General features: G+C 53.6%; 2 protein-coding genes across 3 annotated transcripts; one reads left to right on the top strand and one right to left on the bottom strand.

Annotated features, from left to right (window-relative positions):
• Positions 1-12,826: 12,826 nt before the first annotated feature.
• Positions 12,827-19,244, bottom strand: LOC114706142 (gametogenetin-binding protein 1-like). The gene is made up of 6 exons (XM_028888404.2): positions 18,683-19,244; positions 17,803-17,927; positions 16,940-17,034; positions 16,662-16,827; positions 14,960-15,099; positions 12,827-13,092 (listed from the first exon to the last, which is right to left on the bottom strand). The coding sequence occupies exons 1-6, from the start codon at positions 19,147-19,149 to the stop codon at positions 13,039-13,041; spliced, it is 1,047 nt and encodes a 348-aa protein (XP_028744237.1). The 5' UTR covers positions 19,150-19,244; the 3' UTR covers positions 12,827-13,038.
• Positions 19,245-19,896: 652 nt separating this feature from the next.
• Bak1 (BCL2 antagonist/killer 1) lies at positions 19,897-28,428 on the top strand. Of its 2 annotated transcripts, none has more exons than XM_028888405.2 (6): positions 19,897-20,152; positions 22,887-22,981; positions 24,954-25,101; positions 25,351-25,494; positions 26,895-27,075; positions 27,157-28,428. In XM_028888405.2, exons 2-6 carry the CDS (start codon positions 22,918-22,920, stop codon positions 27,265-27,267), a joined length of 648 nt encoding a protein of 215 aa, XP_028744238.1. In that variant the 5' UTR covers positions 19,897-20,152; positions 22,887-22,917; the 3' UTR covers positions 27,268-28,428. The 2 variants fall into 2 exon arrangements, with proteins under 2 accessions (XP_028744238.1, XP_028744239.1); XM_028888406.2 differs by having other exon boundaries at positions 19,899-20,152; positions 24,966-25,101.
• The last annotated feature ends 32,520 nt before the right edge of the window (positions 28,429-60,948 follow it).

Below are 60,948 nucleotides of genomic sequence, written 5' to 3'. Positions count from 1 at the left end.
TAAATAAATAAATAAATAAAAGGGACCAGGTGGTGGTGCAAAACTTTAATCCCAGCACTCAGGAGGCAGAGGCAGGTGGATCTCTGTGAGTTCGAGGCCAGCCTGGTCTACAAAGAGAGTTCCAGGACATCCAGAGCTGTTACACAGAGAAACCCTGTCTCGAAAAAAAAGGGGGAGGGGATTTGTTTTTCTTCTTTCTTTGTTTTTTGGTTTTGTTGTTGAGACAGGGTTTTATGTAGCCCAGGCTTGTCTCAGCCTCAAACTCACTATGTAGCTGAGGATGGCCTGCACCTTCTGACCCTCCTCCTCCTGGGTGCTGGATTACAGGCCTCTAATGCCTACCCTAGACTTTATTTTTTAGAACACTCTTAGTTTCCGGAAGTCCTGGTGGCGGCTGGCATGTAGTTCAGTTGACGGGGTGCTTGCCTAGCGTGTGGGAAGCCCTGGTGATGGCTGGCATGTAGTTCAGTTGACGGGGTGCTTGCCTAGAGTGTGGGAAGCCCTGGACACTATCTTCAGCTCAGCCTAAACTGGGTAGGTGGAGCATGCCTCTGACGCCAGTACTGGCCATCCTTAGCTACACAGTGAATTGGAGGCCAGCCTGGGCTACACACGACTGCCTCAAAGGGGGAGGACTGGGCAGTAATGCAGAAGTCCCACAGTCTGACCTGCTCTCCCTATGGTACCATCTTGCGGTTCGCTCACTGTGATTCACAAACCAATGCCGTTGACTCAGCTGAAGCTCGTTTTCGACAGCGCTCACTGTGTAGTCAGTTCTGTGGATTTTGACAAGGCTGGGGCATGTCTGCCCCCACAGCATCGCACAGACCTTCCCCTGCCCAGGGAGAGCAACCCCAGGGCCAAACCCACGGACGGGGCTTCCTGAACCTGTGTCTGGGTGTGGGCACCATCAAGATTCTTTGGTGGGCGAGGAAAACCCAGCCCAGAGAAGTTAACTGTTCAGCCTGTTGGAGTCTCACAGTGAGTGACAGTGGCCTGGGACCTTATTCCATTTGGGTTCCCCCAAATCAGACCCTGAGGTTATGTCTTGGGGAACAGTTTACACAGGAGACCACAAGAAGTTCAGGCCCAGAGGGTCCCCAGGACTTGGCCTGTGCCCAGCGGGTCCCCAGGACTTGGCCTGTTGGCTGGCAGCACTCTGGCTGAGCGTCTGATTGCTCCACCCAGGGGTGGAGAAGCCTGCCGGGAAACTTATCCACCAACCTGTGTGTGTGCCTTGGGTCAGCCTGGGGACTTTAATCCCCACCTGTCTCTCAGCCTGTGCAGAGAGAGGAAGCCCCGAGGCAGGGAAGATTCTAGAAGGTTTTGATGAAGGAACTCTGTAGCGCTGGGCCATGGGCCCGTCCAGGTCCTCTGGCTTCTCCTCTAGGAGTCTCCAATTAGTCATTCGGCCACATGCCTGCTGTTTGCCAACCCTCTGCCCAACCCAACTCACAGAATCACCCAGCTACGGGAAACGGAAATGTTCAGCATCCTGAAGTCTCTGGAATGGGTAGCCAGGGTGGCCAGCCTCCCAGAGACCTTAGAGGTACATTCCTAGAAGACAGATTTGGTTCCCACAGAGCACTGTACCCCTCAGTCTGCAATCAAAGGTTAGTCAATCCCAGAGGACATGGGAACCACCTTCTGAGTTGAGACCCGGTTCTCTCCTCTCAGCTAAAGCTTCCAGCTTGCTGGGACGCTCAACCCCAGCCCTACCTCGACACTGACCTTTGACAAGCAGGGGCTGTTCTCTCTCTCTCTCTCTCTCTCTCTCTCTCTCTCTCTCTCTCTCTCTCTCTTTCTCTCTCTCTGTCTGTCTCTCTCTCTCTCTCTGTCTCTCTCTCTCTCTGTAATAGGGTCTCCTATAGCCCAGGCTGGCCTCAAACTCTCTGTCTAGAGCAGTGGTTCTCAACCTTCCTAAAGTTTCGACCCTCTAATGTAGTTCCTCATGTTGTAGTGACCAACCATAAAATTATTTCATTGCTACTTCATAACTGTAATTTCACTACTGTTATAAAACATAATGTAAATATCTGATATGCAGGAGATCGGATATGCGACCCCTGTGAAAGGGTCGTTTGACCCCGAAAGGGGTAGCAACCCACAGTTTGAGAACTGCTGATCTATATATAGCCCAGGCTAGCCTCAAACTCTCCATTGAGGATGACCTTTAATCTGATCCTCCTGCCTCTGCTTCTGGAGTGCTGGGATAAAGGCCTGTGACATCACACCCATTTTACAGGATCAACACCTGGTGCACGCTTGGTTGGCGCTCTACCAACCAAACCACACCCGGCGAGCTGCTCAGTCAGTTGGTTTTTGTTTTGTTTTTGCTGTTTTTGTTTTGTTTTGTTGTTGTTGTTGTTTTGTTTTGTTTTGTTGTTTGATACAGGGTCTCACTCACTCTGTGTCCCCAGGTGGACCTGGAACTTCCCTTGCAGGCTAGGTTGGATTCTGATCCTTCTGACAGGATCAACCTGACAGTAGTGATCCTTCTGTCTCAGATGTGAGCCACCCTGGCTAATCTCACACTTAATTTCTTGTTTGTTTTGTTTTGTGTGATTTTGTTTGTTTGTTTGTTTGTTTGCTTTTTGAGATGAGGTCTCACTCTGTAGCCCAGGCTGGCCTAGAACTCGAAATATAAACGAAGCTGGCTTTAAACTAACAGTGATCTACCTGCCTCTGCCTTCCAAACGCTGGGATTAAAGACCTGGGCCACCACACCTGGCTTAGCTGGGCCCATCTTATAGATAAGGAAACTGAGTTTTGTGAAGTTGATATTTGTGGGCATCCTGCCCCCGATGGGGTATCCCATTCCAAACATGGCTGCTGCAGACACAAGTGGGCACACGACCCGCTGACCACTGCTCTTGCTGTTACCGTGGTGCAGCAAGGAGGGCATCCCTCGCCTCTTCAGACAGACATGCGGAGAGAGGACTGTCACAGACTGCAGGCCTGGAGCCACGCGGGCAGAGGACCGCTCCATTGTCCTCACAGTGGCTGAGAAGAGCCCCCACATCAGGACATGAACCCCATCAGGATCTGTGTTTCCAGCCTCCCCTCTCACAGCAGCTGGATCTCTGCTTTGGCTCCATCTTCCTTTGGGCCCTTAGCTCTGGCCCTCTGCACCCAGGTGCTTCTCTCTGGGCACCCATCTCTGCATCACATGCAGAACCCACTGCTCCGGTTCCATGGGACTCTAGAGTCCATCACAGTAGCTCTCTGTCCCAGTGGATAGAGCATAGCCGCAGAAGGGGTCAGACAACAGGAAGGACTTCCCGGTAGGTAGAAGCACAGCAGGGGTGGCGATTACATAGCTCTTTCAAAAGGGGACCTGCCAGACTGCCTCTGCAAAACCTCAAACTTGGGACCTCACAGCTGTGACTTTTGGCTTTTCCAGACTCCTAGCACCACATAAACCAGGCAATGTTGATAAATGCCTGTAATCCCAGCACTCAGGAGGCAGAAGCAGGGAGATCAAAAGATCAAGATCATCCTCGGCTACATAGTAAATTTAAGACCAACCTGGGCAACATCAGATCCTGTCTCAAGAACAAAGGGGACACACACACACACACACACATACACACACACACACACACACTAAACAAACAAACAAACAAACAAACAAATGAAAAAAAAAATTGACCCTGGGAAGGGAGAGATACCATGCCGCCTAAGGCTTTGCTACGATAGACCTCAAGAGCTAGCTCACAGCCGCTGAACCCATGATCTGCAGCCAGCCTGGATGGGTCACCACCTCCTGGTTGGCCACTGCTCGAGGGCTGCTTTTCAAGTTCAGCCACTCCCTGGAACCATGAACTGTGGTCATGCCCAGCCATCCTGCCACAGCCAGAACAAAGCCCACCAGAAAGGCACTTACAAGGACCTTCACAAATGGCTTCCTGGATAGGGAAGAAACAGAGATGTAAGAATGGAGAATGCCGCTGGGCAGTGGTGGCGCACACCTTTAATCCTAGCATTCGGGAGGGAGAGGCAGGTGGATCTCTGTGAGTTCAAGGCCAGCCTGGTCTACAGAGCAAGTCTGAGGCCAGCCTGGTCTACAAAGCAAGTTGCAGGACAGCCAGGGCTACAGAGAGAAACCCTGTCTCGAAAAACAAAAACACAAAACAAAAGAAGGATGCCGTGTCTGCAGTGCCCCGAGTGGCAGACCCTCGCTAGGATGCCACAGTTGCTGGCTCCCAAATGGTTTAGCATCAGAGCGAGCCCAGAATGTCCTGCTCCCGCATGAGATGCCTACCAGCTCCCTGCCTGCATTCTCAGAGAACAGGAAGCTATCTCCAGGCTTTGGGTCCAGCCCAGGAGTGGTTCCGCCTGGGAGACAGGGTGGGCAGGGAACACAGGACCACTGAGGGCTTTGGGACAGCGTTCCCCGGCAAGTGCTGCATAACAAATACGCAGAACTTAATGGTGTGGAACTCTCATTTTGCACAAACTTCCATACATCAGGAGCTCTGGAAGAGCCTGCTGGCGCTTCTTGCTGGGGGTCTCACGTCCCATGGTCAGCAGCCCTCGAGGGTCAGAGCTGTCCTTCAGGCGCGGTTGGGATGGTGTGCTCCATGGCTCTGTTTGCAGCTGGCTGGTGGTTCCGGTCTCGGCCGGGAGCCAAGGTGGAGCCTAAAACTGCTGTTCAGTTTCTGCAGCTTTGAAAGTTCATGGCAGCTGGGCTTTGTTGATGTGTTTGAGACAGGCTCTTATGTAGCCCAGGCTGGCCTTGAACTTGCTAGGTATTTGAAGATGACTTTGAACTTCTGATTCTCCAGCCTCCACCCCCTGGGTGCTGGAATTACTGCTGTCCACCAATCAACTTAGGCTCCATGCACGCTGGACAAGCACTCTACCCACTGTGAAGATAGGAACACAGGCCCACGCCCTGGGTGCCAAAGATGCCGGAAAATACTGGGGCCGTCATTTTATTTTGGGTTCGGTTTTGCTTTTTGTGTTTAAATATAGACTCTTACTCTGTAGCCCAGGCTGGCCCGGAACTCCTCCCACCTCAGCCTCCCAGTGCTGATTACAGATGTGAATCACCACGCCCCTCTTAGGGGCTGGGTTTTAAGACCATCACAACTGACATCTTGAAACAGGTCTCTTCCCTGTGCTAACTAAGGCCTGTGGCTCGGCACGGCTCTGATTCAGATTCCAAGACTGGGGACCAGAGAGCTCTGTGAGCTGGGGACAGTTCCCGAGGGTGCTGGGGTTGGGAATGAGGCCCGTGGGGGAGGGACTGTCCTGCTGCATCTGCCCCCGGTGCAGATTGGAGCTGCAGAGGCAGTAGAGACATTGACGGCTTCTTGGTGGCATGCGGTCAGCCACAGGGTCACCCTCCAAATCAGGCCGTAGGGAGAGGGAAGGTCCTCTGATGGCCCAGCTGGTTCTCAGTGGCATGCTCTGAGGGAGTGAGGGGGCGGGGAGCCTGGGATGAGTCTGTAGCTGCTCCGCCCCTCCCACCTCTGTGCAGGACCTCCAGGCAGGCTGTGGCCAGGATGCAAGCACCAAGTGCCCAGCCCTGTGGCCACTCCCAAGGTACACCCAGGCCTACAGGCACTTCCTGAGCAGGGAGGTTCATCCTGCCCTTCAGCTGCAGAAAGAGCTGTGTATCCCATATCCGAAAGGAAGAGCTATTTTGTTCAGGCCTGGTCCTCTGCCCAGCTGGAGCTGCCCTGTCCAGGCCTGGGTTAGCAGAGCAGAGCCCAGGGAGGGACCTGAGAAATCAGGGTAGAAGGGCCTGGCAAGGGTATGGCTCTGTGTCCTGGGCTGTGAATCCTTTCTGGCTTCCTTCCTTCTTACAATTTCACTTCCTCTACCAACTCATGACTTCAGGTAGAGATTTTTCTCTCATTTCACCTACCCATAATCCATCCATACATCTATCACCCATCTATCTACCAACCATCCATCCCTTCATCTACTCACCCACCACCCATCTTTCCAAAGGCCACCTTGTCTGGGTGTATCTTTAATTCCAGCACTTGGAAGTCAGAGGCAGGCAGATGTCTGTGCATTTGAGGCTAGCCTGGTCTACATGGCAGGTTGCAGGCCAACCTGAGCTACAGAAGCAGTCTGTCTCAAAAAGGAGGAGGGGGGATGGATGGAGGGAGAGGGAGAAAGGAGAGAGAGAGACAGAGAGGGAGAAGGAAGGAGGGAGAGACCACCTTGTCTGTACCAGCTAGGTTGGTTCTAAGCTCAGGGACCACAGCAGCCACAACCCGCGACATGGGAACCATGAAGCTGGGGTTCTAATTGAGACAGACAATGTGCAATCAATTAGAAGATGACAGTGATTAGAGAGAGAAAAATACAGCCAGGCAAAACAAAACACAAAAATCAAAATAACAGATGGCAGCGGCGGGGTAGTTCATGCCTGAAGTCTCAGCACTTAGGAGGCAGAGACCAGAGGATCACTGCAACTCCAAGGCTAGCCTGGTCTACAGAGTGCCGTTATAGGCCAGCCAGGGCTACACAGTGAGCCTCCGCCTCTAATTAAAGGTAAACAGCACAGTTGCTTCCTTTCTCTGTATAGAGTGGCTGAGAAAGGGAAAAAAGAAAAAGAAACAAAATAAGAATAAAAATAAAACGTAAAAGTACTGCTGACTCAAGGTGGTGCAGCTCAAGCATGTGTGTGTGTGTGTGTGTGTGTGTATGTGTGTGTGTATGCATGTGTGTAGAGTGTGTGTGTGTGTGTGTGTGTGTGTGTGTGTGTATGCATGTGTGTAGAGTGTGTGTGTGTGATCCAGAGTTCCATTCCCCAGCACTGCAAAGAAGAAAGACAGAGGGAGGGGACGGAGGGAGGGGAAGGCAGGCAGACTGGCAGGCAGCAGAGACCTCAGAGATCCCTGGGGTCACACAGATCCCTAGAGTCAGAGCCTCCAAGGGAGAGAGAGCAGCAGGTGCAAAGGCCCTGTGGGCAGGAGCGGGCAGAGTGAGGCCAGGGAACAGCAAAGAACCCAGTGTACACTGAGCACCAGGCAAGAATAATAACCAGAGATGGGCTTGAAGACACAGGAAGAGCCAGATGGCCAGGGGCCTTGCCAGCCTTGGGAGGACTCTGGTGAGAGGGACCCGGGCCAGGGCTCTCAACAGAGGACTGCTGTTTTCAAAGGACAGTAATCTCCAGTTACACAGAGCCTGTGTGTGTTAGCTGTTCTCAGCACTGGCATGCATGGAGGTCTCTAATAACCTGTGTGAGACAGGAAACCGGATGTCTAGAGCAAGTGAAGTGACTGCCTGGGGTTGTCGCACAGCTGATCTACAGTAGAGCCAAGCTCCAGATGACCCTAGGCAGCTGGCCTCCAAGAGCTCAGGATGCCTAACTCCCTTGACACAGGAGGGAATTTTCTGTTTGAGACAGGGTCTCCTCTCGCGAAGTCTGTCCTCAAATTCACCACTTACCTGAGAATGACCTTGAACTCTGAATGCTCCCTCTCCCTCCCTCCCCCTCCTGACTGTGGGAATCACAGACCTGCACCGCTGCACCAGGCTGCCCTGCTCCTTCTGCTCTGTGCTTCTCACCCCGTCAGTCTCCTCACACACACAGCCCCTCTTTAGCCCCTGCTGCCCGGAAGACGCCAGCTGAGGCACTGAAGTTGGCTTAGGCGGCACCGTGAAATCTGGCGGCTGCTGTAGGTAGCCAAGTGGTTAACTCAATGGACGACCAACCTCTCTGGGCACTCCTGTCTTGGAGTGCCCCCTGAACACCACCCTCTGCTTATGAGGTCCAGGACCTCCCGCCAACCTTGCCGTGGTGCCATGGAAACAGCCGTGTGCCCACGAGGGAGCTTAACAGCCCTGGGCTATTGCTGGGACTCCTGAGGGCCGGGGAGCCTGCCTGGTAGCCAGGAAGCTTCGTGTACAGCAAGGATGGGGAAAACACGCAGGACCTGTATTGTCCCAACCCCAATAGAGCCAGTGGAGACTGAAAGCCCCAGAGCAGAGGGTCCTGGGCTGGGCAGCTCCATGGAGAGCGTGAGGAACCCGGAATAAGTAAGGGCCCCAGGCCAGACTCTGAGAGAGGGAGTGCTAAGGAGATGGGCAGAGTCTAGCCGTCCACTGGGGAAACCGAGGGAGGAGGCCTGTGTACACGTGGTCAGGGAAACAGCTGGCCTTGGTGTTGCCTGCCTGTCACCCCAGCATTTGGGAGGTGGAGGCAGGAGGACCAGTTCAAGGCCATCAAATCCAGGGAAAGGGAAGTGGCCCTGGGGTGCATAGGGCACAGACAGGATGCTTTGCTATTACCTACAGTCCCCCTGGCTAGTCCCCTCGGGGCCCCATCTGTGTAGCGCAGGACTCTGACTGGGAACTTTATCTGCAGACAGGAGCTTCCTCCGTCGACTGATAGGAGCTGTGTTCATCTGTGCCTTGGGCACCGGAAGCCACGAGCAGAAACCTGCACGGTTGGGTGGCTGCAGCTGCGTGGGCGCACACACTTCTCCGTAGATGCTGCAGGGCCTGCACCCCGCCCCCCACTCTCCAGCCATGGGTGCACACATGGCCTGCACCCCGCCCCCCACTCTCCAGCCATGGGTGCACACATGGCCTGTACCCCGCCCCCCACTCTCCAGCCATGAGTGCACACATGGCCTGCACCCCGGCCCCCACTCTCCAGCCATGAGTGCACACATGGCCTGCACCCCGCCCCCCACTCTCCAGCCATGGGTGCACACATGGCCTGTACCCCGCCCCCCACTCTCCAGGTATGGGTGCACACGTGACCCAGTACTGCATGCAACAAGCCTTGTGTCCCACACTCTTCAGGGGCAGGGGACACCACCCAAGGGACTAGATCACCTCTTCATACGGGTACAGCCCAGGGGCATCCCTGTGGTAAAGACCTTCAGAGGCAAACCAACCTATTTCATTTATTTGGAGGGGGGTTGAGACAGGGTCTCAGGTAGCCCAGGCTGGCCTCCAACTCCTGGGATTACAGGTGTGTGCTCCTATGCCCAGCAGAAGGTGGAGGACCTTCTCCAGTGCCTGAGACTGAGCTGGGTGCGGGTGCTTGTTAATGGTTTGTTCTGAGGATCCTTCTAGGATGGATGCACTGGCATTCATTTGTTTTGTTTTGTTTTTCGAGACAGGGTTTCTCTGTGTAGTTTTGGTGCCTTTTCTGGATCTCGATCTGTAGACCAGGCTGGCCTCGAACTCACAGAGAACCACTTGGCTCTGCCTCCCAATTGCTGGGATTAAAGGCGTGCGCCGCCGCCGCCGCCGCCGCCGCCGCCGCCGCCGCCGCCGCCGCCACCACCACCATTCTGGTTTTTCATTTTGAAATTTACTTGTTTGTTTTGGAGACAGTGTCTCAGGCATCCCAGGCTCAGCTTGCTGTGTATCCAAGGGTGACCTTGAACTTCTAATCCTCCTGCTTCTACCTCCCAGTGTTTGGGGATTACAGGCCATCATCATCAGAGGCCACCATCACCAGAGAGGCAGTCATCATCAAGGCCACCACCACCAGAGGGGGAGTAGTCATCAAGGCCACCATCACCAGAGGCCACCATCACCAGAAGAAGTTAGTCATCACCAAGGCTACCATCACCAGAGGCCACCATCACCAGGAGAAGTTAGTCATCACCAAGGCTACCATCACCAGAGGCCACCATCACCAGGAGAAGTTAGTCATCACCAAGGCTACCATCACCAGAGGCCACCATCACCAGGAGAAGTTAGTCATCACCAAGGTTACCATCATTAAGGCCACCATCACCAGACACTCAGTTTATGTTATGCTGGGATGGAACCCAGGGCCTTGTGCATGGCAGACAAGCTCTCTGACACCGAAGTGTGAGTGTCTCCTTTAAGGATGGTCTGGGAGGCAGCAGGATCCTTTCTGGATCTTAGCCAGCCTACATAAGGCGCCTGTAGTTTTCCCATTTCACGCCCGTGAACACAACACAGATTCGGTATGTGTGGAGGGGGATCTGGTCTGCAGTCACATGAGTTGGTTACAGTGGAGTGAGGTCCTGTCATATTGTCCTGGCCCCCTCCCAAATCCTCACCTTCCCCTTCTCTCCAGTTGGAGATGGAGGGCTGGCAGCTGTTCACTCACCAGGAGAGGCTGGCAGAGTCTGGGGCACCAGCTCCCCTCCAGGCCCTGCCTACCCACCAGACCCCCGGCCCCCAAGTGCTCCCACCCGAGGCCTCCACCGAGTCCCAGAACATCCCTAGTAACGGACTTGGAGTTGCTTGCATATTCCACCCCCACAGCACAACACAGGGTGACATGATTAGACACACACAGGGACGGCGACGGACAGAAAGAGAGAGATGACAGAAACCTTGAGTGACAGACTTAGCGCCCTCGTTCCCTAACGGCCCAGTGCTACAAAGCTGGCCAGGCCACAGCCAGCCCCGTTGGTCCAAGTGAGCAAAGTGGAGGACGCTCCCTGCCCGGTGCGCTGAGCCTGGCAGATAAATCTGATGGGGTGAAATCCGATTTCAGCCACGGGTCCTGCACAGTGATGCCTAAAGGTCTCCTGGATCTCATACAAACTTGGAGACGCCCTAGTCTCCAGGTTGGACCCAGGGGTGTCTGCAGGCGTGTACTCGCTGCCAGGGACTCCCTGGTCCACAGCAGCTCCTTGGTCAGAATGTCTGCCCTCATCCCTGTGCTCGCTAAGCCAGACCTCCCTCAGAAGCCAGCCCTGGACCCCTCAGGGCTGGGAAGAGGCCTCATGCCTGGGCCCACACACACACACACATACACACCCTCTTCCTGCCCTCCGGACAGCACCAGCACCCATGCCCATGCCCGCAGTCTGGGGTTCACAGGGCAAACGTGAGGCTAGCCCACAGACACAGCGGAGGAGGAGGAGGAGGAGGGGAGTGGGCCGCAGAGCCCTGGCCCCTGGGGTCTGCAGGCTCCCTCCAAACCCTGCCGCCAGGCACGGCCTCACCCTTCCCACCCGCGCCCCCACTTGAAGGAAGTGATTAGCAGAGCAATCAGGGCACAGGTGAGTCATCTGGTCACAAGGCGGCCTCCTGGCTGAGTCAGCAGAGCTGGCCCTCCACCAGCCTCCAGCTCTGAGTCAAGGTCTCCGTGGGCCCTGGCCAGGAAGCCTTGGAGGAGGCTCCTGGCCCCCAAAGTGCCCTGGCTGTTCCTATCGCCTACCCTCTCCCACGGTGGTGGCTGGGGGGAACCCAAGGGGGGTCCCACCTTCAGTGAGCCAGGCTGGGCTCCGGGGATGGCTGCAGTATTCCGCTGCCCCTCACCAAGGCACCAGCAGACAGTCGCTGTGATCACTGTGACTGATCACTGTGACTCTTCAGAATGGCTAAGCCAGGCATGGTGACATTCACCTGTAATCCCTGCCCTCAGAGGCAGAGAATGAGCTGGAGGCCTGCCTGGCTTACTTACTGAGACCTGGCCTTGGAAGATCATGTACCTCAGCTGATACAGGCCTTCAGCTCTCCAACCCGCCAGAGGTGGGATGTGTGGGTAACACAGACAAGTTTCTGCAGAGCAGGCTCCGTACAAGCTCTCTCCTGTACGCCTGCAGGGAGGCTCAGAATCTGGGCCCGGGAGAAGAACAGGAGCCCTCTGAGACAGCAGGGACCTCCTGGACCACAGCACTTCCTGGTGTCCCAGGAGACCAGGATGAAGATCCCCCCATGCCCAAGTTCCCCTTACCTCTGAATTTAGGCAGCCCTGGATCTCTATACTCTGGGCCTCCCCAGAGGCCACATGGCACCCTCGAGTCTCCCCCGCCAGGACCCCTGAAGTGCCCAGCCGTGACCGGGGTCATCTAGTCTGGAGAGACATCCCCCTGTACTGTCACAGTTAGTTCGCTTCAGGTGTCAATCTGACACATCCGGGAAGAGGGAACCTCATCCGAGGAACCGCCTCCCTCAGACTGGCCTGTGGGTATGCTTGGGGAACATTTTCTTAATTGCTAACTGATGCCAGACGGCCCGGCCAGCTGTGGGCAGCGCTATCCTTGGGCAGGTGGTCCTGTGCTGGCCGAGGGGCCGAGGGGCCGGCTCGGCAGTTGAGAACTCATGCGTCTTTTGTGGAGGACTGGAGTTTGGGTCCCAGCAACCACACAGGGGCTGCTTGCAACTTCTGTAACTCCGGGTCCCTGTAACTACACGGCCCTCTTCTGGACACCGTGGTCACCTGTTCTCAACAGATGCACATTCATGCTTGTGCACACACGTGTGAGCGCGTGTGAAAAATAAATCTTAAAAGAAAAGGTAGCTGGGAAAACCAGAGGACATAGGCCGGCACCACTGCCCCTGGATGGCCTCGGTTCACAGTTCTCGCCTCCAGGTTCCTGCCTTGAGCCCCTGGCCTGACCTCTCTCCACAATGGACAGAGAGCTCTAAGATGAAATCAACCCTTTCCTCCCCAGCTCGCTTCTGGCCAGTGTTTTAGCTCAGCAGCAGAAGAGCAAACCAGAACGCACACCAACTTCAGGGAACCCTTCCTCGCCTGCCCCCAGCAGCCCTGGCTGCCAGCTCTCCTGAAGCAGGTCTCTGCAGTTCAGGGCCTCTTTCCTGGCTTTGTCCCGGAGCTGGCTGGGCAGGAACTTCCTGCTGGGAGAATTCCCGGATCCTCCCGCTGAGGACACAGTGTAGCCTGGGAACTCCGAGGAGAGGGAAGTTGGGGACTCTCCTTCTTGCTGGCAGGCGGCACCCCCCAGGTTAGCCCAAATCCTCCTGCCCTCCCTGCCCCTGTGCCCGGAGGTGGCCTCCACACTAGCTGTTCTTCGGGCACAAATTAGGGATTAGGTAGAGACCCTAATAGCCTGGCTCGCTCCAGGAGTGAGGGAGAGGGCAGAGTCCAATGACAGGCAGCCCAGGAAGCTAATGTCAAACTAAGTTTTTATTAATAACATCATCTGCCGGAGTCTGATGGGTAGGGGCAGTGCTGGGCAGGCCCACCACATGCACACACAGGATACTACTCATCCCAAAGCCCAGGGCCACAGGGACTCCTTGGATGTGTCCCAACAAGAGACATATGCTGGACTGGGGTCCCAGGGGTGTGGGCACAGTGGGCTCCTGCCGGCACGGGCCTCACTCTGGAGGAGGCCAGTTCCCCATATCATCCATCTCCTCCAGGAGCAGGTGCTGTGGGCAGACATGGGTGAAGAAGATATTCCCTGCTCTGCATTCCAGAACCTTCCCATCTACTCTCCCCCAGACCACCCCAGCCACCTTTTCCAGACTCTCCCCACCACCCCAAAGCTGACCCAGGTTCACCGACCCTGAGCGAACTACCCCCATAATTCAGGAATACTTCTCCTCCACCTCTGGTTCCTCCCTTCCCTTTGCCTCTGTCCTGGGGGCCCTGCATAGTTCCTTCCGGCTGAATGGAGCTTCACCCCCCTTAAGGTCCATCCCTCAGGTCCCTGGCATTCCCCAAAAGCTGAGGGGCAATCTCTCTCCCCATTAGCAAGTGGCTCTAAGGGCAGAGGAGGAGAAAATGTGGCGGGGAGAGGGTGGGACTTTGAAACACCTACTATGGAAGGCAGGAGCTGAGGATGTACCTCTGACCCCCAAAGAGAGGCCTGGGGGCCCCACATGCACTATCCGGAAACTCCCAAGACTCCTGATGCCACCAATGCTAGCCCAGGACTGTGAGCCCAGGATGGGAAGGGCAGGCCGGCTCACAAGGTCCTGGAGGAGGACAGATCCCAGGGTTGGAGCCCCTCAGTATGAGGGGGAAATCAAGGGTCCACACAGCTTGTGTTTAGGGGTGCGGGGGGCACCAGGCTCCTGGGACAAGGGCATGTGGGCAGGCTTAGGACACCCTCAGTGCCCAGCAGGTGTAAATTTCTGGCAGGGTCAGCCATTGTGTTGTCCTGTGTCGTCCCCTCACCCCCCACCACTCCATCACCCCCCCACCCCCCACCCCACCCTACCCCTCCCCACACACTGAGGAGCCTGTGGAGTCCTGCAGCAGTGTCTCAGCCCGTCCACATACATACATACACATACACACACACACGCACACACGCGCGCGCACACACACACACACACACACACACACACACACTGAGGGGCCTCTGGAGTCCCGCTGCAGTGTCTCAGTCCACACCACACACACACACACACACACACACACACACACACACGCACACACACACTGAGGAGCCTGTGGAGTCCCGCTGCAGTGTCTCAGCCCGTCCACACCATTCACACACACACACACACACACACACACACACACACACACACACACACACTGAGGGGCCTGTGGAGTCCCGCTGCAGTGTCTCAGCCTGTCCACACCACACACACACACACACACACACACACACGCACACGCACACGCACACGCACACGCACACGCACACACACACACTGAGGGGCCTGTGGAGTCCCGCTGCAGTGTCTCAGCCCGTCCTTGCAGAGGTTGAAGTCAAGATGACCCAGCAGAACGGTCTCTGACTAGACTCGGGTGTGGGCTCTTCCCTTCCGTGAGCCAGAGACCCTCAGGGCAGAGTCCACTGAGCCATGGAGAGGAACGTTGAGTGGATGGAGATTGACTCGGAACGGGCACGGATGATGTGTGGCCGCCCCCAGAGCCTGTGTGTGTCTGTGGGCTTTGGTGTGAACGCGAGAGAAAGGAGTCGTGTTGTTCAAGCGCTGGCCCATCTCGATAAATCTCCCTGTCTGTAATCCCAGCGCTGGGGAAACAGAGGGAGGAGGAACAGAAGGCCAAGGCCAGCCTCTGCTACATACAGTCAGGCTAGCCTGGGCTACAAGAGACCTTGTCTCAACAAACAAACAAAACAAGACAGGGACAACACTGGTTCAAGTGAGAACTGTTGAAGCGTGTGTGTGTGTGTGTGTGTGTGTGTGTGTGTGTGTGTGTGTGTGTATGTGTGTGTGTGTTTGGGGGGGGCTGCAACCAGGGGCCAGGGCCGTGTGAGGTAAGGGCCCTTCACCCCGCTTCCCTGGGCTAGTGGATTAGATGGACACCCAGGCATACCTGGCCGTCCACCATGCCGGCCTCCTCCAGCGTGATGTCTGGCCGGGTCAGCAGCTCCCGGCCCTCCGGGCTGCCCACCTTCCAGAGGCGGGACTCGCGTCTCACCTCCAGAATCTTCTTCAACTCTGACTCCACGAAACCTGTGAGGCAAAGAGGTGGGCTGGCTCTGTGCCGTGGGGACAGACATCCGCTCACTGCTTCTGCTGGCATGTCCCCCAGCACCCACAGATCCTCAAAGCCACCAGGTTTCCTGTAATGCTCATGGCAGCCAGCTCCTTTGCAGGCAGCTGCAGGTGTGTGTGGGGGGGGAGGTCCAAGAAAGATTGGGACAGAATACTGGGACTTTCAGCTCAAGGGGTTGGGGCAGGAGGATCACAAGTTCAAGACTACCTAGACAACCTCGTGAGAATGTCTAAGACAATAAAAAACAAATCCCTCAGACTCTAAATTCTGTGAGACGCTCATACAAGTTTTTGAACCTGAGCAGGGGGCCACAGAACCCTGACCGGTGGCCTGCTGGCCAGAGGCTCAGGTAGAGCGACCCGGGCTTGGGATCAGGGTCTAAAGCAGAGGACAGTGTGTTCGTGCTAGGCCCTCAACCAGCAGGGACCTGGTGCCATCTCCAGTAAACTGTGTCTTCAGGGCTGAATGGAATTGCAGGATGCTGGTAACCCCTGAGGAATCTGCATTGCTGGTTAACTGGCTGGGGTGGGGGTGGGGAAATGGGGCCACACATTTGACATGGCTGAGCTTGCAGGAAAAAATGGAGTTTGCCATCCCTGCCTTCTCAGAGTGTGGGGCTGGCAGAGCTCAGGAAGTCCCCACTGCATGCCCACCCTCTTTCTCAACGCTTCCACCTGGGCCAGCTCCTGCAAAGCCTTCAGGTACCTGGAGCCAGCCAGGCATAGCCTCTCCCATACCCTGAGCTCCTCCTGCAGTGGAATGGGAGGCTGCTCCTGGGCAGGGTTTGCCAGGGTATTGCCACCAACTGCCCCAACTGCCTGAAATGAAGTCCCAGCTCTGTCGTTAGTGGCTGTGAGATCTGGGCAAGATCTACTCAGCCTCTCTGCGCTTCAATTCCCATGCCATCAGCGGAGTTATAACATCAACCACTTCAGAGGTGTCAAATCACATTTGAAAAGAATGGCCCCAGTGATGGCTGTGTAAACACACACAGTATCTCGGGGTATTTTGGCCATTGTTGTTTTTACTTTTTTTTTTTTTTTAAATCTTAATGTGTGCATCTGTGCACAGGTGCCTATGGAAGCCAGAAGCGGGTGTTGGATTCCCTGGAGCTGGAGTCACGGCAGTTGTGAGAAACCCAACATGGGTGCTGGGAACGGAACCGGGGTCCTCTGCAAGAGCAACAAGTGCTCTACCCTCAGCCGGGCTCTCGGGCCGAACGACTTTTATCACGTCACTGAACCAACTGCTAGCATCTGATGCCACCCTGAGGCGGCTCTAGGGTTGCTAAGCAGGAACCAGGCTTGGAGGCGCCCTCCCCGAGGCCGGAGCTGAGTGGGGTGAGGGGGGTGCTTGCTCGCTAGGGCCGGAGGTCAGTCAACCAACAGCCATCCCGTCCGTCCGTCCGTCACTGGAGGTCCTCTGCTGCCACCTCGTGGCCAGTGCTCGGATTTCTCCCCTAAGCCGCTGGCCAAAGCCGGACTCTCCGACCCTGGCGATGTCGGGCTGACACACCTACCCACTGTATCTGTGGACCTAAAAGTCTTCTGCAGCGGAGACTGGACGGTGGCGATGCATGGAGCACACAGCTTGAGGTAACTGTCCTCCGCTTCTTCTCGCTCCCCTTTCTCCTCATGGGACAAGCCATCCTTGAGAGGAAACTGAGGCACGGCTGGTCTCTGAGCCTGTAAAGGGGTTCAGGATTCCAGGCCCATGTCCCCCCCTCCCCAAACCAGGACACGAGGGGAAGCGTTTCCCCTCGGCAAGCCAGAGGTCCCGGGACCCAGTCCCACTGACCTTGGCCATGGCTGACTTCTGGAGTTGCTTGTACAAGCCGAGGAGATAGTTCCACGGGGTGGACCCCGTCTTGCAAGAGGTCAGCCTGAGGTCTCCTGCGGAGCATCGGTCACTGAGGCTGGCAGCAGGCGGGTGGATGCCAGTCTCAGGGGGAGGGGGAAGGGCACTCAGAGAGGAGCCACCCTCTATTCTGATGTTTTGTTTTGTTTTTCCTTTTTAATGACATTTTTATTTCTTTATCCTGGAGGGGGGAGGCGTACACCATGGCGTGTGTACCAGGGGTCAGAGGACAACGGGCAGGAGTCTGTTCTCACCGTCCACCATGTGCGTCCCGGGAACCAAACTCGGCTCCTCACTCCAGCTTGGCAGCGGTCTCTACCTAGAGACCCATCTCGCTGTCCCCAGTCCCTGCACCCGGCTCTGCCCCGTGTTAACAGGATGTCTACTGTGTGCTGCGCCCACTCAATCACTGCACCCGGCTCTGCCCTGTGTTAACAGGGTGTCTACTGTGTGCTGCGCCCACTCAATCACTGCACCCAGCCCTTGCCCTGTTCTACTGAACACCTACTGTGTGCCGGGCCTGGATCTAGTCCTTGACAAAGAGCATCTCACGGATGCTTGCCATGTGCCTCAGAGACAAGTGCTGTTTGCTTTTCCTTTTTATAGATCGAGACTTGTGGGGCAGAGAGATTCAGCAGGGTTCCGCTGTCGTCATATAACTTGGCATGGAGGAAGTGGGGTTCAAACCTCAGACTATGTCTCACGTCCTGCTGGGCTCCCCACCCCACGAGGTCCTAGAAGAGAGGTGTCCATGCCCCACCCTCCCCACCCCCCACCCCCCGCTCCACAGCTATCATACTCACCAATCTCGATTAGACGGTGCCCCTCCTCTTCCTCTCTGACGAAGGCCCCAGGGATGAGTCCCAGTGGTCCCGGAACCCACTGCAAGCATCCTTGTTCTGTCTCCAGGGCCTGGGCAAAGTGCTCCCTAATCCCAAAGCACAGTCAGGTGGGGGGAGTCAGGGGACACCCGGAGATGTGGTCAGGGCCCCGTCCACCTTGGGTCTTTCCCCAGACCTGCTTGACCTGGCCCCCTCTCTCCCAGGCCCCTGCTCTGTTCCCAGGGGTCTCTACCAGAGGGGTTTTCCTACCCCTGAGGGAGGGAGGAAGTGGGGGGCTGGGTACCTTCCACACAGGGAATGGCTGCTAAGACCAGTGGGAAAGAAAGCCAGGAAGGGAGAGTGAGCGGGCAGGCCGGAAGCACTGGCTGAGATTATTTTGTTTTGTTATTGTTGTTCAATTTTTCAAGACAGGGTTTCCCTGTGTAGTCCTGTCTGTCCTAGAACTAGCTCTGTAGACCAGGCTGGCCTCGAACTCACAGAGATCCGCTGCCTCTGCCTCCCTGGTGCTGGGATTAAAGGCGTGCACCACCACCATGCCTGACTATCATCGTTTTGTTGTGCGGGGCACTAATCCCAGGGCCTGGAGTATGTAGTGCTGCATCCCAGGAGCCGCACCCCAGCTCCCTTTCATCTTTGGTACTCAGTCCAGTCCAGCCACCCCTCACAGCCCCCATCTGCGGATCCCCCTTTCCCGGCACTGTCCCTCAGCATGACTTTCACTCTTCATGATCCCTTACCCCAGCCCTTAGCCATCCGTGGGCTTCCACCCACAGCCTCCAGTGTGCATCCGGCTCTATCTGGATCACGCCCCCCGCCCCCGACCACACCCACAGCCCCTCACCTGTCTGAGACTCCCGAGGCCCCAGAGGCCTCCGCTGCTGGCTCTTCCTCCTCTCCTTTCTTCTCAGACTGGTGCCCCAGAACCTCCCTGATTTCTCCGGTGGGGACCGATGTCACCTCTACACCCTGGGCCTTGAGCTTCAGGGTGTCCTTGGAGGTGAGGGTCTGGGACCCCATGTCCCCCGTGCCCAGCCCTAGGGCATCTTGCAGCAGCGGCAGGTTTGAGGGGGCTGCAGACAGGGCCCTGGGTACCATGGCATGTAACCGTGGCTCCCTCCTCCCCCGGCCCCCCTGGCGGCCCACCCTGGGGGAGACACCATCCTGCTCCTGGGAGGGGCTGGGCAGGCTCTTGGTCAGGGACTTGTTAGAACTGCCCTTCCTCCCCACCAGGCTTCGAAGAAAGCGCAACAGAGAGGAGCAGCCCAAGATTCGTGACCGTGACCGAGGAGTCCGAGCCTGGGCCGCCATCCTGAGAGAGGGACCCTGACTCAGGGAGAAGTCATGGCAGCCAGCCCAGGACCAACTGCTAATAGAAACCTCCAGTTGGAGACTTCCAGGAGTTCTAGAAGGCAGCGGGGAGGTGGGGGTGGGGAGGAGTAACTGGAGGCAGGGGTGGGGGGGTGGGTGGTGCGGCTGGAAGGGGAGTGGGGGACGGGGGAGCCAGGCAGGGGCAGGCTCAGCAGAGACCGAGGGCAGCTGAGACACTGAGAAAAGCTGCACCCACAGGCGGTGGAGGCCCGGCTGAGGGTGAACAGGGAGGCTGGGAGGGTACAGACCCTGAGGACAGGGCTCCACACACTCCTGTCTCTCTGGAGTTTATTCTGTGCTTGAGGTCGGTCCCTGCAGCCTGGCAGGGTCTAGGTGACGACAGCACAAATTCTACTGGTTTTTTTTTTCTCCCCCTTTCTTTCAGGGTGTCATGTAGCACAGGCTGGCCTCTATTTCCCCATCCTCCTGCCTCAGCCTCCTGAGAGCTGCGATTGCTGGTCTGCATCACCGCCCCCAGCTCCATCCTGCTTTCGTTGTGGTGTTCTGCTTTGCACTAGAGGGAGACTATGGAAGATGAGGGTCTGGAACCAGAGCCAGGAAAGGCAGTGAAGAGAAAGCGTCCCCCCCTGGGCTGGGACAGGGCAGGCACCGGATGCTGCAGACCAGCGGCTTTCAGGCCTGGCCCATAGGACCTTCCTCCAAGCAGCAGCTTCCCTGTGCATCTGCATCCGGCGGCCATCAAGCAACTTCCTCTAGAGGGAGCTGATCACTGCCGGGAGCCGCTGGCTCCTCTATGGTCACAAAGTCGCGAGGTTTCCTGGGCCAGGAGACAACCAGAGTCGGCTTTCAGACACCATGGATTCGCGGGCTCCGGTTCCTCCAAGTCGGGCCTGAAGCCTTGCAGCTGGGGTCGGCCACCAGCCCTCCGGGATCTGTCTTCAGGACTGCTGAGCCATCCCGCATCTGGACAGGAGCCGGGCAGGTATGCGGGCAGCCAGCGCCAAACCCCATCCTCCTAATCCTGGCAGCTCTGGCCCAGGGTGGGGCAGAAAGCCCCGTCGGGAACCGGCTGAGGAGGGAAGACTTGAAGTTTCCCTGGGTGGTCCTGAAAGCCATGCTGGAGTCTAATCCAAACAGGGCCACTTCCAGCTGAAGTGTCCCTTCTCGTCCAGGCTCCGGTGGCCCTGGATGCCAGGCAACTGGGACTTTTGTTATCTGGAAGGAGGGGAGGGTGAAGGTCAAGGACAGAGACAGAAACTTCACAGTTGGTCCCTTTTGCTGTCCCAGGACCCCTAGACCAGCGCTGGGTGCAGCCTAGAGGTTGGTTGTGGGAAACATGCATCCTGGGCCCAGCAAGTGGATGTAGTGGGAAGTCAGGTCACTTGGATGGGGGTCCAGGCCAGCACAGACTGTTCTGAGCCCCCCGACCTGCTCTCAACAGTGAGCCTCCAGGGCGGTTTTCTCAGGGGTAGAGTCAGCATCCCCTGGCCCTGCCGGCCTGGGATTACCGAGTTTAAGAACCGGGGCAGCAGGAAGAGCCCCCTATTCCGGAAGGAGCCGCTGGGTGGAACATGCCAAGCGGAGGGCTGTCTTAATGAGGCCTAGCTCTTGGAGATGAGGAATGGGTCTGCACGCCCTGACTCCAGCACTGCTGGGAAAGTGAGGGGTGGCCAGCCCCCACCCTCACCCCTTTTCAGAGAGTAACTTTCAAAAATCGTCTGCAGCCTGATAACAAAGGTGAGTGTGGTGCTCAGCCCCAGGTGACAGAGGGCTACCATGTTCGGCCCTAGGGGGGTCTGTGCCCTCTTCACTGACAGGAGGGTCACTTCCTGAAGTGATGGAGGCTGCCCAGGAAGGAGTAGGACTCTTGAAAGGGGTGCAAACTGAAAGCGAAAGGTCTTGCTTGCCTCAGGAAATAACTGTCGACACCAGCAGCGGCCAAGACTGGTCAAAGAGGAAAATGAACTTGGGTGTGGCATGGGAGAGGGCACCTAGAAGACCAGCACACCAGTGTCTGAGGCAGGAGGATCAAGGGGTACAAGACCTTCCTGGGGCTGCCTAGTAAGAACCTGCGTAAAATAGATATGTAAACAAACCAATAACCAAAAGAAAACAGTCAGCACCCAAGTGGAGGGCGTGGTGAGGTGTGTGGTGTGAGGCAGGCGGGGAGGCTGGGAGGTCCCAGCTCACTTTTAGGCAGGTGGTAATGGGAAGGAGAGATGCCCTGGGAACAAAGCATGAAGTAAGTGCTGAGATGTGGCTTAGTTGGTAAAATGCGTGTCCAGCACGTACAAAGTCCTGGGTTTGACCCCCAGCTCACCTGTAATCCCGGCACTCAAACAGTGGAGGCAGGAGGATCTTTCTCCGCCCCATACTCAATGTGAGGCCAGGGAAGAACAACAAATCTGGGCCATGGAGGCAGCTCAGCAGGCGAGGGGCTTGCCGTGAAGTGTGACAACCCAAAATCTGTCCCTGGAACCCATGTGATGGAAGGAGAGAGCCCACTCCTGAAACCTGTCCTCTGACCTCCACACGTATTTCATGACACACGAACATGAACACATAAAATATATATATATATATAAAAAAGCTGGTGGTGGCGGTGGCGCACCCCTGTAATCCCAGCACTGAGGAAGCAGAGACAGGAGGATCTCTGTGAGTTCGAGGCCAGCCTGGTCTACAAAGCGAGTTCCAGGATAGCCAGGGCTACACAGAGAAACCCTGTCTCGAAAAACAAAACAAAAAACAAAAACTCTGCAAGACAAATGTCTTTCTCTGACTTTGTGGCTCAGCTACTCATTTCGTTCTGCCCTGATTTTTCCAACCTGTAAAATAGACGCGAGGGTGCTAGCTGTACCTGTGTTGTGGGTTTTTTTTTTTCTTTTTCTTTTTTGAGACTGGATCTCACGTAGCCTTGGCTGGCCTGGGACTTCATACGTAGACCAGACTGGCCTAGAACTCACTGTCTTCTAAGTGCTTGGATCAAAGCATGTCACACCACGACCAGCCAGTGATGGGAACCGTCAACAAAATTCTCCTAAGTGTCGGCAGTGTGTGGTAGACTCTTAAGAGTTTGCTGCCAAGCCCTATCGGAAAACAAGCATGTCCCACCGGCCACGGGGAGTGGGACTCTGGAGGAAGGCCTTCATGGCGGGGAGGTGGAAGGCTGAGGAAGGGACCGGTAGCCTCGGAAACAGCAGAAAGGCCCCCCACTCTCTCAAAGCACGCCCCCCCCCCCCCCCCCCCGTCTTGGGGTGAGAGCCTTCATGCCACAGCATTCTGGAGGCTTCGACCTCACCTGGTCTCTGCCTGGCTTCCTCAACGATTCTCGTGTCTCCCCTAAGGTTTTGGGACCAGGGGGTTCCCATTGCTCCCAGGAGACACCACCAGGCCCCCAAGGTGGCGGAACTTTAGTCCCAGAGGTTTGCAGTCTTCTTAGCAGTGGGGGGCGTGGGGTTCCCTCACTCCTGTCAGGACTTCTGGGGTCTCCAGACAGCTGTCCCTGCTCTCAGCTCACACACTCGCTCGTTCTCTTCTTTTCTTTTCCCCCTTGAGACAGGGTCTCGCTGTGTAGTCCTGGCTGTCCTGGAACTCACTCTGTAGCCCAGGCTGGCCTCGAACTCAGAGATCTACCTGCCTCCCCCGAGTGCTGGGAGTAAAGGCGTGGACCACCACACCCAGCCTCATCTCTGCTTTTCTCTCACCTGTCTCCGCAGGGTGACAGTGCTGTCCACCAAGACCTGAAAGATGGCATCTGGACAAGGACCAGGTCCTCCAAGGGAGGACTGTGATGACTCCCCCTCCCCTTCTGGTAAGGGTCCTCCTGCCCCTCACCATCCCGTAAGCACAAGCGATAGAAAGGCATGGGGCTGGTGTGCAGGGGGGGGGTGTTAAGGCTTCTCTGAGCACAGGGGCAGGGGGAGGCAAGGGGGGAGGCAGAAGAGCCAGGCCTGCTGCTGCGGGAGGAAGGAGGAAGTGACCTGGCTTATCCCAGTCAGGTCCAGGAACAGGGGAGGGGGAGGAAGTGAGATGGCGGCCCTATCCGCGTCTCTCAGGTGGATGGGCGGGGAGGTCAGGCTGGTCCCTGGACTTGGGGTTCATATCCCAGGTGTGTGTGAGCTGGGTGTGGTAGCTCATGTCTGCAATCCCAGCACTTGAGAGGCTGAGACAGGATTGGCCCAAGTTTTAGGTCAGTCTGTCCTACAGAATGAATTTCAGGTCAGCCTGGGAGAGAGGGAGGTAGAGATACCCTGTCTCAGAAAGAAAACACCAACCCCAGATATGTGTGGTGGTGCACGCCTTTAAGCCCAGCACTCAGGAGGCAAAGACAGGAGGATCTCTGTGCGTTTGAGGCCAGCCTGGTCTACCTATCGAGTTCCAGGCTAGCCAGGGCTACATAGCAAGACCTTATCTCAAACACTGAAGACAGAAACCATTCTCCTTCGACTGGCCCAAGGCTCCTGATTTCAGTTTGGTTTTTTCCCTGTTCCCTTCACCCTAAGGACTGGGGACCATGTCCACCCGAGAGCTCAGGAGCCCAGTTCTGCGGAGCTATTCTGCAGTTTGGCGCTTGGGAGGAGCAGAACAGATAGAATGTGCATAGATTACAGGGACTTACTAGATTGGGGTGCGTGGTATCTACACACGGGGAGGCTGAGGACCTGGGAGCTGCTTGGTGCACAAGGTGGAGGCCTCAGCAGGGCCAGTCTAGTGCTGAAACCTGGGGGATTCCTGCACGGCCCCCGGTCTCAGTCCACAGTGGGGGATTCCTGCACGGCCCCCGGTCTCGGTCCACAGTGAGGGATTCCTGCACAGGCCCCAGTCTCGGTCCACAGTGAGGGATTCCTGCACGGCCCCCGGTCTCAGTCCACAGTGAGGGATTCCTGCACGGTCCCCGGTCTCGGTCCACAGTGAGGGATTCCTGCACAGGCCCCAGTCTCGGTCCACAGTGAGGGATTCCTGCACAGGCCCCAGTCTCGGTCCACAGTTGGGGATTCCTGCACAGGCCCCAGTCTCGGTCCACAGTGAGGGATTCCTGCACAGGCCCCAGTCTCGGTCCACAGTGAGGGATTCCTGCACGGCCCCCGGTCTCGGTCCACAGTGAGGGATTCCTGCACAGGCCCCCGGTCTCGGTCCACAGTGAGGGATTCCTGCACAGGCCCCAGTCTCGGTCCACAGTGAGGGATTCCTGCACAGGCCCCAGTCTCGGTCCACAGTTGGGGATTCCTGCACAGGCCCAGTCTCGGTCCACAGTGAGGGATTCCTGCACAGGCCCCAGTCTCGGTCCACAGTTGGGGATTCCTGCACAGGCCCCAGTCTCGGTCCACAGTGAGGGATTCCTGCACAGGCCCCGGTCTCGGTCCACAGTTGGGGATTCCTGCACGGCCCCCGGTCTCTGTTCACAGTGAGGGATTCCTGCACGGCCCCCGGTCTCTGTTCACAGTGAGGGATTCCTGCACGGGGGGTCTCAGTCCACAGTGGAAGGCTGAGGCACCTGGGTTTTCATAACAGTGAAAGCAGCAATATTAGGGTAGAAGTACTTACCCACAGGCAGTGGGGAGGGCGGGCAGTGGGAGAGGGCAGGCAGTGGTACTGCCACTGGAAGGTGTGCCTCAGTTTCCCCATCTGTAGGCTGGAGCTCACTTGCAGGCCAGGACTATCATGAGGAATGAATGATCACACTGTCGGAACACCGTGGGGGAGTGCTGAGTGTCGTGAAGGGGCTAGACAAAGCAGCGAGGGGGGGGGGTGCCCGGGGACAGCCTTCTCTTACTGACTCCCAGCTCCGACCTCAGAGCAGCAGGTTGCCCAGGACACAGAGGAGGTCTTTCGAAGCTACGTTTTTCACCTCCACCATCGGGAACAAGATACCCAGGGGGCGGCTGCCCCTGCCAACCCCGAGATGGACAACTTGCTTCTAGAACCTAACAAGTAAGCTCCAGCCCCGGGGGACAGGGGTCAGGGCTCCTGTCTCCGTCATCTCCTCCCTTCTTAGCCTGGCTTCTCGCCTCCAGCTGCAATCCTGCTCCTTAGCGCAGCCCCTCCTGTCCACAAGAACTGTCACGGGTCTTCAGAGGGGTGGGTGACGTCCGACCCCACCCCACCCCAGGAGAATCCGTTCTCTGCCATGAGCCCAGCTCCCAGGGCTAACTTCCCACTCCCCGACTCTCATTCCTACAGCGTCTTGGGTCAGGTGGGTCGGCAGCTTGCCATCATTGGAGATGACATTAACCGGAGATACGACACTGAGTTCCAGAATTTACTGGAGCAGCTCCAGCCCACAGCTGGGAATGCCTATGAACTCTTCACCAAGATTGCCTCCAGGTACCATCACTCCACCCCGCACAGATGTGATGGGCTCCTTGGCTGGGGACAGTGTCGGTGAACTCGGACACAATCCCCACCCGTCTCCCGGTCTCCGGGCCCCATTCACTCTTTTGCACACAAGCTCACGTCTCTGAGGAGCTCTGGCACCAACTAGTGCCCTGGGGTGGGAATGTTCCCAAGGGCCTTGCAGCCCAGCTGAGACATGCCACCAACTTCTGTCAGGTCAACTGCGATGCAATGGCATCTAAGAGGCCACCCAGTGCTGAGGACGAAGGTCACTCGATACAAGGCTCACGTCCCAGCTTGCCACTGACCACCACTGTGAAACCTCAGGGAAATAGAGAAAGCACCTTAAAGCGGTGTTCCCACTTTCAAACCATAGCCACGTTGGCTTGATTTTTGTTGTTTTATTAATCTTTTTTTTTTTTTTTTTTTTTTCGTCTGTGTAGCCCGGGCTGTCCTGGAACTCGCTCTGTACACCAGGCTGGCCTCAAACTCACAGAGTCCTGTCTGCATCTGCCTGCCCCTGCCTCCCGAGTGCTGGGATTACAGGCACACGCCACCACTACCCAGCTTCATTTTCATCTTATGTGGATGGGTGTTTTCTCTGCATCTATGTATGTGCGCTTGCATGCCTGATGCCAAACAGGCCAGAAGAAGGCCTCTGGAGCTAGAGTCACAGGCGGCTGTGAGCCACCATGGAGGTGCTGGGAACTGAACCCGGATACTCTGGGAGAGCAGCCGCTGCTCTTAACTGCTGAGCCACCTCTTAAGCCCCTTGTTTTTGAGATAGGGTCTCACGCAGCCCAGACTGGCCTTGAACTCTTGATCCTCCTGCATCAGCCTCCCAAGGGCTAGGATCACAGGCAGGTGCCACCAAGCCTGGCTGTGTTCGCTGTCCTCTCCCTGAACCCGGGAGCCAGTGTCAGGGTGGATGTAAAGGTAGCAGCAGAGGCAGAAGCCAGTGGCAGGTTTAAGATGGATGCTCAGGGATGGCATGTCCTGTCCCGGCCCTCAGCCAGGCCCCACTCTGTGCCCCTGTGGTTTGGGATCTCTCCTAATCTCTTCTGTCCTTTTCTCTCTGCTGTCCCCCGGGCTGCCAGGCCAGCAGCAACCTTCACAGGTAACGTCCCCGCCACCCGTCTGCCCACCCTTCCCTCTACACTAGCAGCAGCCAGCTCATGGCTCTCTTGGCGTTTTCCTTTCATGCTGTGAACCCCAGGCTCTTCCTGATTGGTGGCCAGGCCAAGGCAGACTTTCTGACCTGGACTAGCTGCTCAACCATTTAGCTTCCCAGTGGGGGGGGTGGGGGTGGCGGTGGGGGGGGGCAGAGAGGAAGGAAAGGGACCCATCCCCAAGGCAGGCTCTCCATGATCTCTGGAATCCTCTGCCCACAGCCTATTTAAGAGTGGCATCAGCTGGGGCCGTGTGGTGGCTCTCCTGGGCTTTGGCTACCGCCTGGCCCTGTACGTCTACCAGCGTGGTTTGACCGGCTTCCTGGGCCAGGTGACCTGCTTTTTGGCTGATATCATTCTGCACCATTATATTGCCAGATGGATTGCGCAGAGAGGCGGCTGGGTGAGTGCCTGAGGTCGGAACGCCCCCCCTGCTGTGCGGGCTGTCCAGCCGCTCTGTAACCCACCCCTTTTCTCCCGACAGGTGGCAGCCCTGAACCTGAATTTGCATAGAGACCCTATCCTGTGTGTGGCGACGATTCTTGGTGTGGTTCTGTTGGGCCAGTATGTGATACACAGATTCTTCAGATCATGACTCCTGGGGAGCCCTTTGGGGCCCCAGCCTAAACCTCTCCTACCCCCCCTCTCCCCTGCAACAGTCCTCTCCTTCATCCAAGAGCACAGACGCTTTAGCAAACAGGCACCCCTGCTTTGAAGAACCACTGCCCGGGGTCATCAAAGAGGCACGGATACCCCAACATTGCATGGTGCTATTGGGCCCTGTCCTGTCTGAGCGGGGCTGACTGATGCCTTGAAGGGACAAGAGGCTGGGTACGACTTCCCAGGAAGTTTTTAATGGTTTTTTTTTTTTGCTTTTTATACTACCCTTTGAGACAAGCCCCCTTTTCTCCCACGGTGCCCAAAGTCAGAACACTGGGGGCCTGGGGACCAGTGGTTCTGACCAGTGTTCCCCGGACTCCTGCTACTTTGGAAGGTCAGGAATTGAGAGGGGACGTGAGCCCATGGCCTGGCCCTCCCTGCACTGGCTCCCAGGAACAGGACTGGCTGTAAGGGTTCATGACCTACTCAGTCCCCCCATTTCCTACTCCCCCAGTCCCATCCCCCACTCTTCCCTTCGCCCTTCCATCCCCTACCCTGTTCCCTTTTGCCCTTGTGGCTGGACTCTCAGGGATTCTGAGCCCGGAGTGAGGGTGGAGGTGAGAGTTCGGGCCACGGCTGTCTGAACACGTTCATCAAGGCCCTCCAAACCTTGTCCCTTCCCGGCACCCTTCCCGTTTTCACCCATCCCCTGACCCAAGGACCACTGCCCCCACCCTGGTGGGTAGGGGAAACCCTCACCACCCTGACCCCTCCCCTGAGCCCTCAGGCGAGCTTGCCTGCTGGGAGGCCTCCTTTTCTGACTGCACAGCCTCAGACTCAGTTGTTATGACGGGCAGGGGTGAGCCCTCGTTTGGAGGTGTCCACGCTGAAGAACTACACCAGCCGGGGCAGTCGTGGATCTGGGTGCAGTGTGGCCCCCGGGACCTGTGAATACTTGAACCCCATCACCACCCATGGTCCTCGTCTGCCTAAGCCCTCCTTGGGTGGGGTGGGGGTGTCTCCTCTATCTTGCACAACACAGGGGTAAGGGGAGAGAAAATTCTTGATTAAGCCAAATACAGGGAGGAGAGGCAGACGGGTCCCCCACCTCACCCTCCGACTGTGTCTGGAAATAAACTGTGCAATCCCCCCAACACCCCACCTGGCGTTTTTACCTTCTGCTACCTCTCCTATGCTGGATTGTGGAAACTGGACAGACGGGTGTAATCCTGACTCCACACTACATAAGTCCTTATACTGAGATCCCAAAATCCTGGGTAAGGGGCTGCAGGTGGATAATCAGAACAACGCCCAGCCCTTTGTGACATCCCCCCAGCTCTTAGCCCTTACTCTCATATCTTTTTTTTCTGTGCATGTATGATGGTGGGGCACATGTGCCACAGTGAGCGTGTGTGTGTATGTGTGTGTGCGTGCGTGCGTGCGTGCGTGCGTGCGTGCGTGCGTGCGTGTGTGTGTGTGTGTGTGTGTGTGTGTGTGTGATGTTCTCTCCTTGCACCATTTGGACCTGGAAACCACACTGAGGTTGTCAGGCCTTTACTCACTGAACCATATCAAGCCCCTCTTATTTCTCTGCATCCCAGGCAGTCAGGGACACACACACACACACCATGGGCAGCTGAACGGCAGGTGTACCACTCTGAGGACCCCACAGGCCATCTTTCGACAGGAGCCACAGCCCACACCCACCCTAAAGGTCCTTTTACACACTCAGCTCTTCCTGGGACATCATGTTCCAGCTCCCCCGTTCCTCGTGTACACACACACACACACACACACACACACACACACACACACACGCGGCTTTTTGATGCTAGGAGCTTTGATGTTGCATGGGAGCCCCTACCGAGAGGCAGCCAGGGGGGATAAAAATAACAAGCTGGGGGCGTTGAAATGTTCCGAAATTCACAAAGATTCCTTTCTGCCTTCAGTCCTGGGCACCCTGGTTTGTGTTTCTGACACCCTCCCCAGCCGGTCACATCACGTGTCCGTCCAAGAGGCCTGGCGAAGCTGCACTTCTCACTGGCCGGGGTCGGCTCTGCGCCCTCGCCCCCTCCCACAGGTGCTGGAGGCTGGAAGAGTGTTTGCAGCCGCCACACCAGCTCACAGCCAGCACTCAAGGCTCCGTGCGCCCGCGTGCACACTGGGAACTTCTTTTTGATACTGGAACAGCATGTGATGGGTGGGCACTTGACTCCCACCTTCCAGAAAGGCAGGCAGGCAGGCAGGCGCCTTTTCAGTTCCATGGGTAGCAATGAGCACTGAGCTAGAACTCGCCACAAGGTGACTGGCTCGAGATTTTACCTGGAGGCAGGAGGAGAGGGTCGCTGGCCTCGCGAGCACATGCCCGCCATGGGTTTAGGTGAACACAAAGTCGAGGTAACTCTCTGGTCCTCCCCGGGTGAGGTTACAGCCCCTAGGTGAGGGTGCTGCCCGAGTCCAAGATGGCCGACGCAGCCTCACACGCGCCTGCGTGCCCCTTTGTGGGTGGGGCCTGGGAGCTCAATTTTTTTTTCTAGTTGGTTCTTGGATTTGGAAACCAAGGGCAAGGAGGCGGTCATTTCCATCTGCAAGGAAGGTGAGCACCGGGTTTGGGGCTTTGGCTTCTCTGGCCCCCTCCACACCTAACAGGACAAAGCGCCCCCAAACCCGAGTCCCAGGTACTTCCCGGAGCTGCCCAAACCAGGGGGCGAGAAGTTAGGAGGGGTGGCATAAGGGATAGGCTGAGAGGCTGCCGCGAGGCAGATGGACCCTGCAGGTGCTGCGGTTAAATCGAGAGCACGCACTCCTACGCCTCAACATTTGTGGGTCTCCGGAAACTGTACCTTCTTTGCACCAGATACATCTGGATTTCATGAGGCTACAGAGCGAGCTGGCGGTCAGCCTGACCTGCGCTGAGACCCCGTGGTCTCAAAAAATAAAATAAAATAAAATAAAAAATCATGAGATGTCTATCCAAACAGTTCAATTTAAAAAAAAAAAAATCCTTCCCTTACCCCACATTACTCAGTATCTGCCATATCCACCTACCACAGTACATACTTCGGGTGTAATGGATCCCAGCCCCAGGACTGGAAAGGCAAATACTGACCGAAGTCCCTGGTTGGTGAGAGACCCTGTTTCAAAAAACAAACAAAAAAAGGTCGCAGTTGGAGAGAGGGCCCAGCAGTTATGGGCAGTTACGGCTCCAGTGGAGGACCTGAACTCAGTTCCCAGCACCCACTTCAGGCTGCAGCTCCCTGCAGTTCTAACTCCACTGGATCCGATGCCCTCTCCGACCTCCATGGGCATCTGCACCCATGTGCACATACCTGACCACCAAACACACACATATCCATAATTAAAAAAAATAAAGGCGCCTGCTGGAGGGCATGTGACCTGAGACCCGGGACCCATAGGATCCTGGGAAATGGTCCTTGGCCTCCAGAAGTGAGCCCCACACATATAATAAATAAGTGTATAAATAAACTAAACATTGAAGGATGAAGTTCCTTGAGAATGCTTCATGTGCCTGAAACTTTTTCTCATTTGACTTGTAAATCTATCCTATGAGGACTGTGTGCTTGGAAAATAAAATCAAGTGTGTTAAATTTGTAAACATACTTTAAATATTTACAGGAACTTAATTAGCTAAAGTTTGTAAATGGTCTGGGTGATGTTAAAGCAAATTAATATGTCAGCCCACGGCTAACTTTGAACACCCATCAAAGGGTGAGTTATTACTTTTTTATTATAAAAATGTATATATTATACAAAATGTACAAGAATTCTAAATAGAACATTAGCATATGCAAATTAAAGTTAAGAATTTAGGGAAGTATGCCTTTAAATTTACAATTTTAACTAATATATATATGGAGAGAGTTGGGTCTGATGTGGCACAGGATGACCTTGAATTCATTATCCTCCTGCCTCTTCCTCCAAGTACTGGGATTTGAGATCATAGACATCCCAGCCTCAGAAACAGATTTTTTTTTTTTTTTTTTTTGGAGACAAGGTCTTAGATTAAAGGAATGTTCCACCACACCCTGCCCAGATTTTTTTCCAATGCTGGGGGATCCAGTGCAGGGCCTCAAATACAAGAAAAGCATTCTACAATCTAGGCTGTACCCTCGGCTGTTGAATTGTTGTTGTTCACTTTGTAGCCTTGGCAGGACTTGCTATGTGCACTAGGAGGGACTTGAACTCACAGAGATCTGTCAGCCCTGCCTCCTGAGTGCTGGGATTAAAGGCGTGCGCCTTCACACCCACCTATGACGTAATTATTTTTTAAATTTAAGTTTATATGTGCAGGGTGGGTGGGGTGCGTGTGTGAGCGCCTAAGAAGTGCGGAGGAGGGATCAGATCCCCTGGAACTGGCTGAGAACAGCCCACACAGGTGCTGGGAACCTAACTGGGTCCCTCTGCAAGAGTAGCAAATGCTCTAACCCCTGAGCCATCTGTCCAGCCCTGAGAAACAGTCCTTTAAAATATCTTACCTAGCTGGGCAGTGGTGGCGCACGCCTTTAATCCCAGCACTTGAGAGGCAGAGCCAGGTGGATCTCTGTGAGTTCCAGGACAGCCAGGGCTACACAGAGAAAACCTGTCTCAAGAAAAGAAAAAAAAAAGTTGCTATATATTGGAGAAATTATTTTGGCCACTCTACGTAGTTAAAAGGATATTTATTTAATGGCGTAACTCACAAATTAAGTAATGGGTAGGTCGCAGGGTCTGGGGAAGGTGTAACGCAATCCAGCGGTGTTCTCCGGAGCTCTGCACTGTCCACCTTCACCGTTCAGCATCACGGCACTGAGAGAGGGCACAGAGAGAGCGCCCAGAGAGAGCGCTGGCCCATCCAGCTCTCGGGTCCCCAGGCGCCTCCCCTCGCCCCGCCTCGTAGGCGTGACAGTTGCCAGAGTCTCAATGGGGGTTGGAACTTCCAGATCCAAGCTGGAATGGCTACCCACTACACTATACTTATTTTTTTAAACATTTATTCACTTTTGGGGGAGACACACATGCTGCCTAGACATGTGGCGGTCAAAGGACAAGTCCTCAAAGGGTTCTTTTCTTTTTTCTTTTTTTTTTTTTTTTCTGTTTGTTTTTCAAGACAGGGTCTCTGTGTAGCCCTGTCTATGAAGACCAGGCTGGCCTTGAACCCACAGAGATCCACCTGTCTCTGCCTCCCAGTGCTGGGCTTAAAAGCATGTGGCCTTGTTAGTGAGATTTTCTTGATTTGTTACTACTGAGGGGCTTTCTCTTCCCCATTTTTCCTTCTGTCCTGCCTCAGTTTTTTTTTTTTTTTTGTTTTTTTGTTTTTTTTTTTTTTTGTTTTTCGAGACAGGGTTTCTCTGTGTAGCTTTGCGCCTTTCCTGGAACTCACTTGGTAGCCCAGGCTGGCCTTGAACTCACAGAGATCCACCTGGCTCTGCCTCCCGAGTGCTGGGGTTAAAGGCGTGCGCCACCACCGCCCGGCCTGCCTCAGTTTTGTCCTTTGCCAATGGAATTCATGGAAGTGTTAAGAGCAGCGATTTCCCATTAGCACGATGCCTAAACCTTCCCATTGGTGTGGGTATTATAAACGATGGGGCTTCATGTTTCTCACTGTGACTCTGAACTAACTGTACAGCCAAGGCTGGTGTGGGACTCTGGGTCCTCCCTTAGCCGCTCACCGGTACCAGGGCTGACTCGGGAAGTGTTGCAGGAGACTTCCAAAGCGAGGGTTAAAGGATTGTGACGCCATGCCCAGCTACTTATTATTTTTGATTAAGACATGGTCTCACACTGTAACCGAAGCTATTCCAGAAACTCAAGGCAATCCCTCTGCCTCAGCTTTCCAAATGCTGGGGTGACAGATGTGAGCCACCACGTCTGCCTACAGCTGTTCTGAAGTGCTTGTGCCCATGTCAGTTATCATCAGTGACCTGGGGACTTACCCTGTAGCCTGAACAACAGTCCTTGTCTTAGTCATGGTGCCAAAGCACCAGGACCAAGGCACCTTACAAAAGCAAGTGTTTACTCTGGGAGCTCATGGTTCCAGAGGGTTAGAGTCCATGGTCATCATGGTGAGGAGCATGGCAGGCAGGCATGGTGCTGGAGCAGGAGCTGAGAGCTCACATCTGATCCATAAACAGGAAGCAGAAAGGGAGCTAACTGGGAATGGCGTGGGCTTTTGAAACCCCAAAGCCCACCCCCAGTGACACACCTCCTCCAACCAGGCCACGCCTCCTCATCCTTCCAAACAGTTCCACCAACTGAGGACCAAGCACTCAAATCTATGAGCCCATGGGGGTGGGGGGTCATCCTCATTCAAGCCTCTGCAGCCCTCCATCTCCCCCCTCACCAGACCTCCCTCCACCCGCCCCTGGCTACTTTAGATCCTTCGCGGGACAGCCACACAGTACCCGCCTTTACAAGAGTAGGGGAGTATGAGTGGCAAGTTCGGCACAGCAGGGTCCCGGCCCAGTCTCGGAACTCTCCGTAAGGAGCCAGTTAGGGTAGCAGTGATTTAACAGGATTGGGCTCCACAGGAAGTGTGTCACTGTGGGGGCGGGCTTTGAGATCTCAGGATGCTCAAGCTGGACCTTGTGTGGCGGCATTCGCTTCTGCTGCCTACAGGTCAAGATGTAGAACTCTCGGCTCCCTCTCCAGCACCACGTCTGCCTGCATGCTGCCATACTTCCCTCCATGACGATAATGGACTGAACCTCTGCACTGTAAGCCAGCCCCAACTGAATGTTTTCCTTTCTAAGAGCTGCTGTGGTCATGGTGTCTCTTCACAGCAATAGAAACCCTGAGACAATCTGTTGATCCTGGTCTGTAATCTCAGCTCTGGAGGGTGAGGTGGGAGGATAAGGAGTTCAAGGCCAGCCGGGGAAACAAAGTGAAATATCTAAAAAAAAAAAAAAAAAAAAAAAAAAAAAAAAAAAAAAAACACAAAAAAAAGCTCAGTGACACAGTGTGGCCGGGAAGAGGGCAAAGGCTGGTGCACTCCTGGAATCTCCAACCTGCCGAGCTCACAGAGCCCACCGGGAGCTGGAGAGGTGCTTGAGAACACTTGCTCTTGCAGAGGACCTGGCTGTGGTTCCCACATGGTGTTTCACAACTGCCTGTAACTCCAGCTCCAGGGGAGCTGACACACTCTGCTGGCCTGCCCAGGCACTGGCACACACATGCAGAGACCCACAGACAGAAATAAATAAATCCTTAAAAGATAGAAAGCTGGGCAGTGGAGGTGCACGCCTTTAATCCCAGCACTCAGGAGGCAGATGCAGGTGGATCTCTGAGTTTGAGGCCAGCCTGGTCTACATATATATACATAGTGAGTCCTAGGCCAGCCAAGCCAAGGCCACACAGTAAGACTGTCTTTAAAAAAGAAAGAAGAAAATGTTCCCAGGAGCAGGAAAACAATTCCACGCCAGCTCATTTACTGTAGATCTGCCATTTAGGAGGCTGAGGCAGGATTGTGAATCTGCCTATCCTGGACTACGGAGCACGACGCTCTCTTAAAAACAGGACGCACTGGGCACAGAGGTGGTACCTGAATGTAGTCCCGGAGGGAGGTCACAGACCCCCTCTCTGCCTCTCTCTGTCTCAGAAATCAGGCCACGACCTCCTACAGCCTCCGCTGTGACCTCACAGCTCCCCCAGAACCCCCAGAACCCAGTCATCTCCCTCCCACTGGCAGCTGTGAGCAGGCCCAGCCTCCCTGACAGCTAGACCAAGGACAACCTCGAATTATAACTTGACTTTTGTCTACTGCTCTCTTGCCTCGTGACTCCCGGCACGTGGGCCAGGCCGGGCTAAATCACAGCTAAAATCACACGGTCTGACTAGTGCCTGCTCACGCTCTGAAGGGTCGGAAACCCCTTCCATCCTCCAGAACTGAAAGCTCTCTGTCCCTTCGAGACTCCGCTGTGAGTGTGGAGAGATGGCTCCACAGCTAAGAGCGACTGATTGCTGCCCTTGCAGAGGACCTGACCGTTCCCTGCATCCACATCACAGGGCTCACCACTACCTGCAACTCCAGCTCCAGGGGACCCAACCCCCTCTTCTGACCCCTGAGGGCATCTGCACTCACATGAGCACATTATTTTAAAGAAATAAAAATACCATCTGTCTATACTGCAGTGCCTAACTCTCCTAACACGGTTCACAGCTGCCCAGGGCCATGAGGCTCTTTCCAGATAATGCTCACCTGCAGGGTAATTTCATGTCAGCGCCTCTCCACTAACCTGGTTTTCTGCACTAAGTCCCAACACCCAACACTTGGGGGGTGGAGGTGGGCAGATACACAATTCAAGGCCATCCTTGGCTACACCGGCGGCGTTTGAGGCTACCCTGGGTTACAGGAGACCCCCTCTCAAACAGACCACAGAGCACACATATGAGCCCACGTCCAGACCTAAGGCCCCTCTCGCCTCCCACACATGGATGAGAGGCGTGCTCCTCCGTTTCTGCCTTGCTGCTTGGCCGCCTTGTCTTGAGCTGACGTCTTCCCCCCACCACACACTGTACTATATGTTCTTGACGTCTCCAGAGCAGAATTGCCCATCTCCATGTGAACGCGAGGCCTAGCTGGCTGCACAGGGTGTAGGGGCGGGGCTTGAGGAGGACAGGCAGGCAGGCTCTGTCCTCGATCCCCACTTCCTGGTGTGAGCTGCTGTCTCACGTGGTGTCCTCCCACCACCCCGAGGGGCTGGAAGGGGCTGTGCCTCTTGAACCCTGAGCCAGAATGAACCCTTTTCAGGTTGCTTCTGTTGGGTGTCTGGCAATAAATAGTGCTGAGGAAAACACCGCCCTGTGTCTACACCACCACGCTAACATCTTCCTTTCGAATATTTTCTTTTGGCAATATCTACTCCTTCACTTTTATCTTATTCATTTTTTTTTTTTTTTGGTGGTGGTGGGGGTTTAGACATAGGGTCTGTGTAGCCCTGGTTGTCCTGGAACTCACTCTGTAGACCAGGCTGGCCTCGAACTCACAGAGATCCATCTACCTCTGCCTCCTGCACCACCATGCCTGGCTAACTTTGTTTTTTCCTTTTCCTTTTTTTAATACAAAGGTCTCACTCTATAGCCCAAGCTGTCCTGGAACTCATTATGTAGCCCAGGCCAGCCTTGATCTCTTCATTCTTCTGTACCAGTCACCTGAGTGCTGGGATCACAGGCGTGTGCCACCACACCCAGTGATAACACATTTTTAGTGGCTACGTAGTCTTATATTATACTTAGGCACTATAATGAATTTTATTCTTAACTGATTCTCTATTGTTGGACATTTATGTAACTTCCAAGCTGTTAAAATTAACCAGCATGCCAATTTATGGGAAGTCTATCTGGCAAGTAAGACCATTCCGCAAGTTGTCTCGAGTTGTTTCTCCCTGAGAAAGCACACAGGAACCCCAATTGTATTACAGAACTCAAAGGCTCCGGATTGGTCTCAATGCCAAGACTCGGCACCTGAGTGACAGCCTGTAATGTGTGTCGGGACAAGGTCTGGTAAGACACTCCATTTCGGGACTTCCATCCAAGATGGTCCCACGTGGTAGGAGAGGCCCAGAGGTGAATGGGCTCTGCAGCGGACCCACCTCTCTGGGACCCTGAGTGCTGGTCTCCACCATCAGGTGACACTTGAACATTTCACACGGTCTTCCATGACTATAGCCTGCCTAGCAATCCTTTCTGTTTCTCTGTATCACCTCAGTGCTCGCTGGGGAAACCGACGAGTGTCCTGTACGCTTGGTGAGCGCACAGCTAAGGGGAAACATGGCCAGCCCCCTCTTTTGGGGGGCGGGGACATTTGCAGAAATCTTTTTTTTTTTTTTCCAAGACAGAACTCACTCAGCTCTGCCTGAGCACTGGAAACACAGACATGCACCACCATGCCTAGTCCTACAGGGCGCTGAGAATCAGATCCCGGCTTTGTGCGAGGCAGGCAGCCTCCTCGACATCACCACCATTTCTTCGTACAGGATTTCATTTCGCTCCCAATGGCCTATGGCTCAATAACGCAGTGAACTCCTGGTCCTCCCAGCTCCAGTCCTCACCTGCTGGAATGTGGGACTGTGTCACCAGCTCTGGATTGAAGGACTGCACCACCAGCTTTGACGATGATCACCTGCTGGATTGCCGGACTGCGCCACCAGCTCTGACTCTGTTATTCTTAATTGAGTTGACTTTGTTATAGGTTGACAGGATGTGTCCTGTGTAGCATGAAGTCAAGCTCTCCTGTGATCTCGGCATTCAGAAGACCGAGGCGGGGAAATCTCTAAGGTGGGGGATTCTCTGTGAGGCCAGCCTGGTCTACACAGCAAGTTCCAGGTCAGACAGGGTTACAAACAAGTGCCTGTCTAAAAAAATAAAAAACAAAAAACAAAACAAATAGGACGACGACGACGACGACGATGACGACGAGATGACTGACGGGGAAAGGTGCCACCAAGCCTGACAAGCTGAGTTGGATCCCCACAACCCATATTAGAAGGAGAGAACAGACCCCATAAGTGGCCCTCTGATCTCCATGGCACTTGAGTGTGCACACACATCAGTCAGTACTAAAAATAAATAAATAAACAAGAACTGTGGAAAACCACCCCAGACTGGGGGATCTGAGATGACCAAACATTCGCAGGCTAGACAGAAAGGCAGGCAGGGTGGGGGAGGGCTGGAACGAACTGGGCAGGGCTGGGCAGGGCTGGGCAGGGCTGGGCAGGGCTGGGCAGGGCTGGGCAGGGCTGGATAAGGCTTCAGTGAAGGAGCTTTGGACACTACTGGGGGCCTGGCCTTGATTAGAGGAACAGGGAAAATCCCTGTGTGTGGTGACTGGTTTGGCATGAAGCCTCCCGCACCCCAGGGCCAAGCACGGGTAGGACTGCCTCAAGAGTGCTGGCCTAGGAAGTGACTGAGAGGCTGCTGAAGTTGCCCAGGTGACCTGGACTGGGCCTGACCACTGTGGGGTGGAACCCGGCCGCCGTTTCCCTGAGGGGTTCAGTCTTAGGAGGAAGCAGTTATCGCGGCAGAAAAGTCACCTCAAGACTCAACTGAGGGATCTACTTCAGAGCTCGCTCAAGTGTGGGCAGTACCGGGTAGGGCTAGGCTGGCCAGAGGTCAGCCATTCCCCCACAGTGAAGGCTCATGGATAATGCTGGCCCTTTAAGTAAATTTTTGTGAAGACTATAGTTCTTCCCACTCCATCACCTCTCTGCTCGGTCCATTTCAGTGATCTCCAGCTCTGCTATGAACTACAGAGCACAAGACAGGAAGGCAGTAGTCAGATCAGCGGTGTAGGGGCCGGAGCCATGGCTCAGAGGGTAAGAACACACACTGCTCCAGCAAAGTGTCCAGTTCCCGGCATCCACCCCAGCCGGCTCACAACTGCCTGTAACTCCAGCTCCGGGGAACACTACGCCCTCCTCTGGCCTCTGCCCCACCCCACCCCCACAATGCACAAATGAAAATAATGAAAACAGCTGGGTATGGTGACGCACGCCTTTAATCCCACTCAGAAGGCAGAGGCAGGCAGGTCTGAGTTTGAGGCGAGCCTGGGCTAGCGAGTGAGTTCCAGGACAGCCGGGGCTATGTAGAGACCCTACTTCAAATTAGGCGCAGATCCCTCACAGGTGGTTTTTGGGTTTTAGTTTTCCAGATGTTGTCAGGTAGACAACCAAGAGTAGCCACTACAGTCTTTTCCTCTAGAATCTCGGTTCCTGGCTGGAGAGATGGCTCAGCATTAAGACACACCACTCTTTTTTCCTCTTCCTCCCTCACCCTCCTCTTCCTGCTCTGAAGACAGGTCCGGTTTACAGACTGACTTTCATCCAGACAGAAATCAGTAATTCTGAAGTAGTGCCCATCCTGGAGACAAGCCCTTCCAAGCCTGTGAGGACTTCCATTCTTCAAATCAAAACAGTTGATGCACCCCACTACTCTGGTGGATTCTCTCAGGAGTAATGACAGACTTCAGTGGTTTTTAGTAGATTTTCTGTGTGAGTAGGTACATCATTGGTTAATAGTGAGCCTTTCATCTTCTCTCCAAAGGCCTCTAATTTCCTTTTTCTCCCCTTATAGCACTGGCTGAGATCTCTAGTACCGTGTTAACTAATAGCAGCAACAAAGGCTCCCTTACTGCGCCTGAATTTTATTCCATTTGTGTGTGTGCGTCTGTGTCTGTGTGTGTTCATGTTTACACATACTTGTGCACACACACACACTTATCTCATGGCATGTACATGCTGGACAAAGGACACTTGTAGGAATCAGTCCTCACCTCCAAACTCAGGTCATGCCGAGAGTGGCGGTACACCCCTTTGATCTCGGGACTCGGTGTGCAGGGGCAGTGAGTTGAGGCTAGCCTGATCTACATATCCAGGCCGGCCAGAGCTACACAGTGAGACCCCGTCTTAAACAAACAAAAGATCTAGGTTGTCAGGAGTGAAAGCAACCGCCTTTACCTGATGAACTATCTCCCCAGCCACTGACTGACTGATTGATTGATTGATTGATTGATTGACTTATTTATTTATCGGCAGGGTTTCTTTGTGTAGCCCTGGCTGTCCTGGAATCTTGCTCTGTAAACCAGGCTAGCCTCAAACTCACAGAGATCCGCCTGTCTCTGCCTCCCAAGTGCTGGGTTTAAAGGCGTGGGCCACCACTGCCCAGAGCCCCTGATCTTTAAAAAAAAAAAAAAAAGATTGGGGTGTTTTGCCTGAACCACATGCATGTCTTCCGAGGCCTGAAGAGGCCTCAGTTCCCTGGAACTGGAGTTATAGGCAGTTGTGAGCCACCGTGCCAGCACTGGGAATCAAACCTGAGTCCTCTGGAAGAGCAGCCAGTGCTCCTCACCTCTCGGCTCTCTCTTCCCTAGCCCCACACCTCTGCTTTATCTATCTATCTATCTATCTATCTATCTATCTATCTATCTATCTATCCATCCATCCATCCATCCATCCATCTATCCACCCACCCACCCATCCATCCATCCATCATCTATCATCTATCTATCTATCTATCTATCTATCTATCTATGTATCTATGTATCTATCTATCTATCATCTATCATCTATCTATCTGTCTGTCTATCTATCTATCTATCTCTATATCTATCATCTATCATCTATCTATCTCTATATCTATCTATCATCTATCTATCTATCTCTATATCTATCTATCATCTATCATCTATCTGTCTGTCTATCTATCATCTATCTATCTATCTATCTATCTATCTATCTATCTATCTATCTCTATATCTATCTATCATCTATCTATCTATGGTATTGGGACTTCAAGACCTTGCAAACGCCACACACACGCTCTGCACTGAGTTCCACCCAGCCCCTTTCTCCCAATGGTTTTTCTTCTCGCACTGTTCGTTTATTTTTTGAGACCCTGTCTTTCGCTGTAGCTCTGGGTGGCCTGGAACTCACTATGTAGGCCAAGCCGCTCCAAATTCCTGGCAGGTCCCTCTGCCTCAGCCTCCCAGGTGCTGAGATTGCAGGCGTGAAGTCACCATGTCAAGCTGCTAAACGTTTCTAGAGGAATAATCTTTGGAAGTGTTTCTAAAAATACAGTGGGATGTCTTCTATTCAATCTGCCAGGCCAGATTATCTCCAGGGTTAAGATGTGTTAACTCTCATAAAAGCAGGGCGCTTGGAACCTTATGCATCTGTTGAGGTCTGAGGGACGAGTTGCAGTGAGGGACATAAGGTACTGTTGGAAATAAACAAAGTTTAAATGCGTGATGTCTCTGAGAAACTTAATATAAGTGTGTGTGACTCATTAGGACATCTTAAATAACTGAGCTCTGTATGGATGAGAAATATGTCCAGGTTTACCTAAAATTAGGTGGGGGGATGTTACATAAACAGGAATATTTAATAATGTAAAACCAATACGCGTTGGCTGTCAGCGGTCCTGTCAAGCCGGAAGCATGCCAAGCGGACAGAACTGCCTCTGAATTTTCCTTTACCAGGACACTTGTGGATCTGACTTAGGAACATTTCTCCGGGGTTACGACCCAGGCACTGAGAGGCCAGCTCAGTCTGCACGGCTCTTTTCAGTGGTCCATGCGCGGGGTATAGGTTGTTCTCTTGTGTTGAAGCGTGGGCAGCTCCAGGCAGCTCCCTGGCTCCAGGCTCCTGTTTTCCCATCTCCAGCAGGCGGCTTCCTCAAGGTTAACATCCTGCTCTGAAGATGGCGACTGTGGCTCCCGTCTTACAGCCACATTCAAGGCGGGAATAAAAATGGAGCCAAGTCAGCGTTCCTTAAAGCAAATGTTTGTGGGCTGTGGGAGTGGCCCAGCACCCACACGACGGCTTACAACTGTTCGAAATTCCAGTTTCAGGGAGTCGAGCGTCCTCCTCTGTTCCCCAGTGTGCTCTACACTGAGACACACCCCAACCTCTCCAACCCCCTGGCCACTAAGCCTTTTTTTTTTTTTAATTAATTTATTTACTTATTTATTCTGGTTTTTTGAGACAGGGTTTCTCTGTGTAGTTGTGGAGCCTGTCCTGGATCTCACTCTGTAGACCAGGCTGGTCTCCAACTCACAGAGATCCGCCTGGGATTAAAGGTGTGCGCCACCACCATCCGGCCTAAGCCCTTTTTTTATTTTGAGACAAAGTCTTGTTAAGTTGACCAAATTGGGTGTGAACCTCTTCTGTACCTCAGACTAGCCTTGAATTTCCCAGCCTCCTGCCTCAGCCTCCCAAGTAGCTGGGGTTTTTTAGGCTTGTACCACCCGGCCCTGCTTTCCCCTGTTCTTCATTTTTATTAGGGTACAGGTCAGATCAAGTTGTGTTTCTCTTCACCAGGACAGCACAGGAGAGGTTTCAGCTCTGAAGCAGGCCATTCTGAACACACTGGGGTTCAAAGCCGGGCCCGGGTGAGCTCCCAATGACTGTGCTCTGTCCTCAGAGACCAGGGGCAACCTGAGACGGTAGGACAGCATGGGAACCGCTGGGGACTCACACCTTCCCGCTTCTTAGAACATCTACACTGCAGAGGTTCCCGTGAACCTTTGCTGCGGCTCAGAGGGTGGCTTCTGCTCAAGTCTTGATGACGTAAGGTGTGTGAGAAAACGCTGTGGGGGATCCGATGTATTCTGCACATCTGACCTCACGTTGGCGCACACTCCAGTGAGTGTGGGAGCTTTGCCCTGTAGTGCTGTCTGCCCACGGCATAGACGTCCCCTGGTACGAGAACATCGCTCGGCAGCTAGCCCTAGACTCTGAGTGTGGAGGCAGCATACACCGCAGGAAAAGCTTGGGGCGCAGCAGGTGTGGGGGTCCTTCTTGGGGCGGGCAGGCCTTTTCCTCACATCAAACAGCACAAGGCAGAGAAGGTGCGTGGAGGCCACTTTTATTGATAACTAAGCTGTTCCTTCAGGAAGAACTTGCGGGATATAAAGAAAACAGGAATGGAGGAAAACAGCTGGAGAGATGGCTCCATGATTATGAGCACCTGCTGTTCTTCCAGAGGACCCAGGTTTGATTCCCAGTACCCCATGATGGCTAACACCTTTCTGTAACTCCAGTTCCACTTGTGATGATGCCCTCTACTGGTCTCTGTGGGTACTGCATGCATGTGGCACAGAAATGTGCAGACAAAACGCCCATACACGTAAAATAAAAATAAATCTTCAAAAGGATGTCAGGAACAGGGGTGAGGCTGCAGTCAGCAGGAGTTCAAGGTCATCATCAGCTAGTTCAAAGCCAGCCTGGGCTACAGGAGGCCTCGTCTCAAGAAAAACAAAGGAACTTGAGTCACACACCAGACACAAGCTGGTCCTTGCAGAATGCTCAGTGAGCTGCGTAAGGGCAGCGTGGCTTGTGTCGGAACAACCTTCTGCCTGCTGTGAACCGCACAGGGAGAGATGCCCCCGAGGTCCTGGGTGTGCAGCGCCCTTCTCCCCGGGGATAGGTGTCTCCACGTGGTAAGTGTGGGCAGTCGGGGGTCCATCTCACATCCCGACTCACCAGAGCTTCACGGGTATGGAGAATCCCACAGCCCATCACGGTCCTAGAGAAAGCTGGGAGGCACCATGGAGACTCCACTGTGGGAACCGGAAGGGAGGAGGGAGATGGTGGAGAGGGACAAAGAGAGGCCGCCCGCCCGCCCTAACACAGCAGAGGTCACGCCGTGGACGAAGAACCGCACCTCCCCTTCCTCGGAATTCTGGCCTGTCACTGATTCACTCCAAGCAGAGGTGGCGAGCTGCCTCCTCCAGGGCCGCGGAGCGAGCACATTCGGCGGCTGTGTGGGCGTCCGCTCCTGCGCAGCTGCGCGGCTCTGCTCCTGGGGCCCGAGAGCAGCTACAGACAATGTGGACACAAAAGACTGTGGCTGCGTTCCCAGAACGCTTTTCTGACAAAGGCTGGTGACCTGGCAGCTCTCACGGTGGTACTCTGCCAACCTCTGTAGCCGAGGTCCAAGGAGGGGGGGGGTGTTCTGCTAGACTGGGTTCCTGCAGAGACATCCGGGAAGAGCAGAGTCAAGCTGACCCAGAGGGCCCGGTAGGAGATGTATGGAGGCCCCGGAGCCTGGGTTCTGCCATCAGGTAGCTGCAGGACTGGGTCCTGTGTGCTTGATAGGCAGGCACAGTTCTCTTTGGAACAGGAGCTCATGTAGCTCAGGCTAGCCTGGAACTTTCTATGTGGCTGAGAATGACCTATCTTCTGATCTTCTTGCCTTTACCTGCCAACTTCTAAATTCTGATGTTACAGATATGCACTACCACATCAGTTTCAGGTAGTCCTGTAGCCTTAGACTCCCAAGGACCGGAATCATGCTCATTGGGAAGCACATTTCAAGTTTGATGGATGTGAAAATTTTACTTTTTTAAAGATTTATTTATTATGTATACAGAGTTCTGTTTGCATGTATGCCTGCCTGCCAGAAGAGGGCACCAGATCTCATTACAGGTGGTTGTGAGCCACCATGTGGGTGCTGGGAATTGAACTCATGACCTCTGGAAGAGCAGCCAGTGCTCTTAACCTCTGAGCCATCTCTCTAGTCTAAAAAAATTATTTTTTCTTTCCTTTTTTTTTTTTTTTTTTTGAGACAGGGTTTCTTCGTGTACCAGGCTGTCCTGGAACTTAAGACCAGGCTGGCCTTGAACACAGAGATCCACCTGCCTCTGCTTCCTGGGTGCTGGGATTAAAGGCCTGTGCCACAATACCCAGGTCACTCTTTTCTAAACAACTGTTGAGCCCCTGCTGTGGGGTCTTCCAGCCTGAGGAGAGTTTCCAGAGAGCTGGCCTCTAGCTGGTGGTCAGAATCTCCAGACTGGAGATGTGGGTGATCTTAACAGGGGTTCCTGACCCAGTCAGGACCTCTAATGCTTAGAAGTCAGAACGCAATGGAAATATGGAGCTCGAAGATTATGAAAAGGTCCTGTGAGACAGGAAAACAGAGGGAGGGAGTGTCCCACGTCAGAGAATGTTCTGGAAATGGGTTCCGATTTGTCTAGGTGCTGTTCCCATTTCTTAGAGCCAAGTGATTTAGAACAACACATACATATTCTCAGAGTTTGAGAGGCTAGGAGTTTAACATCAAGGTGCCAGGTCTCACTCTCTCCTGGCCCCTGTGTGTGTGTGTGTGTGTGTGTGTGTGTGTGTGTGTGTGTGTGTGTATGGATAAATACTTTCCTTTGGAGGCAGGGTCTCTCACTGACCTGGAACTTACTAAGGACACTGGGTGTTAGCTCGCTAGTGAGCCCCAGGAACAACCCATTTGTCTCCATCTCCCAAGTGCTGGGATTATAAACGTGCATCACCCTATCTGGCTCCTCCCTGACTTTTGAGATAAGGTCTCACTATGTAGCCCTGGCTGTCCTGGGACTCACTATGTAGACCAGACAGATCCTCCGCCTCCGCGTGGGCCGCCACAGGTGGCCGTATCAGCACTCAGGCCCTGTGTTTCATGGCAAGCACTGTACTGACTGAGTCATCTCCACAACATCCCAGCCTTGGCTGCTTCCAGATCTTCCCGGGTTTGTGGCTTTAAATCTGTTCTTAGCTTCGGTCTTCACACGGCCTCTGCGTTAGTCTCCTCTCTCCTGTGTGTCCCTCATGACAGCCATCACTAGACGCTGGCCTTAGGTAACCAGGGATGATCTCACCTTGAGTCCTAATCATGGCTGCAAACACCCCTTTTATAGATCTGGTCACCCTACAGGTTCCAGGACTAGGGAGTGGACACAGCTTTGGTGGAACGACATCATTTAACCCACCCAGGTCGGATGAGAGGAGGAAGCGGGTACAGCGCCTCTGGAGAGAGTGACTGGTAGGGGGGGCAGTCAGCAAGCCGGCCTAGCCATAGGAGCAAGTGGATGGAGGCCAGGATTGTGCTGTGGTATAGCCATTTCCTCCCAGCTGAAGCATTCACTCCTGCGGGGAGGAAGAGGCTCCTAAGACTTCAAAACAGAGCTGGAGAGACGGCTTAGCAGTTAAGAGCACACGCTGTTCTTTCAAAGGACCGGAACCTGGTTCCCAGTACACATTCCAGGCAGCTCACTACCCGCAACTCCTCTCCTGGGGGATCCGACACCCTCTTTTGGCCTCCACAGGTGCTGCATTTAAGTGCACAGACATACATCTATATAATTAAAAGCAACATAAACGTCAAAAGAAGAGGCCCTTCCAGGAGGAGGAAGCAGTAAGCGCTTCACGGACGCAGCTTTTGTGAGTCTTCGCCATGCTGGGGTGTTCTTTTCCATGCCGCGGCAGCTCAGCACTCACCCACGGCCCCGTAAGGAGCCCCTTCTTACGCTCAGCAGGCTCACCAGCGCCACAGCTCGGCCTTCGGTGGAACTGCTCCTTGGTGCAGTGTCGGCCCTCTGTCTGGGGCAAGCAGACTGTGTTCACGTCTTCCAGGAAGAGCCATGCAACAGCCATGCACTCAAGTGAGCTCCTGCCACACCTGCTCCTGTGGGGAGACGAGGGGGAGACCTGTGTCACAAGACGCCAGTTACACAGCCTTGGTCGCTCTTTCTGGAACCCACCATCTCAATGGGCAATCTCGTCAGGGTCTCTCTTTGTAGCCCTGGCTGTCCTGGAACTCGCTCTGTAGACCAAACTGACCTCTAAATCAGAGATCTGCCTGCCTCTGTCTCCTGGGTGCTGGGATTAAAGTGCCACCATGTCCGGCTGACTCCAGGCTTTTCATGGCCAAAGGAGTTCACCAGCGAGAGGGTGGGATGGCACTGCCAAGGTCAACGGACAGGAGGCGCAAGAGAGCAGCCTGGTGTGGCCAGAGCTGCCCTTTGCCCTCACCCTCAACACGCCAGGGCCGAGGAGGCTGCCTGCTGGTGGTAACCCCCTTTCCTGTTGTCTCCTCCTGAAGGGGCACTGTAGACTCATGGAGATGGGGTGCCTTCTGGGGGAGCACTGGGTGGGGGACACTGTCTTCCCTACAGCCACCCTTACTTTCCCCACAAGATTCTTGTCCTTGGGTAGCTGAACCCAGCTAACCTCAGAGCGGAAGAAGAGGCAAATCTTGTGGAATGGAGAGAGCCGGAGTCAGACTCAGCGTCACAGCAACCGCCCAGCACTGCGATGCAGTCCACTCAGCAATTTCACGTTGAGAGTTGGGACACAAATATGTGCTGTTTGGGGGAATATGGTGGGCTGAGGAAACCTCAGAATAATAAAAGGAAGACCTTAGGAAGGGGCTTGGGCCAGAGCTGGCCAGGGGTCCATATGCAATTTCCATGTGAGGCCAACGTTGGGGGTGCTGGGGAAGGGGGGCACCTTAGAGGCAAGTGTCTGAGGGGCAGGCAGTCTTTCATGCTGGGGTTACACATGGCTGTTTGTTTTGTTTTCTGAGGTAGGGTGGCTAGCCTGGAACAGGCCATGTAGACCAGGCTAGCCTTGAGCTTGTAGCGATCCTTCTGCTCCCGAGTGCTGGGATGACAGGTGTGTGCACCCCACACCCAGCTGTTGTCCTAACCAATGGCCGATGGCATGGCACCTTTCATGTGAACGAATGAATGAGGATGAAATGAACCATTCCTGCTGGCCTTCGTGGGGCCAGCAGCAGCTACACCAGCAAATACGTGGTCCACCTACCCCTTCCCTGGGCCTGGCTGACCTTGAGATCGGAGAGCGCAGGGAGAAAAGGAAGGAGAGGAAGGGGGCATCCCCATTGTCACCAAGAACAGGAGAGAAGCCCGAAGCAGGGGGGCAGGGGAAACAAACGGAAGTGGAGTCGGATTTAGAAAGACGGCCTGCATCCTAGCCAAAGGCCCGGAGGGGAGTGGTCCTCCACAGTCACGTGTGGGCAGGACAGCATGATGCTGGATGCTCGCTGCCTTTCAAATTGCCTGCAATAAGGCAGCGAGCCTGGAGGGGGAGGTTTATGAGCCTTGAAGCCCTGTGAGAGGTGAGAGAGAACACCATAAAATCCAGAATTGCTAGAAAGCCACAGACTCCGCTTCTGAAGCGCCAAAAATAGAAAGTGGGAAGTCAAATTAATAGCGCCGGGAGTGACAGGGGAAACGGGGCCATGTGTGCGGCTCTGCAGAGGTAGACAAGAACATCCACTTGGAACGCCTCATGAGCCAGGTGCTGAACTGAGGAAGAGCACTTCATGATTTCTCTTCATCCCCGGCACAACCTGAGGAGGTGGGTGTTGTCGTCCTGTCTTCACAGTCAGGGAATGCTCTAAGTCACTGGTCCAAGACTGCCCGGGGAACAGGGGCGGGTGGAGCGGGGTGGGGGGTGGGGAGTGGGGGGAAGGAATACACAAACGCTGGCCGGCGGGCAGGATGGCTCAGTGGGCAAAACCACTTGCCACCAAGCCTGACAACGTGAGTTCGATCCTTAGGACCCACGTGGTGGAAGGAGAGAACTGACTCCTGAAAGCTGACCTCTGACCTCCACACACACACACACACACACACACACACACACACACACACACACGCACACACCATGTATAAAAATGTTTTAGAGAGGGTGCTGAAGAGACGGCTCGGTGGTTAAGAATCCTCACTGCTCTCAAACTCAGAGAGATCCGCCTTCCTCTGCGGCCTAAGTGCTGAGATTAGAGGTGTGTGTCACCATGCCAGGCAATGATAGTTATTTTTATTTTGTTATTCTCCACAAGATTTTTAAAATAATAATAATAAAATAAAAATAATTACTATTATTATTATTATTATTATTATTATTATTATTATTTTGTCTTTATTTGAAGGCCAGAGGACAACTTTATGGAGTTAGCTCTGTTTTCACCTTTCTGCGGGTTCCTGAGCTCTACCCCAGTTTTTCAGGCTTATTCAGTATGCCCTTTCTTTACCCACTGACCATCTTGCCAGCCAGAGCCCAGGGCTCTGGGCACGTGACGCAAACACACCACCAACTGCACCAGATCTCCGGCCCGTACCTAGCAACTTCTGCTGTGGTCTCTGGGGATTCAAGCCAGAGCTCAGCACACACCTTGCCCCTGCTCTGCCCCTGACGGACTCGGCTCTCCCCATCCTGTCTTCTTTATAAAGAGGCGGTGCGCACAGTTGTTTATGGCATGGCACTCCCCGGGTGAGAAGCAATGCCCTCTCCTTCCCACGTCCCACTGTGGAGGCCGAGTGTGGGGCCTCACAGGGGCCGTTCCAGGGCATGACGGGTCCACAGTCATCTGGGTTCATAGTAAGAGCTCTTTCTAATGCACACCGGTGGTTTTTGCCTTCGCGTACATCTGTGCACCATGTCATACAGTGCCTTCAGGAGCCAGAAGAGGGCGTGGGGTCCCCTGGAACCAGAGTTACAAATGGTTGTGAGCCCCAATGTGGGAATCCAACCCAGGTCCTCTGGGAGAGCAGCCAGTCCTATAGACAGTTAGGCCAACTCTCCAGCCTTTTTTATTTTAAATTTTATTTATTAGGCAAACAGTGTTCTGCCTGAATGTATCCCTGCAGGCTGAAGAGGGCATCAGATTTCATTACAGATGGTTGTGAACCACCATGTGGTTGTCCAGCCTTCTCTTTAAGATTTATTTTATCTTTAATTGTGTGTGTGTGTTAGTGCAGATGCCCACTGAGGCAGGAGGCATCTTGGTTTTTGTTTTTTTGTTTGTTTGTTTTTGTTTTCTGAGACAGGGTTTCTCTGTGTAGCTTCTGGAGCCTATTCTGAAACTCACTCCGTAGACCAGGCTGGCCTTGAACTCACAGAGATCTGCCTGCCTCTGCTTCCCGAGTGCTGGAGTATGAGGCATCTTTATCCCCTGGAGCCGGGGTTGCAGAGGCTGTGAGCTGCCGGATGTGGGTGCCGGGCATGAACTCGGTCCTCTGCCGTCTCTCCCCAACAGTGAGGACTCGAGAGGACCTCGAACTGGGCGGCGAACTGGGCAGCGGTGGCACACACCTTTAACCCTAGCACTCAGGAAGCAGAGGCAGGAGGATCTCTGTGAGTCCAAGGCCAGCCTGGTCTGCAGAATGAGTTCCAGGATAGCCAGGGCTACACAGAGAAACCGTGAGGAGGCACCAGAGATAAAGCTGCACCGAACCGTGAGCAAACCATCAACAGGCGGCTAGAAAAGGGAGCTGCTGTGTGCTCAAGAAACAGCTCACCCCGGGGCCATCCCTGCACCCCTCAAGTGGAGGCAGGAGAACCCCTTGAACCTCAGCCGTTTGAGGCCGGCTTGGGGGATGGGAACAGCGCCCATGGAGAGGGCTCTGTAAGGCACAGGACGAGCTACAGCCCTGTGACCTACAGAATAGCTGCTCCACTTCTCTGCTAAGCTCAGACATCCCGCCCCAGTCTGCAGGGAAGGAATTTCCATGCTCTGTGGGCTCTGGGGCTGCTGGGCTGCCGTGGGAGCTCCTCCCACTGAGGGGCCGGCGGGGGGCACTCAAGAGCCTGAGTATCTAACTAGGCCTCAGCACCAGTCTCTTGCCAACCCGCTCTCCACCCAGGCTGTTTCCTGCCTTGTGTAACAGGCAAGTGGCTCAGGTGGTGGACACTGGTCCAGCTCCCCCAAAGTCCCGGTTCCATCCCCAGCACGGCATAACCCAGGTGTAGTGGGGCACACCTGCAATCCCAGCACGAAGGAGTTGTAGGCAGGAGGAGCAAAAGTTCACGGTCATCTTAGCCACAGAGAGATTCCTAGGCCCATCTGGCTGTCTCAAAAAACAGAAAGCACACCAAAGGTCGAAGGACAGGAAACCGTTTTACTCAATCGGCCATTCTGAAAGGACGAAGATCAAACAGCTCGGCCTTTTTCTGGGTCTGGAAGCTCAGATTTTAACCGAGCGGAACCAGGCCGGGCAGAAGTCCTGCTTCTGCCAGGTGACTCCAGAGAGGTGCTCATCTGAGGAGACAATCCAGTGCCCACGAGGGGGAGGGGCAGCCTCAGTTTCCACAAGGTTCATTTCTCCAGTGAGAGGGTGGTCTTGGCACAGGGTGACTTGTCTGTGAGACTCTGATCTTCCTGGAATCCAAGGTGACTGTGGGTTTAGAACTTGCAGCTTCCAGGGTCTAGAACAGGATGATGTAAAAACTGACACTAAAAGACCTTCCTTGGTGATTCAGTTGCCCCGTGACTAATGAGCATACCCGTGTTGAGCAGGGATCTGACCCGCCGCAGTCAAAGGTAGCTTACCTTCCGCTACCTTGAGGCACACGTCAAGAGTCGTTCCGTGGCCTGTCACACGGCTTCATTTACAGACTTCCAATAAAAGTCACATGCTGTGGTCTGGAGAGCCGGTTCCGTGGTTAAGAGCGTCCCCTGCTCTTGCAGAGGTTTCCAGTTCGGCTCTCAGCATTTACATGGTGGCTCACAACCGTCTGTAACTCCAGGTCCAGGGGGTCCGGTGCCCTCTTCTGGCCTCCACGGGCAGTCAGCACACACATAGTGTACATACAGACATGCAGGAAAGACACGCATATGCCAAAGATAAAATGAAGTAAACACCGCAAGGAGGCCCCTGAGCTCCTCACGTGCCCTGAGGCTGCTGGCCCACACGCCCCTCACGCTGCACAGAGGAGGCTAAATCAGCCAGAACGCTGAGAAAAACTCCCTTTATTCCCCATCTTAGCTCAGGCCCCCATTCCAGGCTCCCAAGTTATTTTTGGACTTTGATTCTGTCATCCAGCACTTTAACTGTCCCAGTTTTCTGACATCTGAAACTTTGATTATATGTCACCCATGTCCATGTCACCTCTCAGAACACTGAGCACAAAGGATGGGGACCACAGCCCTGGCCCATGCTCCCAGATTCTTCTACACGGAAAGTGATGGATTCATGACACCATTCCTCCAAGACTCTCCCTGAGGAGCAGCTCTCTAAATCTGGCCACTGGGCTAAGAGCTGAGAGGAGAGAGAGGGAAGAAATAGGTTCTGAACCCTGAGGGCGTCCCCAACTTCTCAGAGGAAACAGATGTGGTAACATCCACAGTGTGATACAGCTCACACTCTGCTTTGAGGACCCGTCCCTCCCGGATTCTCTCCCTGCCCCCAAGCTGGAACACAGTAGACGAACACTGACTCCCGAACAGTGTCCTCTGACCTCCACACGTGCATTCTATTCCCATGGCACTGGTTTTTGGTTTGGTTTGGTTTTTGGTTTTTCGAGTCAGGGTTTCTCTGTGCAGCCCTGGCTATCCTGGAACTCACTCTGTAGACCAGGTTGGCCTTGAACTCACAGAGATCTGCCAGGCTCTGTCTCCCGAGTGCTGGGATTAAAGGCGTGTGCTACCACTGCCTGGCACATGACTGTTCTTACACATATCCTACACACACACACACACACACACACACACACACACACACACACACACACGAGTGAAAGTAGAAAATGAAGGAAGCAAACAAAGGAGAATTATGTAAGCTTATTTTAAATTTTTGTCTGTAAATGGTTAAGTGTGTGAGGGCAGATGCAGAAGAGGGTGTCGGCTCCCGAGGTCCGAAGGGTCGGCTAGGAGCTCCTGGCTTGGTTGCCACAATCACACCCTGCTCTTCTAGAAGAGGAGCAAGTGCTCTTAACCCCTGCGCTCGCCCTCTGGGTCCCGTATTTGTTCGTTTGTTTTCTGTTTATTTGACAGAGGCTCAAATTAACTTCAATCAAACTAACTTCAGCTCGGGCTCCTGCTGCCGCAGCCTGCGTGCTGGGGTCACAGGCTGGGGTCACAGGCTGGTGTCACAGGCTGGGGTCACAGGCTGGGGTCACAGGCTGGGGTCACAGGCTGGTGCCATCACACATCCTACCTTGTGCTAGAAGAAAAAGGAATGGTAGAGGAGGAAGAAAGGACGGAAGGATGGAAGGAAGGAAGGATGGATCCAGCTTATATGACATGACTAATTTAGAAAAATATAATATTTAGTTTTTGAGACAGGGTCTCATACAACCTGGGCAAGCCTCTCAAACTTGCTGAACTTGGAATGTGGCCAAGACTGACATGAGCTTCTAACCCTGTGTCCACCTTCTGCGTGTGGGGTTACAAGAGAATGCCACCACACAAGATTGCGTGGTGCTAGGATGGAAGTCAGGACTTCCTACAGGCTGAGCAAGCCCTCTACCAACTGCTTGAAAGACAAAATGGTCTCCTATTTTAGAGATTTATTTTGGGAGCCAGAGAGAGGCTAAAAGGCTAAGGGCACTTACTGCTCTCCCGGGTTCAGTCCCCAGCGCACACATGGCGGCTCACAACCATCTGTTACTCTATTTCCAGGGGATCCAAAACTCTCTTCTGACCTCTGAGCGTACGACATACACATGTGGTACACACGCATGCATGCAGGGAAACACTCAATACATGTAAAGTCAGTCAAAAAAAAATTAAAAGCAGAACAAAACAAAAACACAGGCAGAGGCAGGAGGATCTCTGGTAGTTCCAGTTCATCCCGGTCTACATGGCAAGACTCAGGCTAGCCAGGGTCACACAGTGAGACCTTGTCTCGAAACAAAACAATAGCAAGGGGCCCAGAGACGGCTCAGTGGGTGAGACCTTACTGTTCTTTTTGAGGATCCGAGTTTGAGCCACGTGGTGGTGGCGCACACCTTTGATCCCAGCACTCTGGAGGCAGAGGCAGGCAGATCTCTGTGAGTTCGAGGCCAGCCTGGTTTACAGAGCAAGTTCCAGAGCAGCCAGGGCTACAGAGAAACCCTGTCTGAGGGGAAAAAAATGAATCCAAGTTTGTTCCCAGTACCCATGTCATGAGGTTCACAACCCCCTGAAAGGTCACCTTCAAGAGATCTAATGCCCTTTCTCGACCTCCTGGGCATGCACATGGGCACATACATGCACACAGACACACATACACATTGTTAGGACTAATAATTTAGAATTAACTCCCACAACAACAAAACCTGTGTAGGACTCCTGAATGCCTCGGGCCTCCGGTCCCTCTGCTGAGGAATGTGACCCTAGAAGAGCTGCATGGGGAGGTGACCCAGAGTCCACACAGGCAGCAGCCCGCCCGGGCCCACACAGCGGGGCTGAGCCTGGGTTTGCAAGCTCCCTATTATCAGCTTAGAGCCGCAGGGGTGTGCTAAGTGCCTGCCCGGTGCCCGGCTCAGAGGCACTTCACCGGGCTGCAGAGGCCCTGGGGGCTTCTCAAAAGTAAGCTGCCTGGTAACTGCTTTCTGCGCCATATAAACAAAATCCCAAATTGGAAAAGTGAGAGAAAATAGAGTATGAAAGTTCTCTACTTAAAATGGCAATTCTTTTGTGGTTTTATGCATTCTTTTTCCCACTCCATCAATTATTTAATACATCTTTATGATACATGGAAGTAATTGGCCTGATTCAAAATTAAAACTGGGAAAAATACATATGTGGGCCAAGTAGTGGTGTGTTTTCTCCACTAGTGGTCCTTTAGGGAAGGGATGAACTCCATACCCACTCGACCTGGGTCTGAGTGGAGTCCCCCAGTCAGCTAAGCTAATGACTTCCCGGCAGCCACTGCCCTGCACTTAAGCACATCACTCGCATCTACGAAGACACTGAGGAAAGTAGGGGGGAGAGAGGATTTTTTAAATTATTTATTTCTATGGATATTTTGCCTGCATGTATGCCTGTGCACTGTGTGTGTATCTGGTGCCAGAGCAGGCCAGAAGAGGACTTTAAACGCCCTGGAACTGAGTTACAGACAGCCATGAGCTGCCATGTGGGTGCTGGGAATTGAACCTGGGTCCTCTGGAGGAAAAGCCAGTGCTCTTAACTGCTGAGCCATCTCTCCTGCCCCCTTTAAGATTTATTTTTATTCATGTGTATGTGTGTAAGAGTGTATACCATGTGTGTGCAGGTGCTCACAACGGCCAGAAGAGGGCATCAGATCCCCTGGAGCTGGAGTTAGGGGTGGCTGTGAGCTGCCTGACGTGCGCTGGGAACTGAATTCAGATCCTTTGCCAGAGCAGCAAACAGACTCAACTGCAGAGACATCTCCCCAGCCTCTGTTTTTAAAGATGTATTTTTGATTTATGTGGATGTGTGTGTGTGTGTGTGTGTGTGTGTGTGTGTGTGTGTGTGTGTGTGTGGCTATGAGGCCAGAAGAGGGCACCAAATCCTCTAGCGCTGAAGTTACAGGTGGTTTGAACCACACATCATGAGTGCTGGGAACTGAACTCAGGTCCCCTACAGGTGTTCCTAACCACTGAGCCATCTCTGCAGCTCTTGAGAATTTTGTTGGTTTGTAGTTTTTTTTTTTTTTTTTTTTTTTTTTTTTAGTTTTTCAAGACAGGGTTTCTCTGTGTAGTTTTGTGCCTTTCTTGGAACTCACGTTGTAGACCAAGCTGGCCTCGAACTCAGAGATCCACCTGCCTCTGCCTCCTGAGTGCTGGGATTAAGGTGTGTGCCACCACCACCTGGCTTGTAGTTTTGTTTATTATGACAAGGTCTCTCTATATAGTCCTGGCTGGCCTGGAATTCACTGTGTAGACCAGGCTGGCCTCAAACTCACATTTATCCACCACACCCAGCCTCTTGAGAGTCCTTCACTTGTCTAGCCTTGAATCTCGCTGATCCCTGACAGGGTCTGAACTTACGCCCAAAGCTCCTGGGCGAGTCTGTTTGTGTTTCTTCTGTGATTTGGGCCTTGCTTGTCTTACTGCCAATTCTTTTCCACATCTCATTTCTCCACAGACCTGACACACACTTTCATAGAAACGAATTCAGCAGAACTTCACAACAGCCCAGAAAGGTTGATCCCAAGGCTGTCACCTGAGCTCACAATCTGAAGTAGGAAAGCACATAAGAGCACAGGCCTTTAATCCCAGCACTCAGGAGGCAGAGTCAGGTGGATTGATTTGAATATGAGGCCAGTCTGGTCTACAGAATGAGTTCCAGGCCAGCCAGGGCTACATAGTGAGACCTTATCTTGGGGGTGGAAGGAGAAAGTACACAAGGCATCAACCCCCTATGAGTTGGGGTACACTTATAACAACACACAGCAAGATGAAACTCATGACAATTCAGAGTCACGAGCTGCAACAAAGGCCGGGCACGGTGACCCCCCCTGTAGTCCCAGCACTCAGGGAACCGGGCACGGTGACCTCCCTTGTGGTCCCAGCACTCAGGGCACTGGGCACGGTGACCCCCCCTGTGGTCCCAGCACTCAGTTCAAGGTCATCCCGCTACAGAACAAGTGTGAGTCAGGCCTGGGCCACCTGCCTCCCACTAAAGAAGAGGTGTGGTGGGTAAAAGGAGCTATTCCCAAACCGTCTGAAGTGTAAGCAGGGAGAGCAGAGAGAGGATGAGGAGGGAGAGGGAAGCGCTGTTCACAAGATTCCACGACTATTTCTAGCACCGACTTGACCAGGCACTAATCTTGACTCTTGGAACAAATGAGCACAGAAGAGGCTGTGGCTGAAGATCTTCCAGAACTGATCTGGGACAAGAATTCTCAATGTCAGGAAATAAATCCCAAGATAGACCAAATCCTCTTTGGACATACCAGATACACCTAATTAAGATGGGGGGCGGCTTCTAAAAATCAGGAAGAAAACTCGGGTTTCCCACAAGCAGTGATGTCCGGACAGATGGCAGACTTCTCAGTAACTATAGAGATCAGAAGACAAGTCCTCACGGCCGCTGCAGTGCTGGGGGTGGTGCCCAGAGCTCGGAACATGCTAGAACGCCCTCTATCACTGGACTATACCCCTAGCCCTTCACCGCTCTTACAGGGAGGTATCTGGAAACTTGGACCACCCCAAACTAAGGAGACATTTGAGATCGAGTGTAACGTGAACAAATCCCCAGCCAAACCCTAGTTAGACAATTGTAGAAACATGGATCTAGAATGTGGTACTGAAATAAGGAATTATTTTTAGTACTATAATATTGTAGTGAAATAAATGTTCTTTGAAAAAAATCTATTATTTAAGGCCATCCAGCTCCTCAGCATCTTCATCCTGCTGGCTTTTCCCTGTCTGTGTACCGTCTCTCTGCTTTCTCTTTAAACTCAACCTCTACTACCAGCTTCAACTTACACAGCCCTTGGCCTTCCCGTGTTCCACTGCTACGGAGGCCATGGCAGCTCCCAACAGCACCTGCTGCCTGCCTGCCTGATTCCCTGACAGGGAGCAGTCTTCACAGTGACTTTCTGTGGTTGGCAGGAGGCCTTTGCTCAGGTCCCGTTCTGTTCCTCTTCCCGGCTGAGTGTAGGGAGCTGGGCCCTGTGGTCCACGTCACTGTCTAACTGCCTTTGATTGCTTAGCATTTGTCTAGAGGGTGAGCATGACTGAAATCAGAGTGTGGAAGGCAGTTAGGTCCTTGTCTAGAGAAACTGTGATCATTCCTACCTTCCGCCTTCGTCTGTCCCTGTCCAGCATGCTCCTGTCCTGAGATGCTGACTGGAGAGCCAGTAGGCCAGAGCAGGCAGGGCTGAAAGCATTTCTCCTCCATTTCTTCTGAACGTAATTTACCGGTAGGGTGGAACACTGGATGACCTGATCCTTTGACTTTGCAATTCTTCCCATTCATAGGTGTCAATCCGGAGCACAGAGTGTCAAGGAGAAACACTGAATTCACCGTTGTCTTCAACTTACCATGTGGACACTGCACCTTTGATTTTGTCATTTCTCTTAGCCAGGGTGAGGGTCCTGCCAGGGCGCCGCTGTGTGCAAACTCTTCCTGTATGACAGACAGGGATTTCCTGGCATCTTCAACACTGATGGATGGGACAGCACAGGCAGCCATGGTCCCTCCCCCATCACTCTGCTGCTCCAAGGCCAGTTAATGAGGCAAAGGCTCCTGGAGACGGTGATGGTCCTGCAACTGCCGCGGACCTCTTCCCAGCACAGTGAGACACTGTACACAGTGCACTGCCCGGTGCCCTGGAAGGTTCCAGTAAAGTCAAGAAAATGTACAGAGAAACTAACCTTGTACATGATGTTTTTCATGGAGGCTTAAGGATGCTGGCAAGGATGCAGGGAGGCAAACTCCCCACCTCCCTACATGGGACTGTAAACCTTGGGAACTCTTTGTTCCCTCATAGTAATGCATCTCATTTCTAAATTGGAGCTAATAGGATTTTGTGCCCAGGATTATTATATTGTTGATAATTTTCTGAAACACACAGTAACAACTAGTAAGCAAGAGAAACAGCAGGTTGCACCACATGGATTCTGGTAGCAATGTGTGCTGGGCGCACCTTCTCCTGGGGGCCTGGGAAGGCTTTGTTCTTTAGCTTCCCTGTGGTTAAATAGAGCTGTTGGTGCAGAGCCGCTTGCCTTGATCAGTGACTTCTGCTCGGCACCAGAAGAAAAGACAGACATGATTTTATAATATAAGCATACTTTCTTTGTACACTGTGTTCATTCTTGAATAAAGTGAGCTCACTGTTGGCTTGTAGATGTTAAAAAGAAAGTATTGATTCTGATTCAATAAATGTTTTCTTTTTAAAAATCCTATTATTCTGTTTGTACGTGGGTGTTTTGTCTGCATGCATGTCTGTGCACTATCTGCATGCCCGGTGCCATTGGAGGCCAGAAGAGGGAGTCAGAGTCTCTGGGACTGGAGTTACAAACGGTGGTGAGGCACCAAGTGGGAGCTGGGAACTGAACCTGGGTCTTCTGGAAGAGCAGACAGTGCTCTTAACTGCTGAGCCATCTCTCCAGCCCCTAAGTAAATGTTCTTAAATTCAAAGACGAATACTTTAAAGTATTAGAGGGAGGCTGGCGGGCTGGATCAAAGGTTAAGAATATTTGCCCCTCTTCCAGACCACCTGAGTTCAGTTCCCAGCAACTGCATCTGGAGGCTCCCAACCCTACAGAAACCCAGGTTCTGGGGATCTGACTTTCTCTTCTGGCCTCCAAGGGTACCCATGCAGAGACACACACATGCACACAACTTAAAAAAAAAAGGGGGGGCAAGCTGGCGGTGTGTGATGGTGCATTTGAGAGGCCGAGGCAAGATAATCAGCTGAGTCCAAGAGCGAGGCCACCCTGGGGTGCGGCTCAGCGGTAGAGAGGTTATTCGGCAAGTGTAAGGCACTAGATCCAGCCTCTAGTACTGCCACAGGAGCACAAGGCTGGACAGGGGGACACATAAAGATCCTTCGTCAAAGCAGACAGAGGTGGGCTGGGGCGAGCTGAGCTGGTCGACGGCTTGCCTAGCATGCATCCCAGCACTGCATAAACCAGTGTGACAGAGCAGTCCCAGCACTCGGGACACAGAAGGGAGGATCATGAGTTCAAGGTCATCCTTTGCTACACAGCAAGTCTGCAGTCAGCCTGAGTTACACGAAACTCTTGTCTTAGAAAAAAAAAAAGTGAAGCTGGGCGGCGGTGGTGCACGCCTTTAATCCCAGCACTCGGGAGGCAGAGCCAGGTGGATCTCTGTGAGTTCAAGGCCAGCCTGGGCTACAGAGTGAGATCCAGGACAGGCGCAAAGCTACACAGAGAAACCCTGTCTGAAAAACCAAAAAAAAAAAAAAAAAAAAAAAAAAAAGTAAGAGGCAGTTAAAGTGGATCAGTGGGTAGAAGAGTTTGCTTTGCAAGGCTGGCAATTGGATTTCGATCCCTGGAACCTGTGTAAGAAGACAGATGTGGTGGCACACATCTGTAATCCCAGCATTCCTGTGGAAAAATGGAAGGTCTTGGGAGACGGCTCAGAAGCTCTCAGGCCAGCTACCCTGGGGTACCAGTGTGGCAAAAACAAGAGAGACGTCACCTCAACAAGGTGACAGGAGAGAACCAACTCCCCAAAGCTGTCCCCTGACGTCCACACGTGCTGTGACACGCAGGTGTCTGTTGTCACACATACATCACACACATTCACACACAATAATCACGAAAGAGAAAGAGACAAGGAGAGCAACCAGTGGGTCTGAGGACCTGAGTTCAATCCCCAGGGCCCACATGGTAAGGAAGTACAGAGCCCTGCAAGTGGTCCTCTGACCACCACAGACCTGCTGTGGCACCCACACCCCAACACACACAAGCACTAGATATATAAAAACGTAATTAAAAAATTGAGATGAGGCTTACATACATTTTAATTTGTGTGTGTGGGTGTGTGTATAATGAATGAATGTCTCCCAGAACAGAAGTTACAGGTAGCTATGAGCGGCCAGGTGTGGATACTGAGACCTGAACTCAGGTCCTCTGGAAGAACAGCAAATGCTCTTAACTGCTGATCTCTTGAGCTACCAGTGTTACTTACAATAAATAAATAAATAAATAAATAAATATTATATCATGGCATTCACAATTAAAATGAAAAATGTTAATGTCTTTAATCCTAGCATTTGGAGGAAGAAGCAGTCATATCTTTGAGTTTGAGAACAGCCTGGTCTACATAGCAAGCTCTGGTCCAGCCTGGGCTATATAGTGAGAACCTCTCTAAAAAAATTAAAAAAAAACAAAATAAAAAAACCTTTTTTGGCCTAAGCATGAATGTGGGACACAGACAGACATACAGACAAAACATCCACACGTAAGATGAATTTTTTAATTAAATTAAATAGGCTATTTTCAGAGATAATAGGCTATTTTCAAAGCCAGGCACCACAGTGCATGCCTGTAATGTCATGTACATTCTGTAAGTCATGTACACTCACAGAAACAAAACATGTAAGGGTGGAAAAGCGCACACACACTCACACACACACACACACATGCGCGCACGTGCATTACCCAGAGCCAGTGTCCATCGTGCCCAAAGCCTGGTGTTTGCTGCTCTTCAGAACACAGTCCCCAGAGCACTGTTGCAGGTCCCTCCCTCCCAGAGCAGCCGGCAGTGCGGGTACAAGGTTCCTCTTCACACGCATTCCACATATTCTCACACTAGACAGAAAACTAACAAAAGAAGGCGCTACTGTTGGGCTGAGGACGCAGCTCAGTCATAGAGCACTTGTCTAGCCTGTGAGGCCATGTATTCAACCCCAGTACTGAGAAAAAGGTCTCACTACATAGCCCAGGCTGGCCTCAAACTCAGAGATCCACCTGCCTCTGCCTCCTCAGTGCTGGGACCAAAGTTCTGCATTACCATATGCAGATTTAAAAATTTTTTAAAAACATTTATTTTGTTAGCTGGGCACGGCAGCACACACCCCTTTAATCCCAGCACTCGGGAGGCAAAGGCAGGCGGATCTCTGAGTTCAAGGCCAGCCTGGTTTGAAGCTGCCAGAGCTACAGTGAGACCTTGTCTCAACATCAGCAATCTGCACAAGCTCTGCAGGTAAGGACTTGGTGCTGTGCAGAGGACCCGTGCGGTGGCTCACAACACGCCACCCACCAGG

This window comes from Peromyscus leucopus, chromosome 16_21 (assembly GCF_004664715.2).
Source record: "Peromyscus leucopus breed LL Stock chromosome 16_21, UCI_PerLeu_2.1, whole genome shotgun sequence".
Lineage (NCBI taxonomy): Eukaryota > Metazoa > Chordata > Mammalia > Rodentia > Cricetidae > Peromyscus > Peromyscus leucopus.
Note: the sequence above shows the minus strand (reverse complement) of the source record. Positions and strands in the feature narration are given on the sequence as shown.

What these genes read in the sequence shown, in the direction of transcription:
- Bak1 (XM_028888405.2), top strand. Translation starts at nt 22,918, where the DNA reads ATGGCATCTGGACAAGGACCAGGTCCTCCAAGGGAGGACTGTGATGAC. An exon ending in TGACTCCCCCTCCCCTTCTG is followed by an intron (nt 22,982 to 24,953) that starts GTAAGGGTCCTC and finishes ACTGACTCCCAG; the next exon opens with CTCCGACCTCAGAGCAGCAG. An exon ending in TTCACCAAGATTGCCTCCAG is followed by an intron (nt 25,495 to 26,894) that starts GTACCATCACTC and finishes CTCTGCCCACAG; the next exon opens with CCTATTTAAGAGTGGCATCA.
- LOC114706142 (XM_028888404.2), bottom strand. Translation starts at nt 19,149, where the DNA reads ATGGCGGCCCAGGCTCGGACTCCTCGGTCACGGTCACGAATCTTGGGC. An exon ending in GCCTCGGGAGTCTCAGACAG is followed by an intron (nt 17,928 to 18,682) that starts GTGAGGGGCTGT and finishes CTTTGGGATTAG; the next exon opens with GGAGCACTTTGCCCAGGCCC. An exon ending in CCGGCATGGTGGACGGCCAG is followed by an intron (nt 13,093 to 14,959) that starts GTATGCCTGGGT and finishes GTCTGCCCACAG; the next exon opens with CACCTGCTCCTGGAGGAGAT.